At 35.3% G+C, this 72,089-nt stretch overlaps 2 protein-coding genes and 1 non-coding gene across 4 annotated transcripts; all 3 read left to right on the top strand.

The window, feature by feature from the left end:
• Positions 1-26,623: 26,623 nt before the first annotated feature.
• Positions 26,624-40,442, top strand: LOC141723593 (uncharacterized). Of its 2 annotated transcripts, XM_074525434.1 has the most exons (26): positions 26,624-27,142; positions 27,808-28,167; positions 28,357-28,489; positions 29,292-29,467; positions 29,863-29,936; positions 30,077-30,112; positions 30,206-30,296; positions 30,910-30,969; positions 31,156-31,351; positions 31,936-32,034; positions 32,652-32,848; positions 33,279-33,380; positions 34,740-34,850; positions 34,977-35,042; positions 35,123-35,221; positions 35,689-35,907; positions 36,041-36,166; positions 36,303-36,398; positions 37,250-37,561; positions 37,743-37,930; positions 38,047-38,149; positions 38,280-38,425; positions 39,017-39,096; positions 39,326-39,501; positions 39,834-39,989; positions 40,076-40,442. In XM_074525434.1, exons 1-25 carry the CDS (start codon positions 26,792-26,794, stop codon positions 39,942-39,944), a joined length of 3,708 nt encoding a protein of 1,235 aa, XP_074381535.1. In that variant the 5' UTR covers positions 26,624-26,791; the 3' UTR covers positions 39,945-39,989; positions 40,076-40,442. The 2 variants fall into 2 exon arrangements, with proteins under 2 accessions (XP_074381535.1, XP_074381534.1); XM_074525433.1 differs by having other exon boundaries at positions 26,625-27,142; positions 39,834-40,442.
• Positions 40,443-41,270: 828 nt separating this feature from the next.
• On the top strand, positions 41,271-46,736 carry LOC141723592 (heparanase-like protein 1). The gene is made up of 10 exons (XM_074525432.1): positions 41,271-41,420; positions 42,255-42,538; positions 42,677-42,713; positions 42,874-43,054; positions 43,565-43,713; positions 43,833-44,066; positions 44,510-44,699; positions 44,813-44,938; positions 45,065-45,164; positions 46,007-46,736. Exons 2-10 carry the CDS (start codon positions 42,329-42,331, stop codon positions 46,397-46,399), a joined length of 1,620 nt encoding a protein of 539 aa, XP_074381533.1. The 5' UTR covers positions 41,271-41,420; positions 42,255-42,328; the 3' UTR covers positions 46,400-46,736.
• A 155-nt stretch (positions 46,737-46,891) lies between these two features.
• TRNAG-UCC (transfer RNA glycine (anticodon UCC)) lies at positions 46,892-46,963 on the top strand. Its single transcript has one exon. It is a non-coding gene; the product is annotated as a tRNA-Gly (tRNA).
• Positions 46,964-72,089: the final 25,126 nt, after the last annotated feature.

The raw sequence follows: 72,089 nt of genomic DNA, 5'->3' as shown, positions 1-72,089 counted from the left end.
CAAAAGGAGAATGATTGATGAACTCAGATATGCTGAGAAATGTTTGTTGAAGAACTATCTCAGAACAACTCCTGACATCAGAGAGATCAAAAAATGATGAAGCCAAGTCGAAGATCTACAACTGCTTAAATTCTGATATTTATACAGACTGAAGTTGTTATCAGAAGTTGAAATTGGTAAAAGCTTTAAGGACTGTAAGTTGTAGTTATCTAGTCTAATTCTCATGCATTTGTACTTAATGTTTTTGACATCATCAAATATATGTTAAACTTGTATATTATGTTAATTTACAAGTTGGGGGAGATTGTTAGATATATTTGATAATGTCATGGCTAATATGTTTTATGTTTAGTTTTCAGATCTTACTTGAACAGGATAAATCAGTACTTAACTGTTGATCAGTACTTATACTGGAAGTCAGGACTTAAGGATATCAGTACTTATGTTATCAGGAGATAATCATCAGAAGATAGATATCAGAACTTAAGTGCTGAAGGACGATCAGATAAGGACAGTAGCTGATTAAAGGAAAGAAGATCAAGATAAACATAAGAAGAGATATGCATGAAGAAGGAATTATGTAAAGAATGGAATACTTGGAAGAAAAGATATCTGATTGATATATTTTAGGAAGCAGAATTATATTCCATATCAATTAGCGATTATCTTGTAACTGTGTAGTATATAAACACAGACATAGGGTTTACACTATAAGTGTTATCATTATTAGAGAAGATTATTCATTGTAACCCTAGCAGCTCTCGTGATATTTGTTCATCACTGAGAGGTAACAGTTCCATACTGTAACAGAGTTTATTGTTTCAATAAAGTTTGTTTTCTGTTACTTAAGTTCTTAAAGTTCGATTTGAGTGTACTATACATTGTATTCACCCCCTCTACAGTGTGTGTGTGACCTAACATGAATCAAATGAACTACATATCAAAACAAAGCTCGTAACATGAAATATCTAAACATGGGAATGGTCAAAACCTAGCAGGGAGTTCTCGGGTCCTAATGTTATGAACAAAAGCAGTCTAAAGTAAATCGGACATTACGACGACTATGTTTACGCGATTTCCCAATTTTATACCATCCCAATTCAACCACCAATCAATCCAAATCCATTCATACAACCAAAATCCATCTTCACTACATCATAACAGCCCCAATCAACTCAATATTAACAATTTATACTTATTCTTAAACTTTAATTTAAACTATACTTAAGTCCTTTAACCAAACCATAAGATTTCAACCTTCAATTTACTACCATTCCAACCCAAACTCTAAACCAACAAGCATCAAGCTACTCTTTACCATAACTATCAAAATCATCCTAATATACAAAGTAAAGCTAGGGTTTGGAGATGTTATACCTTCCTTGAAGCTTTTAATCAATGAAAGATCCTTGGAATGCCCATGGAAGCCTTGATCTATGCTTAAGCTACCTTGAACTTTCATAAAAAATCAAGAAAACCAAAGTTATTTCTTGAAGGTTACTATTCACCATCTTCTTCCTTGATTTATTGGAAGAGATTGTGAAGGAATTAGAAGCTTAAACTTATAGGATATCCATATCTATGTACAAGGAACCTTAGATAATTACCTTGTGATTTAACAATGCTTGGAACTTGATTTTTGATTTTTCTTCCTTTGAAAAGAAGAAAAAGCCGAAAGCAATGTTGAAGGAATGAAAAAAAAATTGTGTTTGCTTTGATTTGTTTTGGCTAGCTTGGTTGTTTTTGTTTTGTTTTTGGGTAATTACCTTTCTAACCTTGACTTTGTGTGGTTTTAAATCAACCACATCTCATTCCCCTTATGTCATGCTTATGTCATGCTTATGATGTCATCATCCCTTACTTGCCCTCTTCTTATTGGTTGGATGACCTCATCATCCCTAACCTCCTTGATTAACTTCCTAATTGTTTGCCTAATGACCGCTGATCTGTTATACGGTTCGCTTAACTTTCGTTTTCGTTTATCGTTTGAGGGATCATACTCGGGATCTTATTACATGGGTTTCCTTAACCTTTCTCAATATATTATATTCCTTTTATGATCCTCTCTTATAATCCTTTAATTTAAATCTTTTTTATCATGCTACCTTATACTCAATTCTTTCCTTATCTAGTGGATTTCCGGGAAAAATCAAAGTGTTCGGAATTGGATTCTGACGATCTTTACATACACTTATATGTCATATAGAGTGCCAATAAAATCTCAGAATATCCATAAAAGAACCCCTACCTAGTGTGGCATGAAAAGTTTTCTCATTCAGCAAAAACACTATTCATAAGGCTTTCAAAAATTTTCCAAAAATTGGGGTTATTACAGAAAATGTGATAGTAGCAGAATTTGATCCTCCTACTACAAATCAATCAGGAGATGAGTTTTACTCCTTGGAAGAACTGGAGCAATTGGAAGATGAGTCAATGGCACTGATTGTCAAGAGATTCTCCAATGTCAGATTCAAGAGGAATCCCAAGTTCAAGTACAAGTCCAACTACAACAGATTTCAAAAAGGTGGATCTTCATCCTCTAACACTAGCAGTGGTGGATACAAAACAGGGATGGTTGATCGGAGCACTATTCGATGCTTTAACTGCGATGAGTTGGGACACTTTGCCACAGAATGCAGGAAGCCAAAGCAAGTAAGGAAGAACTCTTATGATTCTAATCAGAAGAGTAAATCTGAAAGGGCTTACCTGGCAAAGGGAAGGAGTTGGGATGATACCGACAGTGAAGATGAAGAAGTTGGGAATCTTGCTCTTATGGCTATTGATGGAAACACTTCATCGTCAAGAAAAGAGGTAAAATTTACTGATGCTGAATTAGTTTATCATCTAGGAGGCTCCTTAGATTGTGCTCGTCGTGATAATGAAATGTTAACTCAACAAATTAAAGACCTTGAGAAAGAAGTCAATGAATTAAGACTTGTGCACATTAATCAAGACAAATTAAAAGAACAAGTATCTTTTCTAGAGAATAGAGTTGACTGTTATAGACAACTCGAAACTATTCTCAAAGACAAGATCACCGGTCTTGAGACTAAGGTTAAAGCTTACTTTAATTCTTGCTCTAAGGCTACAGAGTTCTACAATAAGCAAGCTATTAATCAAACATCTGGAGTAGGTTATGATTACAATGTTGTTATTGGAGAATTAGGCATAAACTCCCCTCTTCATGTTTGTGCTAAAGGTAGGGAAGTACCACATGTGCTTAAGGGTGTTGATAAACCCCTCTATAAAGAATCAATTGTTGAACCATTTGATGAGACCTCCTTTATTATTCAAGAAGAAATACGTGTTGAAGATCTTGCTAATGAGAAGGTTGTTTCCAAGTCAAGTGTGTCGAAAGTTCCAGTCAAAGTTGTGAAAGCAACTAAGACTAACTCAGACACACCTGAGTTGGATAACAAAAATGCCATGTCTACCATGCATAATTTGCCTGTTGTTAATTCCTCTCATAAAGTATATGGTGTTCCTAATTGCATGTCTTGTGCTTTTAATTTGATGTTTGCTTATTTTAATGGTAAGCATGTTTCTAGTGATAAGACTACTCCTCGTCAGCATGTGAATAATAGGAAGCATAATAGGTCTAAGACTGCTAGTCCTCCTAAAGCTAGAAAGGAGACATTTGTGGCTAAGCCTAAACAGAAATTTGTCAAGGCTGTTTACAAGGTCAAATGTCCAGTCGTTGAGAAAGTTGAGAACATAAATGTTAAGAATGTTGTTTTGCCTGATAAAGGCCAATTCTACAAGTATGCCGGACCCAACCAAGTTTGGGTTTCGAAGAAGGTCTAATCCATTTGTATTGCAGGGCATTAAACAGGTGGAACCGATAGTGTGGATTTTTGACAGCGGATCGTCAAGACATATGACCGGAGATAGAGCCCTGCTATCAAATATGGTTGAGAAAGCTGGCCCAGTGGTTACCTTTGGAGATAACAGAAAAGGTTTAACTGAGGGATATGGCTGTTTGTAAGCTGGAAATGTTACCATTGAAAATGTGTATAATGTGCAAGGACTTGAACACAATCTGCTTAGTATCAGTCAGTTCTGTGACAAGGGCTACTATATTTTATTCGACAAGAAAAAGTGTCAGATCCTGCACAAGAAAAATGAAAAACCCTCCTTGATGGGAACCCGGAAAGGAAATCTGTTCGTAGCTGACATGAACTCTGGAAGTAGTCCTAAATTCAATTGTTTCTATACAAAGGCATCGTCAAATGAGAGCTGGCTATGGCACAAGAGACTTTCTCATCTCAATTTCAAAGCAATGAATTCTCATGTTAAGAGAGAATTGGTCAGGGGTCTTCCTCAACTGGAATTCTCCCCAGAAGGACTGTGTGAGGCATGCCAGAAAGGAAAGTTAAAGGAAGCAAGTCACAAAGGCACTGACACATCCTCCATAACTGGTATTCTTCAATTATTGCACATGGATTTGTTTGGACTAGTTAATGTTCTTTCGATGTCGAAGAAGTGTTACTGTCTTGTGATAGTTGATGACTATTCCAAGTATACATGGGTTTTATTCCTTCACTCTAAGGATGAAACACCACAAGTTGTGATTGATCATATCAAGTTGATCGAGTTAGATTCTAATGTCCCTGTTAGAGCAATAAGGTCAGATAATGGAACAGAATTCAAGAATTCACTTCTCAATGGATTTTGTACAGATAAAGGGATTACCAGACAATATTCAGCTCCTAGAATCCCTCAGCAGAATGGAGAGGTAGAAAGGAAGAATCGTACATTGATTGAAGCTGCAAGAACTATGTTAAGTGAATCAGGTCTTCCAATGTACTTTTGGGTCGAAGTTGTCAATACTGCATGTTATACTCAGAATCGAACTCTAATCAACAAGGACCTCATGAAGACTCCTTATGAGATTATGAATGAACATAAACTTTCTATCAAATACTTTCATGTATTTGGTGCCAGATGCTTCGTGCTCAAGGATGGAGATGATCGTCGTGGTAAATTCGAGGCAAAGGCATATGAGGGTATTTTTTTTGGTTATGGAAGAAGATCATACATGGTGTATATCATTGATCAACACAAAGTAACTGAAACTGTCAATGTTACATTTGATGACACTAAACTCCCTAGTATCCAAACTGAAGATCCTTTTGAGAAACTGAAGTTTGATGATATGTCAGATTCAGAATCAGAAAATGATCAAGAACCTGAGGTTGTTGCTGGTGAAGAACCTATTAATCATGATGATACTCAAGGTAATGGTGATGGAAACATTGGAAACAATGGAGATACCACTGCTACTGACAAAGAATCATCAAGTCAACCTGGCAATAACTCAGGGGGAGATGCTGAAGGATCAACTAGTAGGACACAACATCCCAATGTATTTCAAGGTGAATCATCAAGATCAAATCTTCCAAGACAGGTTGTCTGGAATAAAGCTCATCCTTTTGAGTTGATTATTGGTGATCCAGATGTTGGAGTCAGAACTAGACGTGCTACTCAAAATGAATGTCTGTTCTCAGGATTTCTTTCTGAGATGGAACCTAAGAAGATTGAAGAAGCACTAACTGATCTAGATTGGGTGATTGCTATGCAAGATGAACTCAATCAGTTTGAACATCAACAAGTCTAGAAACTGGTACCTAGACCTACACACAAGAAAGTTGTTGGTACTCGGTGAGTATTCAGGAATAAACTAGATGAAGATGTTGTGGTTACAAGAAACAAAGCAAGACTGGTAGCTAAAGGGTATTCTCAAGCTGAAGGCATTGATTATGATAAAACCTATGCTCCAGTGGCTAGACTTGAGGCCATCAGGATATTTCTGGCATTCGCAGCATTCTCGAACTTTAAAGTTTATCAAATGGATGTCAAAAGTGCCTTTCTGAATGGAAGGTTGGATGAAGAGGTATATGTAGAGCAACCTCCCGGTTTTGAAGATCCAGATCATTTGGATTTTGTCTACTTTCTTTTCAAGGCTATCTATGGTCTCAAACAGTCTCCGAGAAAATGGTATGACACTCTTTCTGAATTTCTAATTGAAAATGGCTTTACTAGAGGTGTCATAGACAAAACTCTCTTTTCTAAAAAAACATAAGAATGATACTTTATTAGTCCAAGTCTATGTGGATGATATAATATTTGGGTCTACTAATGATAGTCTCTGTAAGAGATTTTCTAAGTTAATGCACAATAAATTTGAAATGAGCATGATGGGAGAGCTAAAGTTCTTTCTTGGATTACAAGTAAATCAAAGGTTAGATGGAATATTTATTTGTCAATCCAAGTATCTCAAGGAACTCCTCAAAAAGTACAATCTAGATGATTCTGCATCAGCAAGGACTCCGTCATCTACAGCTGTCAAGCTTGGACCATGTGAAAACTCCATTAAGGTAGACATCACAAGCTACAGAGGTATAATTGGCTCGTTACTCTATCTTACTACAAGTAGACCAGATATTATGTATGCTACATGCTTATGTGCAAGGTTCCAAGTGGATCCTAGAGATATTCATCTTGTTGTTGTTAAATGAATCTTGAGATATCTTAAGGGAACACCAAATCTAGGTATTTGGTACCCTAAAGAATCTGGTTTAAACCTTGTTGGATATACAGATTCAGATTACGCAGGAAGTGTTGTTGATAGGAAAAGCACCTCAGGGAGTTGTCAATTCCTAGGTAGCAGGCTAGTCTCATGGTACAGCAAGAAATAACAAACAGTTTCCAACTCAACAGCCGAGGCTGAATATATTGCTGCTGGAAGCTGCTGTGCTCAGATCTTGTGGATTAGGAACCAGCTACGGGACTATGGCTCTGTATTGAACAAAATCCCTATTCTATGTGATAATACAAATGCAATAGCCATCACCAACAACCCTGTACAGCACACAAGGACCAAGCACATTGACATCATGTATCATTTTATTAGAGAGCACGTCATGAATGGTACTGTTAAACTATTTTTTGTTCCAACAGAAGAACAAATAGCAGATATTTTCACTAAACCACTTGATGAATCCACATTTACCAGATTAGTTGGTAAATTGGGTATGTTGAATAGCTTTAGTGATTAAACTAGTTAATATCTGAGATCTGTTCTTGAATGAATTTACAAATGAATTTTTCATGAATGAAAAATTCATTTGCAAATTTATTTTATCATATTTACCATATTTCTTGCTTAATTCTATGTAAGTGTTATTATCTTATCTTATTTATTTATTCAACTTGTTAATTTTAATATCTCGGAATATTTTATTTTCTCTAAAAATATTTTTCTATGAATTTTATTTGCTAAAATTCAACATAAATCTATTTTTGGACTAAAATATAATTATTTCTGAATATTTTAACTTTGTAAATATTTTTTGTACTTGTAAATTCTGTTTATATTTTTTTTATAACTGCAATGATAATCGGCAAGACTTTTGCAATTGTCTTGCTGAAAGTCATTTCAGTGTAACTGTGTTTATTTTAATTATTCAGTATAATTTTATACTAGCATGACAAACAGTATGACAATCAATTGTCATGCCAGTTATAAAACTTATATTACATATTTCTATATTTATTTTTTGTACTAGAATGACAATCGGTATGACAATCCGATTGTCTTTCTGGTTTATTTGTTTTATATTCCTAGTTTTGCCCAGTATAACTATCGGTATGACAATCGGTATGACAATCTCGGATTGTCATACCAGTTATACTACTTAATCTTCTTTTTGTTATTTTGTTTAGTAATTTTTTTGTTATCTCTCCTGTTAGTGTTTCTTCCTCCCAAACCGTTGTCTCTCTCTCTGTTCAATCAATCGCCATCTTTTACCTTCCTGCTCGAGTTTTTACTCAGCAAACCTAACTTTACTTCTGATATATATATACATACGTGTGTATACATACAGAAGTGTTGCCCGTTTTATTAAAAAAAAGGAGTTTATCATTTTATTTAATTGAAATTGGGTGTCTTTTTGTTACTTTTTTTTCTCCTAAACCCAATTCAGTTTTTTTTCGGGTATTGTGTTTAGTGTTTGCTTCCTCTGTTATTACAGTGTGTTTGTGGGACTAAAAATCAACAAGACACAATTTTTTAAATTTTTTGGATATAATTGAATTAATTCGAATTATTAATTATTTTTTAATTCAAATTTTCTTAATTTCATTCTTAAAATTCTGAAAGTGCGTGTTTTATTGAACCTTTTTAATGGCTCTCAATTTCCAAATTGTCTCGCATAATCATGTTGGTTATTTTAATCCAGAAAAGTGTGATGTGGAAAAATTTAAGCCGTGGATTAGATTTTTAAATGACCATTCGATTGTTAGCTCTGCTATTAAATCAAATGTGCTATTAAATGTCGATCTGCTTAGACTGATTTGCACAACCTCTACTATGGCCGCTGATTCTAAATCTTTTTCATTCACCGTGGCAAACACACAGTATGTAGTTGATGAAACAGTCATCAATCGAGCGTTAAATTTTCCAATGGACAATTTCTGTAATTTTCCCTCTGACAATGAGATTTCAAATTTTTTCCATGCCATTCACTATCAGGGGGTGATTAATTTAACCAAACTGTCTAAATCCAATTTGGTTTCTGAATGGGATATTTTCTTCGATACACTTTCCAAAGTGTTTGCCAACTGCACTAAATCCAACTTTCACAACATTACTTCCACTCTGCAGTATATTGGTCTTGCGGTTGTTTTCAATCAAAGGATCAATTTTGGCAAACTACTTTTACCCATTCTTCTGAGATGTCTCACTGCAGCTTTGCATGATCATTCTACGAATCGTAGGGTTTTGTGCTACTACGCTCGTTTTCTTATGCTTATAGCAGAACATCTTCTCTCACCTGAGCATAAGGCTCTTTTTGCTAACTCATCAGTAGCTGAACCCCCTCCGGTAAGCAAAAAGATCTACACACGCCAAGACACTACCTTCAAATTCATGCAAGTTCCAGTACTTGTATCTGCTTTCATGGCCACCTTCATTCCTTTACCAATTTTCAATCTTCCCGGTCATGAACAGCAAGCTCAACCTCTAGTGGTTCAAGCCACCCAGGCACAAACATTTGATGCTCTTCCACTGCAGGTAATAATTCCTCACTCTCAAACTATTCCTACTTTTGTTGAAAGACCCCTAGTGGTTGATAAGACTGACCATGAATTTGTAGAACCGCAGCTTCAATCCCAGGACATAGAGCCAAACACAGAGTCACAACCTGTCTCAAACTCTCCCCCACTGTCAAAAATGTTACCGAGAAGGTTAGTAGGAAGTAGTGTGGTTTTGGATGTGAATGAACCCTCAGCTCTGCCTCCTCCCAAGAAAAGAAGAACATTTACTGAGGCATCTGAAAGCCCATCCTTGTCCTCCCAACAGGACATGGACTTTGAAATGGCCAATGAACAGTTACTAGAGACATTCTCTCAACATGATGGATCTATTGAAATTCACCATAGGGCCATGGCATCTTGTACTGAGTCAAGCACACTTCCATTACTCACAATGGAAGCATACATACCAATAGATGATACTCAGGACACAGAGAGAGGAGTGCACATTGAGTCGGTTATAGTGCCTGCCATAGTTACGGCAGAAGAGCAGTCACATGCTTCAGAGGGAAAATCTGACTCTCAGCCACCTCTAATAGAGTCATTTTCTCCCCTCCCAGATCCAACACCTCTGGCTTCCTCACGGGATTCTCCACTCGCAGATTTATCAGGAGAAAGTGGAGGGCAACTCGGTCAATCTATCCCTGAAGTAATTCAAACATCTATTTCACATGAAAAGATAGATTTGACTGAGGATTGGGACTCGCAAATTCCCATTGCACCACCACTGACCTCTCTTGAAGAGGCTAGGGTGATTTCAATTGTAGGTACAGAAGACCAGCAACAGGATGGCTCCTCACGAGCAATTATATTGAGAGAAACACAAGCACGTGAGATGAGTGAACCAAACACGAGAGATATTCAGGTGAGCGCACACACAGACACAAACACTGAAAACCTGTTAGCTCAGATTGCTACTCTGAAAGAACAACTTGCTAAAAGTCAGGCTGAGGCTCAAACATTCAAAGCACAAGTGGTTGAACGGTCTTCTTCTTCCACATCTGTCAACAATCAGCTGGCATTCATCAGGAATGATATCTCCGATTTAAAGACCACTGTGATACCAAAGCTTAATTTCATTCAGGAATCTCCAACTTTATCAGCCAAAGATATTGAAAACTTCTGCTCTCTCCATACTAGAATGAATTCTCTTGAAGACCTGGTTGAAATGAATCATTCACTAGACTCTTCCAGATTCCTGAAGATAGAAAAAGATATGGAACATCTCAATGAAGGGATGAAGCACTTGTGTTTCATGATAAAAAATTCTCACTGCCCTAATGAAGAGCAAAGGACTTTCTTTGAAGGGTCGTCTGGTGGAGGCTCGGGCTCTGGAGGTAATGGAGGTCATGAAGGGTCTAAAGGAAAATCTGTAGAGGATTCCTCAACTAAGGGGGAAAAGCAGGGGAGAAGTGCAAAAAGAAAAGAAAAAGATTCTTCTGCTGGAGAGACAAGGAAGGCTGATGATGTCTACTATAGTGAAGAACAAGATGACTTCGATATTCTTGATGTTCCCACTGAACCAGTCTTGGAAGATAAAGCCGGTATCTTTGAAGCAGAGGAGGAGAGTAATTTTGAAGAATGGGAAGAGGAAGCTCAAGTGGATCCTATTTTTGAGAAAGAGTTCCAGCAGCAGTAGTCAGAGTTGAAGAGAAAAGAAGCTGAAATTAAAAAGATATCTCAGATCATTGACATGAGGAAAAACATCCAAAGAATAGAAACTCTTCAAAAGCTACGTCTTCATGACATTAAAGCTAAAGAAAGGAGAAGAGATGTCATGCTGAAGATTGGTGTTAAATGGGATGAAGCAAGAAGAGTTCTTGATATACCTCAATTGAGTACAAACAATGATAGGAAGTTTCTTCATCTTCTCGACAGGCTGGAAATTTCTAATCCAAACAATGACGTGTACATGAATGCTATCAAGACTGAAATCTCAAGGATCTTAGCTGCTTTTGACAGATCACCAAATGAAATAAGCATATTTGTATATTGTCAGAGTGAAGGATCTTTCAAGGTATCACTTCATCTGTTTGAGAATCGTTCTTTATCAGAGATTTGGGTTCTTCTCAACAAAGTCAAAAGAAGCTCAGAATTGAATGAAGTCCTTCGTGAAAGGCTAACAGAGTTTGCTAATAGGGCTAGTCCTCAAGTGGTCAACTTGCCCTTTCAAGTAAGATTCTTTAAGTCGGATTGTCTTCAAATCTGCCAGCTCGATTCACAATCTCTTAAAGACTACTCTGCTAAGCATCTTATCTGGATGGAACATCACTTAAGAACTGCTGGATACTCATCTGAGTTGAAATCTAAAGCTGCTGATCTGATTCAAGCTTACTGTGAAAAGAACATTAAAAGGTACAATCAGTTGAAGAATAAGCTAAAGTCAGTTGGAGTTCAACCAGTTAGACCAGACAGTTTCACTTCAGAAATGGATCGTGTCTTTGACAAGGAGTTGCTTCAAGATTTGGAAGAAGGTGAATTCGAAAGGGAAGACAAATGAATTCAATTAGCTCAAAACTTAATGTAATATGCTTAGAGATTTATGAATCAAGATAGACAAATGTAGTCATATGTTCAGTCTAGAGGAACATCTATCTTGTATTCACTTGTAAATTTCTTTTGGAGTCTGGAAAGTGTTAAATATAATCCAGAACTTTTCTGCTATTTACTTTGCATTACTGTTTATATATTTTTCTTATTTGTTAGTTGAGTTATCCTCTAGGTATTTGTTATTATTGTCTAACAAACAAATAGGGGGAGATTGAAAGGCATATGTCATAGCCTATTTGTGTATTCGAGGATTTAACTCAACTCAAATAAGAATATAACAAGTAAATAATGGTTCTATCGTCAAAGAGATCTCTCAAAGTAACATATGTCAAAGGATTAAGGAACATTGTTCATCTACAGACTTGAGGACTTAATTCACTGGAAAAAGCTCAAGAAATTGATCAAGCCTCAGTGATATAAATCAAGCTTGTGGATTTAATCACGTGACAAAGATCTTGTCAGGGTATCAATTAATTACAGAGATTTAATCTGAAGAAAATCATGTTATCAAAGTCAAGACATGAAGAAATGTCACGAAAGTTAGTCATTCATGAACCAGACAGTACATCGAATGTCAACATTGAAGTGGCGGAATTGATTCATAATTTTCAGTGATTTTCAGAAGATTGTCAGAAGAGTGGTTGTTGTTCAAGAATAGTATTAATTCTCTATTAATTAATTAAGTCATGTAATTTAATTAAGAAAATAAATTATATCTGCAAAGATTAATTTATTGATTAATTGAATTAATTGATTAATTAATTCTGAATTAATATTATGTATTTTCAGAATTGATTTTGAATTAATATTCAATATTAATTCAGCAAGACAAACATTTGAACTGGTATGACAATTGGATTTGTCATACCGAAAGTCTTTCCAGTTCTTTTAGATTGTCTTGCCGAAAGTCTTTCCAGCTCAAAGGATTGTCTTGCCGAAAGTCTTTCCAGCTCAAAGGATTGTCTTGCCGAAAGTCTTTCCAACTCAAAGGATTGTCTTGCCGATAGTCTTGCCAGTACAATTCAATTGTATTGTTTTGATTACTTAAAAACAGAAGCAGATCATTCAAGACAGAATTGAACATTTCAACCAACTCAAGAACACAGAAATAAAAAGAAAGCAGAGAACTTATTATCTTCAACTGTAATATTACAGGACATTAATTTCTAGTATTTATTGTTAAATTTAAACCACTAGAAATCTTTCTCTTGTTCTTGTGTAACTATCTAGCGGATCAAAATCCCTAGAACTTAATCTCAAATTGCTTTTAGAATTTGATCTTTTATTTCAAAAATAGAAAAAGTTCATGTCGAATTTATTCTAGATTTGGAATAATTTATTTGAGATTAATCCCTTGTAAACGATACTGTTGTTGTAACACCTTTCAAGTTTAATAATAGTTTTATTTAACTTGAATTTTGTTTCACTTTTTTATTCCGCATTATATTCGATTAAACGGTAAAGTTTGTATTCAACCCCCCTTCTACAAAGATATTGGGACCTAACACTATTGTCAGCAAGAAGGAATAGATTTTGATGAAACATTTGCTCCTGTTGCAAGACTTGAAGCCATCAGAATCTTCTTAGCCTATGCAGCCCATGCCAATTTCAAGGTCTATCAAATGGATGTCAAAAGTGCCTTCCTGAATGGAGATTTGGAGGAAGAAGTCTATGTCAGTCAACCTCCTGGCTTTGAAGATCCAAATTTTCCAAAACATGTCTATTATCTTTTGAAAGCACTTTATGGACTGAAGCAAGCACCTAGAGCCTGGTATGACACTTTATCAAAGTTCCTTTTGGAAAATCACTTCACAAGAGGTACTGTAGATAAAACTTTATTTTTCAGAAATGCTAATGGCTCTAGTATACTTGTTCAAATTTAAGTAGATGATATTATCTTTGGCTCTACAGATGAGAAAGTTTGCCAAATTGATGCAAAGTAAGTATGAAATGAGTATGATGGGAGAACTAACTAACTTTCTTGGTTTACAAGTTAAAAAAGTTAGTGATGGAATATTCATTAGTCAAACTAAATATATTTTTGATCTTTTAAAGAAGTTTGATCTAATGGATTGTACATCTGTAAAAACTCCCATGGCCACTGCAACTAAGCTTGAATTAAACACTACTGAAAAGTCTGTGGATATTTCAAGTTATAGAGACATGGTTGGCTCACTTTTGTACTTAACAGCTAGTAGGCCAGATATAATGTTTGCTACATGTTTATGTGCTAGATTTCAGGCTGATCCTAGAGAATCTCACTTAATAGCTATTAAGAGAATTTTCAGATATCTCAAGGGAACACCAAATCTTGGCATTTGGTACCCTAGAGATTCTGGTTTTGATCTAACTGGTTATTCAGATACAGATTATATATGTTGTAGAATTGATAGAAAAAGTACAACAGGAACCTGTCAATTTCTAGGAAACAAGCTTGTGTCCTGGTTCAGTAAAAAGTAAAATTCAGTTTCTACTTCTACAGCTGAAGCTGAATATATTGCTGCTGGTAGTTGCTGTGCACAAATATTATGGATGAAAAATCAATTGCTAGACTATGGTTTGCAAGTTGAAAGGATTCCTATTTTCTGTGATAACACAAGTGCAATTTCCATCACTGAAAATCCAGTACAATATTCAAGGACAAAGCACATAGATATCAATTACCACTTCATAAGGGAACATGTAATGAATGGTACTGTGGAACTACATTTTGTTCCAAGTGAGAAGCAGCTTGCAGATATCTTTACCAAGCCACTGGATGAATCCACCTTTTCAAGGTTGGTAAGTGAGTTAGGTATGCTTAATTACTCTTAAAACCTATCTGAGTTAACTTGCAAGTTGAAATGCAGCCAGAAACTTAATTGATTATTCAGTCTTGGATGAAATTTTGGCTAAGTCAAAATTTACATCTCGACGGATGATCCTTATCCATCGAGTTTGATCATCCGTCGATATATTATTTGCTAACAAAAATCAATTATGTTTCTGGAATATTTTATGTCTCGACGGATAACAGTCTATCCACATCCGTCGAATTCTCTTAATCTCAGCCGTTAATTCCCTGGACATTATCCATCGAGTATACTTATAGTTTGTAAGCATAACACGACGGATAATGGGTGGAATTTTTACAGTTTATTTTTAAACGGCTATTTTAGGCAATTTTTATTGGTTACTTTATTTTACTTTATTAATTTTATCAGTTATTTTTGAGATAGTATAAAAGCTTATTTCATTGCAATTGCTTCTCTTTTATCATTCTCAATTCAACTGCTCTAATTTCATTCTCTCTCAAAGCACTTACTCTCTTTCTCTTCAAGCTTTTATTCTCTAACAATGGCACCTGTTGTAAAGATTATGTCTCAAACTGGGTTCATTTATGAGAAGAATAATTTCACCGCACTAGTGAACTAGGGTATTCATCAATCTGGAGACTATCACAAGATGATGGATTTTGTGAAGAGTTGCAAGCTCAACTATGCCATGCTGGAATCACCCACAATCTTCTGTGAAGTTGTTGAAGAGATGTGGACCACTGCTACCTATAACTCTACAGATAAGACCATCACTCTAACCATTAAAGGTAAAGAATTATGTATCAATAGTGATGTGATAAAAGCATGTTTCAAAATTCCTGATAACAATGTGACTTCACCACACACTGACACTGATATAATCAATATGCTTAATTCCATGCACTATGCACTTCCTACTTCTAAACTGAGTAATATTAGGAGAATGGGTCATAGGAAAGAGTGGAGTTTCTTATGTGATGTAGTTACAAAAGTTTTCACAGGAAAGGTCAGTAATTTTGATTCAGTGAATATTTCCATGTTTAACATGCTTTACATGCTAGTTACAGATAAATTCTACTATTTCAGTGACCTTGTCTTGTTTGAGTTAGGTTTTAAATTAGGAGAATTAAATAAAAGAGGTAAGAATGTGTATTATGCTAGATTTCTTATGTTATTAGCTAACCACCTCTGTGAAGAGATTGTGCTTGAGAATCCTAACAACAAACTAGATTGTTGGCTTCAAGAGAGAAGGCTCATTGCAGATTTGAACAGGGCCAATCATCACAAGGATGTGCCAATGTTCTATTTTCCTGTAATGCAAGCACCTCAGGTAAGTGAGGTAAGTTCATCTATCCCTACAACTATTCTAACCTCCACAATTTCTTTGAGTTGAAGTGGTGAGGGAAGGGGTGAACATAAAAGAAACCCCAAGAATAAGGTTGGAGAGTTGAGTGAATCCCAGCCTAGCCACACTGCAGTTTCCCAACAAACTGAAGTGCTTAAAAAGGTCAAAAGCTCATTTCTAGCTGCATCCTCCCAAAAGGATGTAGCTATTGAACAAAGCTCTCAACCAAGAGCACAGGCCAAGAGGGTTAAGGACACAAGCTCACCCCAAACTTATACCAGAAAGAAGAAATCAAAAACCTTTGGGGATGTACAGGGTACACACACTGTGCAAACTGGTGCTAAAGACACAATCACTGCACCTTTTTGATGTGGCTCCAATAAATGTGGAGTCACAGCCAAAATCTCTAATTATAGAAGCACCTCTAACACCAAACTCACCAACAAATTCTCTGGATGTGGATATGATAAACACATCAATTTCTAATTCCCCTTCTTTAACTCTGTTGGGGAAGCCAAAATCTAGTGCAAGTGAGCATCATCTTTTAGATGATTTGTTGGCTCACTTGCCAATTCTTTCAGGAACTGTTGTGTCATTTGTGCCTAAAATATCTTCAATCAGCACAGAGTCAACAATAGTTTCTATTCCCAGCTCATTCATTTCTACTCTCTCGACGTATATTGCTCATCCGTCAAGTAGTGATTGTATCCCGACGGATAAGCCTAACAGCAGTTATTTGTCGGATAGCGAAACCATTCACTCGATGGATATCACTCAGCCGTCGAGTATCTCTGCACAGCTTCAAACTTCAATTATTTCAAGTGCAGAAGATTTAGTGGTTGTACAGTCACTCTTAGGATTGAGAGAGAAGAGTGTTTTGAGTGAGAGTCTGGGTTGCTCCCAGGAAAAAGGAGAGGAAATGAGTGAAAATCTGCAATCCATTTCTTCAGGATTGGCAAAAGAGAGTGAGAGGAGTCCCACCTTAGTAGGTGAAGGTGAGGGTGTGAGGGTGGGGAGCTAGGGTGAGACCCCTGATGCAACAAAAGAGAGAACATGACAGAAATGCAGGTACTGGAGCAATAAGGATGGATGTCATTGCTAGTGAGTCAATGAATGTCCAGGATGCAGACAGAGAAGGACTATCTCAGCATCCTAAAGCTATTATAGATTCCACTTCCCTTGATGCTGAGGCATTTACTCACCCTGTTCCAGCTTATCAACTTCTAGCTGAACAGGGCAATGACAATGCAGAAATGATGCTGAATTTGGTGCATACCACACAGTCTATAATGAGAGCTAAGGATGCCATCACAGCTTTTCCTTCTACAGCTGGTGATGTGGACTATGAGACTGGTGGTTCAGCTGATTTCTTTGGAGATGGGAGTGGGGATAGTGAAGATGAAGCAATGGATATAAGGGGAGAAGTAGGCTCAAGTTCAAGGTCAGGTATTCCATCATGGGCATTCTCAGAGCACTGTGATGAGCATTACTTCAAGACAACCCTGATCCAGTTAATCAATCAGACAAATACTGCTCTTCAAACCACTACCAATGCCAGCACCAAGAAGCTCCTTCAGGCACATCTAGCCTTCCTGCAACTTCAACAAATCCAGGGCTTCCAGCATGCTAGGGATGTGAACACCATGAAGGGTGATATTGAGGAGATGAAAAAGGCCCTTTCAGACAGGATAGATTCTAAACTTCCAGAAGTTACAATGTTTGACATCAAGAGGCAATTAAGGAAAAATTATAATTTGTCAACCAAGATAGATGCCTTGGACATAAGAATGTCAGCCATGGAAGCATCTTTAACTGCCATTCATCTCCATCAAGCCCAACAGACTGATCTACTTCAAAAACTGGTGGCTGCTCAAACCCCACTCTACTCAACTTGATGATAACAAAAAGGGGGAGAAAGGATCAAGTGAGGGGGAGAGGCTTCAAATTCAAATCAGTAAAGTAATTATGCCTTCAATTACTATCTCAAAGCCATCAGTTACAGATAGTATAGATCTGATCAATGCAGCAGCAGCCAACTTAAGAGCAGCTGATAAGGAGAAGTTGAGTTTAGTCAACTGGGAGAAGATTGATGAGGAAATACAAAAAAAGTTTGAACTTGTCAAGGAGCCAGTTAAGTCAGCCATCCATCACTATCAAGTCAAGTAAATTGGTGTGAGTGAGATGAGCATGAACTATCTGGAAAGAGGATAGCCTTTCTGCATCAAATCTCCAAAGGCTGAAATAATTCTTAAACCAAGGGTAAACTACTCAAAATCATCATTGAAGAACCCTTTGGACACTGTGTATGAGATACCTAAGCCTGATGAGAAGAAACTTCTGTCAAGGTCAATTGTTTTATACAAAGATCCAGCTGATTCAGCTTCCAAAAGAAGAATTGCCAAGATTTTTAAAAATGGGAAAGAAATTTGTGTGGTGGCTGGACATCCTCAATTTGCTCAAGTAAAGAGAGAAGAAAATGCTAGATTGAAGCAGGAAAAGAAGCAAGCTGCTCTAGATGCTAAAAAGACTAAATAAAAGAAAGAGCAATTTGCTATCTTGGCCAAGCTACATGTTGTAAATTCATCACAACAAATTTCTTCTCAACCATCTGAAGCTATTGAATCAAAGAAGCAAGTTGAACAACAGAAGGAATCTCCAAGAAAGAAGGAATTGGCTAAAAGAACTAAAAGGAAACTGGATATTGTTGACAAGGAATTGGAAGATCAATTTCCTAAGGATTCCCCACCATCTACAACTCAAGCATCAAATCCCTCTGTGGTATTTGAAGATATCAGGGTGGTGGATCCCTACAGGAATATTCATGGTGAACCTATTGTGCCCAAGGATGAGCCAATCGAATGGGAGAACATACCAATTCCTGACTTCAATCTACCAATCCTTAGCAAGCCAAAAAGAACAAAGTCAAGAGCAGTCAAGAAAGTGAAGCTGTCACCTCTCAAATCCAAGTCTCAAGTCAAAGCTCAATCTAAAGTCGGTAAGGGAGACTATCTGTACTTGTGTGACATCAAAGAATTTTCTGATCTAAACCTCTATCTGGATGAACTAGATGAAGTGAGAGGAATTGATGCATACAGAAACCTACCTGAAAGGTAAGTGTTCAAGTACAAAGGAGGAAAGGAGATTCAGTGGCCTCTTCACAGGATCCTTCAAGAAAGCCAAGTTGTACTGATTAAAGTTTATTCATCCTTCAAGAAGAACTTTGGGTTCAACATTACTGCAAGAAGATTGGTATTGAAGAAGATTGAAGAACTAAGGAGTGTTAGAGTTAAAGATGCACTGCCAAAGACTCTAATCATCCCATACACAGGGAGAAGAGTGCATCTAAGGCCCTACTGGCTAATAGAGTTCATATATGACAAAGGTGTGAGATGATTCTTCAAATTAGAAGACCAATTGAGCATCTTTAGCAATGAGACTCTTTTGGAAATGCAAGAAAAGCTAAATCTCTCAGAATCTGATGAACTGGAATTCCACAGGCAGCTCCAAAATCAGATTGAGGAAAACAACAGAAAGCTTGGAAAGAGATCCAGACCTTCAAGAAACTAGACAAATCTTCTCAGGCTAGAGGAGCATCTTGAAAAATGATTGTAAGCAAAACTTTGTACATTTCTGTTAATTGAAGCACTTTTCAGTAATATATATTTTCTCTTAAAGTCATATTTTTAGGGTGTTTTGTTATCATCAAGTATCTTTTAATTTATGGCTACAATTCCAGTAGACATAAATTGGGGGAGATTGTTGTGTATATGTTGTGTACTTGATGATTTCATGAACAAAATACCTTAGTAGATTTTACTTAGTGAAATAATGTAGCACTCGACGGATAAGATTTATAGTCCCGACGGATGACTCATTATAGTCCCGAAGGATGATGATTTATTATCCATCGAGTGAGTAGCTTATGTAACAATAAGTCTGTAGCACATTTCTGCATTCACAATTGTATATATTCTGTAAGTAGTATTCAAGTCATGTTGACTTTAACTAGATATGCAGAATAGGTTGATTAATTGTACATAGATGATGTCTTGTAATTCTGCATAAATGAAATAAAGTCAAGTGCCAGTTTGCTACCCGACAGATAACCTACAATGAAATCGAAGGATGATCAAATAGACAACCCGACGGATGATCAATAACTCGACGGATGATCATGAACCCGACGGATAAAGAATTCAAATATCTGTTGACAGTGACAACACAGTCACATGCGTCGAGTGGATGCAAATGGAATGTGGTAGCCTATTCAACTGGATTTTCGAGAACAAAGAAGCATTGCCATTTCCATGCTATTATGAAGATATTCAAAGATGCTGGAATAGAGTAATGAAGTAGCATTGTAATAGACTAGATAGTTTTTGTTTTATTATCTTGTGTTATTACTTTGTAATCTTGGTGATATATAAACCAAGTAGTAGCAACTAAGAAACAAGGAATCTAAGCAAGAAAGCAGAGAAACATTTGTAAGCAGGATTCTTAGCATTTCTCTGTAGTCTTAGAAGTTCAATTGTTGTAAGCAGCTGTGAGCATTTCTGCACACAGGGTTCTCTCGATATATAATATATATCTCTGATGGAATCATTCAAATCCACCAGAAAGTTTTTAAAGACTCTTTTTTTAATTACTTGTGTTTTGATTCACTTAAGTTTTTATTCCGCATTGTGCTAATCAATACACTTATATTTATATTTGAGTTAGAACATTTTATTTCAAGAAAAAAGTTTTAAGAATTTCATTCAACCACCCCTTCTGTAATTCTTGTCATATTGTTAAGGAACTAACAATCTACCAAACATCTTCAAGGTCTACATTCTTCTACTCTTGAGAAGGTTGATACACTAAAGGAACATGCTGATAAGCTAGATCTACAACTTAAACTTGACAAGAACAGATATATCATACCAACTCTTGAGAAAATTGAAGGCATTGAGAAGATTCAAGAGAAGCAACATGCCCAAATTGATGAGGTCCTGCCTAACCAAGTTTCTCAGAAAGCTCAATTGGAAGAAATCCAATCTTCAGTTGAACTTCTTCTTTCTCTCTTACTTCCTGATGATGCCAATAAAGGGGGAGAAGGTAGTTAAGTCCAAATGCTCACCTACTGAAATACTGAAGAAAAAGGATGATAAAAGTGATGACCAGGGAAACTCTGATAAGAGTAGAGGTCAAGAAAAAATTCAAGGAAAATCTTCTACACAGAACAAGTCAAGTTCTGATGCTGTGAATGTTAAAAGACTGAAGTCAAGTTCTGATAAACAAAGTCTGATGTCAAGTTCTGATATTCTGATTTAGTCAGGATCTAAAGACTCTCAGAAGTTTTTACAAACTCTGAAGCTAAAGGGGAAGCAGCCTACTATTTATTACAAAAATCCTAAAATCCAAACACTTGATGAGGAGATAGCTAGAAGATTATTTCTGAAACAAAATCCAGGAATGGATTTGGAAACTCTCAAGGAGTAAGAAGCTAGATTTGCTGCTGAGAAGACAAATCTTAAGTCTAAAGCTTCTGATACAAAGACACCTCCAAGGCCTAAGGAAAAAGGCATTGTGATCAGGAAAAAGTCAAAATATGAGATTTCAAAGTCCAAGAAAAGATCACAAACTGAGATTGATCCTACGTCAAAAGGGAAAGAAAAGGTTGGTGAACCTTTAAAGATTGAGAAAAAGATAAGTTCTTCCATTCCAGTCTATCAAACTACAATGCATGATGATAATTTGATAGAAGATGAAACTGTTCAAATTCTGAAGAGAAGAAAGGTAATTGAAGAATCTAAAACAACCTCTGACACTGCTCAAGTTGTTCAGGATGAAGAACAACAAGCTACAGAAGAAACAACAAATTCTGATCAAGTTAATTTGGAAAATATGACAATTGCTGATAAGAAGAAGCTGTTATGGAAGAAAGCTACTCCAGTTGAACCAAAATCCAATCTCTTGATGAATCAACTTGCAACATTTGGATTGAGATCCAAACAACCTAGAGATAAAGCTAGATTAGGTTCCGATGAAGAGAAAATACAAACAAGAGTAGAAGTTACTCTAAGAGATTCTTTCATGTTGACAGACAAACCATATGAACAAATCAAATAAAAGTACCTTGACAAGGTGTTGTCTGCTCAAATCGTGATAGATGCTCATGATAAGGAAAATCTAAAGGAGAAATTGATTTTATTTCTCTATGATGGATTAACTTACAGACTAGATGATACTGATGTGCTAAAGAAGTCTGTCAGAGAACTTCAACATATTCACTATCTTCTGGAAGTAAAATATGATGTTACAAGAAGATGGTCGGAATACATTTTGAAGGCTATAAGAGATCATCTGTTCAGAATCTCTGGTACAAAGACTTCTCAGTATATACCAATGATTACTGAAGATGATGGAAGAGAAATTTCTATGCTGAAGAATTCTGCTAAAGTGGAACTTATTCTGAAAGGAAAATGCTTATGTTATAATGAACACTCTTCACATCCTAGAGTTATCAGACTTGGTAATGGACTTGAAAGAACATCAATTCAAGCTCTCAAAATTGCCATTTATCAGATTGCTAATAGTAAAGATGAAGAACTGATGCAGGTCAAAGCACAGTTAGTTGAAATTCTGAGGAAAGCTGAAGACAAGCTGGTAAGAGATTTTGTTAAGAATCATTATGGATTCAGATTGATCCAGTGAAGTTGGTAAAGCTAAAAGGACTGTAAGTTGTAGTTAATAGTCTTATTAAACTCTTATTGTATTTGAACTTAAATGCTTTTGACATCATCAAATCTATTAACTTGTATATTTTGCACAATTTACAAGTTGGGGGAGATTGTTAGATATATTTGAGATGTCATGTCTAATATGTTTCATGTTTAGTTTTCAGATCTTAACAAACAGGAAATATCAGTACTTACTGGAATCAGTACTTACTGGAAGTCAGAACTTAAGGATATCAGGATTTAGATTATCAGAAGATAATATCAGAAGATGGATATCCGAACTTAAGTACTGGAGGACTAACAGTTAAGGAAGGAAGCTGATTTACAGGAAAAAAGATCGAGACTAATACAAAAAAAAGATATGAATGGAAAGAGTTAGAGGACTTAAAGAATTGTATAAGATATCTGATTGATATATTTTAGGAGACTGAATTATATTCCATATAAATTAGAAGTTATCTTGTAACTGTGTACTATATAAACACAGACATAGGTTTACACTATATGTGTTATCATTATCGAGAAGATCATACATTGTAACCTAGCAGCTCTCGTGATATTTGTTCATCACTGAGAGAGAACAGTTCCATTGTAAAATATTTTATTATATCGAATATATCTGTTTACTGTTACTTGTGTTCGAAATCGATTTGATTATATACTACACTGTATTCAACCCCCTTCTACAATGTTGTGTGACCTAACAGGGTCTTACTCCATTGAGAACCCTTTTATGGTGAGATATGAGATCTAATCTCCACCACATAAATTTAAATCTACTTTTAATCTGAACCACTCATTTTAAATCTCATCATCATCATCTCTAATCATCACCTCCCCCATCATCTTCTTTCTACCTACAACCAGCCACTACCTCCAACCACCAGCAACCACCATTTCCGGCCACCACTACTGACCACCAGAAAATCACCATCGACCACAGAAAATCACCACCGTCAAATCAAAAATCACCACCGGAAAACCAAAACTCACCACCGAAAATGAATAATCACCACCAGAATACAAAAAATCACCGGTGATAACCAAAGATTACCACATCCAGCCACCAATATTGCCCACTAGATCCTACCACTAGGTAACACCTACGTAATCACCATGATATCATCATTAAACACCCCCTAACTACACAACCTCGTATTATCACCACCTTACCACAACCACCACAAACAAAATCACTCTAGAAATAACATAAATCATCAAAATTCGAACTTCAATCAATTAAATTTATTAACAAATCACTAAATTTTGAACCTAGAATTATAAATTAAGATCTATAAAGCTTGTCCAACATATCAAACATATTGATCTTGAATTTTTATGCGATTTGAAGGACATGAAATTGTCCCACAACAGTTTGGTAATACGTTGATGGTGGCGGCTAGAAGACCAATGAAAAGGACATCATCAGATAGAAAAACGGGATTTATTTGTCACGAAGAAAATGGAGAAATGAAGAATAAGATGAATATTAATGGCGAGTGCGTAAAAACATAAATCTGCAAAAGAAAAGATGTGGAAAATCTGAATGATAACTCACCCGAAAATTTGATTTCGTTGGAGAAGATGAACTTGAATATGTATGTTTTATGTATATGTATGAACAGTCGGGGAAGAAATTAAAAAGGATGGGAGGAATTAATAAAAAATTAATATATTAAAGTGTGTGGTCCAGATCGTAAGTAGTTAATAAAAAGGTGTGGCTGAGATTGGTTCTCAGTTCTCACTTTAATTTGGGTTCTCATTTGAGCAATTGCCTATATACATATATATATATATATATATATATATATATATACATCCACGAAATCTTTTCGAATTCCAACAGATTCCTGACAACCCGGGTTAGACGGCAACAAATAAAAAAAAAACCCAATTTTTTTCTTCTAAGTAGTTCAAGGAACCCCATATTGGACACAAGTCAAAGACTATCCAAGTCAACTCCGACATCCCATATTCATAAGACCCCGAAGTTAAGGGCAACAAATCAAAGAAAAAACCAAAGTTTTTCTTCTAAGTAGTTCAAGGAACCCCACCTTGAACACAAATCAAAGACTATCCAAGTCAACCCCGACATCTCATATTTAGGGATGTCAAACGGATAATTCGGATGCAGATCTGCCTATATCCGTATCCGAATCCGAAAATTCGTATCTGTATCTGTATCCGAAAATATTTAAAGAATAATATCTGAATCAGGATCCGACGGATACTATCCGGATACGGATAATATCCGAATCTGAATCCGATTTTCAATCAGATTTTTTATTTTTATATTAAAAAATTTTAAAAATTGAAAAAAATACAATAAAAAATAAAATTTGATTTTTAAAAACTAAAATAAGAGTTATAGTGATTTAATCATATTATAATTTATTCAAAAATTAATTTTAATTTATATTTTCAATATATTTGTTATCTTGAAATTGTTGAACTCAAATGTTTTTTTATATATGTCAATACTGTTTTTACAATTATATAAAATTTGTATAAACATATTATATAATATATATATATATGTGTGTGTATATGTATATTTATATACAATACACTATAAATTTAACATAATAAATTTTAAATTATATAAATATTTAAATATAATATATTTATTCGGATTCGGATATTATCGGATACGAATATGCCTATATCCGTATCCGCAATTATCGAATTCGAGTACAGATAATATCCGCTTTGTTTCGGATACGGATAATATCCGCTTTTTTCGGATACGAATGCAGATTTTACGGACGGATATCAGATTTTTCGAATTTTTTTGACAGCCCTACTCATATTCATTAGACCCCGAAATTAGGGGCAACGAATAAAAAAACCCCAAAGTTTTTCTTCTAAGCAGTTCAAAGAACCCCACCTTGGACACAAATCAAAAACTATCAAAGCCAACCCCGACATCTCATATTCATAAGACCCCGGAGTTAAGGGCAATAATTCAAAGAAAAACCCAAAGTTTTTCTTCTAAGTAGTTCAAGAAACCGTGCCTTAGACACAAATCAAAGACTGTCCAAGCCAACCCCGACATCTCATATTCATAAGACCCTAGAGTTAAGGGCAAAAAATCAAAGAAAAACCAAAAGTTTTTCTTCTAAGTAGTTCAAGGAACCCCACCTCGGACACAAATCAAAGACCATCCAAATCAACCCCGGCATCTCATATTCATAAGATCCTGGACTTAGGGGCAACAAATCAAAGAAAAACACAAGAAACATAAATCTACTCCCTTATCCGGAAAATCCGCATAAGGGAGTAGAAGGCAAATGATAGTCCATATTAGTTTTGGCCCATGAAAAAGTCCATTAAGAAGAGGCCAGGGCCATCATGTAATAAGAGAGAACACCCAGACACGTGGCGTTATCTTTGCCATCTAGGTGTCTGGGATCTGGAACCTTTCAACGGTCCAGATCCAGAGACACGTTGGCCCATCACAAACGTCCACGCGTTCCCCTATCCAGCACACGTCGACGGTCCAGATTTAAAGGTACCAACCCCCAAACCCTAATGGGAAGCCTATAAAAGGCTGACCAAAAGGTATTTTGGGGGTTACTTAAATTTTTCTATTCTTCTACACACCTGTACACACACCACATATCTGCATAATTCATATTCCACCCATCTTCTCCAAAATCTTATCTTATTCTCACGTCGGAGGTGTCGCATGTACACCACCCCCTCCGGTTTCGTTTTGCAGATACTCAACCCGCAACCAAACCTCAAAAACCATCATTTCTGCATATATGGAGGTTGAGTCCAGATAGAGAAGGAGACGAGCCCGGGAAGGATTGGAGTTACCTGATAGGAACTTTTTTTTTTCTTCGCGAAAGAGAGAACTTCCGATTTGTGATAAATTTATAATAGATCGGTAAAAAAGGGTTTCAAACTGGGTCCTTAAAATATAAATTCGATACCTCTAAAGCAGTGTATTATTCTGTTAGATCGGATTTAGCGATAACCACGTGTAAGGGAACATAACCCCAAAAAAGCTCACAACTCATACAATTTCAATTCTAATTTTATCTAGAATTCGCAGTCATTTGCAATTTGAAACAAAATCGGTTGTAAAACATTGACAGGAAAACCAGTTATTTTTCAAAAAATAGCGGGGTTGTGATTTTGTTTTGAAAATTACAACTTTCCTTAAAAACAATGATATAGCCGTTGGCAGGGCTTTAGAAAAACACCACCACATCCACACATCAATTCACATCCTCACCTTTTTCACCTTTTTTCTCATCTCCAAACCCTAGAAATCGAAAATGCAACAAATCACCGAAGAACAACGCAAGCGATCCGAATTAAACCGGTTAGCAGCGCTCGCAAAGCGCCGAGACCGCGGCGTCTCCGATCACGACCCCTGGAGACTCTTTAAGTGCCGTAAAGTATCGCCTGAACCCAATTCTACTTTTACTGAACCGTTTAAATGTCCACCTCGCCCTGATTGTTCTGGTCAAATTACGAAAGTGCCCGCTCAATTGAATGATAGGTTTCGTGTTAGGCTTGAGATTTGTTCGCCTGATTCGTTTTCGGTTACCCCGGTTCCGCTTGATGATTTTCCCTTTCCTGGCGAAGCTGCTTGTCTCGAGATTATCGATGATTGTCTTTCCGCTGTAATTGCTCCCCTCCTTTGCTCTTACTATGTTTGTGTATGTTAATGTTCACTATTGTATAGTACTGATAGTGTATTATTAACTGTTGTATTTTATATTTTTTGTTTTGTTATTTAATTGTGCACACGACACTATGAACACACACAGGGGGAGAGAGAGAGGGAGAGGGAGAGTGAGAGAGGGAGAGATCTAGTTTGAATTACTATAGTTATTGCAGAAACATGTTAACAGAGTGAGTGAGTGAGAGAGAGAGGAGGGAGGGAGGGAGAGATCTAGTTTGAATTACTAAAGTTATTGCAGAAACATATGAACAGAGAGTGTGTGTGTGTGAGAGAGAGAGAGAGAGAGAGAGGGAGGGAGGGAGGGAGGGGGGATATTATATCAGAAGAGCAATACTAAAATTTTGAAAGAGAGAATATTATATCACTAGAATTTCGAATATGATATCTAAGTGGATAAAAAATGCTTGCACTGTGAATTTTAATTAGTTATTACCTATATGATTTTTTTGTTATGTTTTGGGGAGGGGGTATATGTTGAATAGAGGTAGAGCCAATTTAAAATTTGCCACTCAAGCTTTAGTATCTCCTTTGGGATTCAATTTGGGAACCCTAGCAATATTCAAAATTTTAAGCTGTTTTTGATTTATTTGGTTATGTTATTAGATTATGCAATCACACTACACTCAAAACACTGGTGGCGGGAAAGCAAGTGTTTACAAACTGAGAGAATATGATGCGGTGTTGAGGTGTTTTAAGATGTCTAAGTGTATTCAATGTGAAGAGGTGCCTTGGTCAACTCTCAATGTTTTGGTGAAATTATCGGATTCTTTCACTTCTGGGCGTTGGGTACCATGTAGACCTGAACATTTGTCTGATGAGACGGTTGATGAGTTGTTAGGGAGGCTTCCGAAATCTTTGGTTGATACTTTACTGCCTTTTCAACATGAAGGCGTGAGGTTTGGATTACGAAGGGGTGGGAGGTGTCTTATTGCAGATGAAATGGGGCTAGGTAAAACACTCCAGGTAATAATAATGATGTTACAAAATCATTTTTTCATGGTTTATAAATTATATTTTGTTATGCGGAAGGGGTTGTGAACTTTAATACTTCTATATATAACAAAGTTGAAGTCCCGGTTCTTGCTTTGTACATATTAATATAATCTAAACTGCAGGCAGGGTTTCTGATTTGGCCACTGACTTTATTTTCAGGCGATTGCAATTGCAGGCTGTTTCTTGAATGAAGGCTCTGTTCTTGTAGTTTGTCCAGCTATCTTGAGATATGCCTGGGCAGAAGAGTTTGAGCACTGGCTTCCTAGTTGTTTGCCTTGTGATATCCATCTTGGTATACTCCTAGATAATTGTGCATAAATTTATTATTAATTACCATCATCCTTATCGTCATATACCAGGAAAGACGGATCCACTTGGTGACATTTTAAAGCACACCAGTGCAAATTCTCTTGATAAACTTTTGGCTTTTGTGACATCATATATAACTTTTCTGGATTCTTATTGGAATGATGCACCGATGAGATTTGATTTTGTTTAAAATGTTGATAGTGTTTCCTTGCAGTTTTCTTTTGGTATATATCCTATTCATATTTTGCTCTACACATGATTTCCATACAGTATTCCTTTGTAATCTGCATAGTCAATTAGTTCTGTTGGCTTCATCTTGAAGGAAGTTGTATCAAACTAATGATTCCTCACAAGGAACAAGAAGAGATTTTGCCTGTTAGGGTGTTAACATTGTTACAGAATGAAACGGTTTATACTCTAGCTCTCATTTGCTTATGGAAATGTGGTTATAAATTTTAAATTTGAAGTACAACTTAAGGTAAATTTGCTAAGAATGAACGAACTATGACGTGATTTATTTTTACCTCCCTAGGGATAAAAAGAAGTATTATTTTAATATCCAAATTGAAATTCTCTTTTTGCAAGGGCCATGGAAGATGTAACCATGACATATTAATATATTTTTGTGTAAAGTTTTCCGCATACATAGAGATTGCTTGGAAACAAAGGATGCTAACTTCTTGATTACCGAGATTTGTACATTTTGTGCAGCTGCATTAAGAAATTTATGGTATAATTTGCATCTTAATACACAATATTTCTCTAATATACAATTTTTTTTTTAGTTTTTGGCCATCAAAACAATCCTGCGCGCCTCGTAAAATGTCCAAAAGTTGTCATTACTTCATATACGATGCTCAACCGCTTGCGAAAGAGCATGTCACAACAAGATTGGGCTGTTCTTATCGTTGATGAATCACATCACGTGCGGTGCTCAAAGCAAATATCAGAATCAGATGAGGTAATGAAATCTGTTGGGGTTTTCTATGAAGTCGAAGTTATGTTGGTATATTTATCTGTAAGCTGCATGACAATTAATAATCTACCAAAGTATTTGGAGTATCAAGCATGATATATTGTTCACTCCTTTTCTTTTAATTCAACAAGAATAAGAAGAGACGTAGAAGGAAAGTACTCTAAAAAGGTTATTTTTTAGCCATTCTTTTTGTTTCTGAGATATTTGTACTTGATAAACTGACCTCAGACAGTTGTTATATACCAACAATATCATTATTGTCTGAGATGTCTATTCTATTGTTTGTACGTCATTATACTGAGATTATTATGTTTTTTCCAGTACCCCCCCCAAAAAAATATTTAATATGAAATTTGATTGTTATATTGCTATCCAAACAGATAAAAGCTGTTCTTGATGTGGCAAGAGCAGCCAAGCATACAGTTCTACTTTCGGGGACGCCTTCCTTATCCAGGTTGTAGCAAAGGCATGATGTTGTCACATTTCTCAGCAATCCAACACTGATATAGTTATTTGTCAATAATTTTACTTTATTATTTCAAATATTTTTTTTGTCTGATCACTTATGAGGCATATTTTCCTAGGTGATCATAGGCCTTATGACATATTTCATCAGATAAATATGTTATGGTAATATTCCTTCTATTTTCAATTCCTTCCTAATTACATTTGTTTCTATTTTGGGTGTTAATACTGCAATGTTCTTGTGCTACTTCAAATTAGGCCTGGTTTACTTGGAAAGGACAAGTACGAATTTGCCAAAAATTACTGCTCAGTTAAATCTGTTCATGGTTTTCAAGGAAAGGTCTACAAGGTAATGTATAGTCTGTTTCGAAGAAGCTAGCTTTAGGATAGTGGTATGACCCACTTATATATTATATATGCATTTAATATATTTATTTTTAAGTTACGTGAGGTTGTTACTATCCAATGCATATATGTGCATTTGATATTATAATTTGTAACTTGTGTGAGGTGTGGTTAATTTTGTATTAGAAAATAGAAACCTCTTTCTATGTTAACTTAAACGTGGAAATATTTTTATTCAAGAAGTAAATTATTTAGGAAACTTTTAACACAGAATCCCCAAACAGTTCGATAAGTTTAACAAAGAAACCCTTAATATTAAGGGGCACATTATTAAGTGATAATTATTTGTTACATGGATATAAATAAGCGGCGAAACTACTCTGTCATCAAATTATATAATTATTCACGATTAACTTTATTTTGTGCTTATGGTAAATTCCTTTCCACCCTTTATAATGAAATGTGTAACCAATGTTTTTTTTTTCCTGTTGTATTTTGCATCATAAGTTGTGATTTTGACTATGCCATATACTTGATATATATTTACAGTTTATGCTGCCCTTGTTAAATTTTTGAAGTAAATACATTATTGCACATCTTGGTTTTCCTCTTGACAGGATTACTCGAGGGGAGTTCGCTTGGAAGAACTGAATGTATTACTAAAGCAAAGTGTTATGGTATAGACTTATTAATTTTCTAGTTCTTTTCAGTGTGATTATTTTTATTAATATTTGCTCTTGGATTATTTTCATCAAGATATGTTCCGCTTGGCTCTGGATCCTGGTTCATTAATCATTTTCTTGTTTGCTATAATATTTAAGAATCTCGTGACTAAATTTTTATTACTCTGTCATGTACTATAGATAAGACGTTTGAAGGAAGATGTGCTGATGCAGTTGCCACCTAAGCGTAGACAAATTATAAGTTTGGTGTTGAAGAGATCTGATTTCAACTTTGCAGGGTGTGTTGCCGAAGTTGTGGAAGACACTTCTACAAATAAGAACACCGAAGATGAGTCACTTGATATTGCTGACAAACCTAATAATGTTGAATCTGCAGGTATAGAGTGTCTCATTTCATTTATTCAAGTACTCTTTGTAATTGGAACATGTGGACATCGTTATTGTTTTTTTTCCATTGTGCTCATGGTAGCTAATCCTTGAGAACGTATGTCATGAACATCTTACTTATGAAATTCTGCAGCTAGGACGTTAACAGCCTTTCAAATTACACAAAAGCCCCTGTTAGATCCTTTGAATAATATGTAGCATGGTACCTGTAATTATCTTTTTCTCTCTGAAAACTTATAAATTAGAATTAGTTCCGGATAATAACAATAATAAGCGATCTCTTTCCTTCTCTACAATGGTCGGAACCTTCTCATTATTCACAAGAGTTTTAGGCATGACACCCCCCCTCCCACTCTCTCTCCTGGCAAAACCTTAAAATGTATCAGTCTGTTCTCTATTGCCAGGACCACACTTATGCACTACCACTGGTTCAAATTTTGTGCTTCTCAGATAGGTAGGCAATATCCTGCAGAAGCCCATTTGTGCCTGTTCCAGCATGAATTGCATGTCAATTTGGATAAAAGAAATAAATTACAGGTTTAGTGTTGAAGAGATCTGTTTTCAACTTTGCAGGGAGTGTTGCCGAAGTTGTGGAAGACACTTCTACAAATAAGAATACCGAAGATGAGTCGCTTGATATTGCTGACAAACCTAATAATGTTGAATCTGCAGGTATAGAGTATCTCATTTCATCTATTCAATTACTCTTTGTAACTGGAGCATGTTGACATCGTTATTGTTTTTTTTCCATTGTGCTCATGGATTTTGTTTTGTAGCTAATCCTTAATAATGTGTGTCGCAAACATCATACTTCTGAAATTCTGCAGCTACGTTAGCAGCCTTTCGAATTACACAAAAGCCCCTGTTAGTTCCTTTGAACAATATGTAGCAGGCTACCTGTAATTATCTTTTTCTCTCTGCAAATTTATAAATTAGAATCAGTTCTGGATAATAATAATATGTGATCTCTTTCCTTATCTAGAATGGTAAGAATTTCTCGTTATTCACAAGAGTTTGAGGCATGATAATTCACCCCCCCTCTCTCCTGCCAAAATCTTTAAATATGTATCAGTATGTTCTCTATTGCCAAGACCACAATTTTGTTTCCAGCACCACTGGCTCAAATTTTATTTTTCTGAGATAGGTGGGAATTATCCTGCAGAAGCCCAGCCGTGCCTGTTTCCAGCATGAATTGTGTGTCGAGTAAATTGATACACCTGTTGCCGATTGAGCTCATAACTTTCCTTTCTCATTTTTATTAATCAAGTTACTAATATTTTTGCTTTCAGGTGATGCTTGTTGCAAGTTTTCAATAAAAATTACAGACCAAGAACTTGCTATGGCAAAGCTTTCAGGGTTTCGTGAGTGGCTTTCTATTCATCCAGTCATTGCAGAGCTAAATGCAGACGAGTATACTGAAAGTAACAGCAGTTCTCATAAAATGATAATTTTTGCCCATCACCACAAAGTTCTTGATGCAGTACAGGTAAGAGATATCTGGTTTGCCAAAACTGATACCTGCAGTTGATAGATTTATGCCAATCAATCTGCCTCACATAGTAAAGTCTATGATGTCAAGACATGTAATTTTCCTGACGGAAACTTTGTGGATCATGGGTTAATTAGTATAAAATATGTTATACATTTCTCAGATTTGACATGTAATTGTCCAGGCGCCATTTTTCTAGATTTTTTTTTATGCAGAAAGTTTTGTACGACCATCAGATCCTTTAATGTAAGCTGTATAATTGTGAATTGGTTGTTCCATACACTTTTTGTATTTGTGTATGTTTTTGTATTAGGAACAACCAGGATCTACTATTCTTCTACAACTTCAGTTTCCTATGGAGGAGTTTCTCCTGTAAGTAAGCTATAGAATTTTATCTAATCTTTATTTGCCTTTTTTTTCTATGAAGGAGTTTATCTGTGAGAAAGGAATTGAATTTGTTCGTATTGATGGGAATACACATGAGAGAGATAGGCAGTTATATGTTCAATCTTTCCAATCATCAAAACAGGTCTGTAAATTCTCGCTTTTTGACATATTTTTAAGATTTTCTTTTTAAATTTCTGTTGTATTTACATGATGTCCATCTTATGTGATTTCCTTTTCTTTTTCCTAGATTCTCCCCTAAGGTCTGCTATCTTAATGTGGAGGTTATAAATTTTTTAGGTTCATTAAGGATGTATATTATTCATGTGTGTATACTACTAGAATTCTTAAAACTGTTGTAGTAATCTGTTACATTTTATATGTCTAGGTTTTTATTCTTAAGCTTATGACTTATATAGTTATATTGGAATACTGATTTGAATTGAGCTTCATCTGAAGTTGTCAGTCTTAATTACTACATAATGTTGTTGTATTTAGATTATGTTGGACAAGGCAATTTGACTTTTGTAATTGTACAATGGCTTACTATTACCATGTTTCTTTACCTGAACCTTATTTTGCCTCGAGTGTCCCTGGGCCCATGGAACACACTCAATACTCAGATGTATGGACAATCAAACACTTATTTTAGGCTAAAAAACATGTTATATTTTAAAAAATAGCTGAGTCCAAAACTTCTACATTTATCCATGTTGATTGTTGGACACTTCCAGCCAAGTCCGGGTAACAAAGTTTCAGGCCCTATTTATTATTGTAAAAATTTTCTGCCTGAGAACAATGAACATGCAGACCCTTAACAAAGACTTTGCGAGTTTAGTAGGCTGTTCATTAAATATATATCGAGAAATGCTGCAACTCTGAAGTTGTCAGTCTTAATTACTACATAATGTTGTTGTATTTAGATTATGTTGGACAAGGCAACAGACTGTGAAAACAATTTGACTTTTGTAATTGTACAATGGCTTACTATTACCATGTTTCTTTACCTGAACCTTATTTTGCCTCGAGTGTCCCTGGGCCCATGGAACACACTCAATACTCAGATGTATGGACAATCAAACACTTATTTTAGGCTAAAAAACATGTTATATTTTAAAAAATAGCTGAGTCCAAAACTTCTACATTTATCCATGTTGATTGTTGGACACTTCCAGCCAAGTCCGGGTAACAAAGTTTCAGGCCCTATTTATTATTGTAAAAATTTTCTGCCTGAGAACAATGAACATGCAGACCCTTAACAAAGACTTTGCGAGTTTAGTAGGCTGTTCATTAAATATATATCGAGAAATGCTGCAACTCTGCAATGATCTATAATTAAATGCCTCTGAAATTTGCTTTGCTGGTTTTTTAGAGGCATACTACTAGGCTGGTGTTAGCAAACATATATTGTTTTTTTATTGAATTAAGGGGATAATTAAACCAGTTTTTCTGTTGTTTTATTTACTTCTGTTGGTATAATAACAAATAATGCACATAACTTCAGATTAAGATAGCACTAGTTGGAATACTTGCTGGGGGCACTGGACTTAATCTATCAGCAGCACATAACGTTGTGTTCTTAGAGTTGCCAAAAGAACCTGCTCATTTGTTACAGGTAAAATCCATTACAAATATACATTTATACTTGAGTTCGTAAAAGGATTAGTATAAAATTTTCTTTAATGTATTACTACTGTGATTTGTTTAAAAATCTTCTTATATACCTTGTCTACTTTTGAAGGCCGAAGATAGAGCCCATAGACGGGGTCAAACAAAAGCAGTCAACATATATATCTTCTGTGCAAAGGTGATTACCCTTACGCTATATACCCTTATTAACTATTACCACAAAACCTTCCAGGAATTAAATTGTTATCTTTCTTTTAGGATACTTCGGACGAGTCTAGATGGCAGAAACTAAATAAGAGTTTGCATCGTGTTTCATCAACTGTGAATGGGAAGTACGATGCTATACAAGAGATTGAGGTTCCTATCTTTTTATTATAATTTTTAAAACATGTTTGGAAGTTTCTCTAGTTATTTTTGATTTAGCATTATTTAAAAACTCTAATGTCATATTTTCGACACATCTAAAACTTATATATATTGGAGTTTGGCCCAACATTATACATCATGCTATAGCACAACTTATTTGACTTTAAGGATTTTTTCGTGAGTGTATAGGTTCCATTTTTTCCTTGGTTCTTATAATCTCAGTCTCAGCACAGTTTTTCACTGGTACCCATTTAACGTGCAAGCAATAAGTTATTACTCTATTCTTGCTTTCGTTATTCCCAAAATTTCTGTCACAGCTTGAAGCTGAACCACTTGTCTTGGTGTATTTAGGATATTATTGTGAATTATAAAACATAAATATTTTAGAGGTGAAAGATAGTGAGTGTTTGAGAATTCCATTAATAACTATTTCTTTTCATTATATTATGGCTTGACAGATAGATAGTGTTGCTCATCTCAGAGGAACTGGCATAACATACATAAGAGAAAATGAGCTTCCACCTATGGTATCAACTATTGAGCACTCTCCGGTTCATCTTATGGAGTTTCCTACTAGCATTAATCAGAATTTGCATTGTGATCAAGCGTGTGGCCTAGTAGATGAAAACACGAGATATGATGAAGAAAACTATAATGGTAGAATTTCACCTCAGAAGGTAATTGAAAGTTCGGTGGTATTTATATGTCAAAAGTTAGTGCTTATTTCTTTTGTTCTGTCTCTACTGCATTGCAGTTTTCTCCCCATTTATTAATTTTATAATGTGGAAGCGAAACTTGGTTCTGTTACAGGCTGCCAATTTTCATCGAAATGAAGGATCGAAAGGAATTGTTCCTAAAACTGAAAAAGATATATGCACAAGACTGTCTATGCATTCTGAAATTGATTTAAAAGAAAACAACAATATCAAAGATAGGGTACTATTTCAGTCATTGCTGATAAGTACCTAATAATATTGTCCTTTCTTTCTTTCTTTCTTTCTAAAAACACAACTACTACTTTTACTTACTATATTTTCATTTTGCTGGGGTGGATCCCAAATTTTGACCATAGGCAAATAATCAATTTCATGAAATAGCAATGCAAGATAATGGGGAACCTGCTGAGATTGTTGCAGCAGCTTCTGTAATTGATTCTCTCCGCTTTGAGGTAAAGTTGGACCATTAGCTTTTTTCTTGGCTGCTTGTTTAAGCTATATAATGCAAGAAGATAATGACTTGAAATCCATTCGTCCACAAGTCATAAAGCTATATTTGGCAGCCAGATGATTGAATACATTATCATGTTATTTTGATGCTTTCTTTCGACTTGTTTGAAGATATTCAATTCATAATATATTAACTTTAAACACTCTCGAGCTTCCTGTGGTCATCTCATCAGTTTCTTAGAAGACATATTTTTAAGCATTGATCTATGGTGGCATTACATGTGTTCATCCAAAATGTGCTTTTTTCTTCATTGTGCAAAGGAAATGACAATCAAACAATTAAAAATACAAGTACTTTACCAGATTTTGAGAAGATAGTGGGATCAAATGAAGATGTTTCAATTTTGAATACCAAACAAGTCAAAGTGACTTTTAAACCGAAGTATTTGGAATTATAGCTACTCAAATTTTTTTAATGTGTTAGATAGACCTCATAAAATTACATACTTCCTTGAAATAAATTGAGTTTCCAAGTTATTTCAGCTATGCGTGGCCATGAGTTGTTAAATGTACCTAAAATGCGTTTAAGGCATCATAAATAATTATCATAGGGAAAACATGAGTTCTGTATCAATATCAGTAATCCTTACACTTGTGTACTACCATTCGTAGTGTAACATACAGTAGAACCTTGATAAATTAATGACCTCAATGACTATGACTATGAGTTAATATTTTTTCTCAATCCCAACATAATAAGAACATCAGCACTTTTAACCTCGCTAAATTGGTAGAATTCTCTGGTCCCGAGCTTATTAAGTTGTAGTGGTTTAATTGTATCTACCTTTTCCAGGTTAGCCAGTACAGTGGAAGGATTCACCTCTATACATGCAGTCCAGGGGTGGATTCAAGACCAAGGCCACTATTTGAGAACTTTCGACCAGAGGAACTTGTGTTACAGCATCCTTCTGCTACTTGTAGTCAGAGAATGACTTACAGTTGCATTAAAGACGATCCGAACTATAGGCATATTCTTCTAGAATTTATTGAAGAATGGAAAAAATTGAGACCTATTGAACAGAAGAAACTGCTTGCCAAGCCTTTACAGCTTCCTCTATCAGTTGAGCTGTGCTGTTTGAATAATAGCATTAATCATGATTTTGGGGTACCAATCACATCTCTTCCTCTTGTGTTTTGCAGATTCCTCTTGTGTTTTGCAGATTCTATCATCTATCATCTTGTTGTTTTATGAATTTATTGGGGAATGGGGAGTTTGTGTGTGTACTCTATGTACTCATATCTGCTAACAATATAGTTGAAGTTACAATATTTATGAAACATGGCAGGGATTGCTGAAGGGTAAAAGCAAGAAGCGAACCACGTCACTCCATGAGATTAGCTATCCGTTACCAACAGATTCCGTCTGGCGTAAGATCAGCCTCTGTAGTGGTCGCGGAAAAAAGGAAAAGGTATACGAGCAAGGCTGGACTTTGTCAGATGAACCTCTTTGCAAGCTGTGTCAAATTCCTTGCAAGTATGTATCCCTAACTTGTCTTTCGTTCGAGAGTTGTGTCAAATTCCTTGCAAGTATATATCCCGAACTTGTCTTTCCTTTGAGAGTATATGGTATATTAAATCCAAACCTTTCAGGGGAAGGAATGCTAAAGTTCCTGAATATTTCGAGGATCTTTTCTGTAATTTGAGCTGCTATGAAGAATTTCGATTACGAACTAGTAACAGATCCCTTCGCGAGGTTAGATCTCGATAACATGGGAACTTTACACCTTCATTGTTCTTTTAAGTGTTAATCATAGAATTCGATACTGATAAATTAGTTGAGGCATCGGAATTCATTTGTTGCAAAAAAATAATGTTGTCTCCAGGGGCTATTTCAAATGGAACATGGCGTTTGCACAAGTTGTCACCTAGATTGCCATAAACTCGTGGAACACACCAAACGCTTGCCATTAGAGAAGCGAGAATCGTACATCAAGAAAGTAGCTCCAGACCTGGCAAATCGACCAAAATTGTAAGTTTGTGCTAGCAGTGTAATGATCTATATATTTTTTACTTTCAGTATAGACAAAGATAGTGCCTAAGTATGTGTTGACCTTAACTTCTTTGATTTAATTGAGAAGTGGTACGCAAGATCAGACTAGTCATGAAGATAAGTTTAATTTGGGTATATTGTAATCTATTTAAAGTATACTGTACTGTGTATTGTAATGTCAAAATTATGTGTATGCTTGTTGATACCATCTGTGTGCCTTGTTTTATTTGCTCGAATTTATATTCCCTTTATGATTATTGCGCACATGTGTATATCAGTATATCTGTGCATAGCATTTTTTGTGTGTATTTATATGTGTGTAGGGGTCTTCATGGAAACAGCTTCCCTCTTTCATAGTAGGGGCAGGGTCTGCGTACATCTTACTCTCCCCAGACCCTGCTCTAAGCGGGATATACCGAGTATGACCTATTAATGGTTCAAAAGTATTATTCAAAGATATAATAACTCACTTATGATCTGGATCGTTCATTTTGCTAAAATATAAAGTTGGCGTTTAAATTGAGTTCTTCTGCCCAGTAAGGGGTTGAAATACTTTTGATTTATTTGCAGACTTGAGAAGCTTGTCCGTGAACCAAGTGAGGGAAATGCATGGCACGCAGACCACATTGTACCTGTTTATTTAGGTGGAGGTGTGTACCTCAACGGACTAAAAACCATTCATTTATTGTTTTTAACTTTTTGTTCTCGCAATTTACATTTCCCAGTGCATCTCAAGTCTTTTCTGTTCATTTCTATAAAACTAGCTGTTATCAGTTATCTTACTGTCTAGAACTATTTTGTTACTCGTCTTAAAGGTTAACAGAATGAAAGCAATTTGGTACATTTGAATTTTAGTGCAAGTTTTGTTTTATTTTACAGGTGAATGCAAATTAGAGAACATGAGGACCTTATGTGTTGTTTGTCATGCCCGTGTTACAAAAGAACAATGTGCCGAACGGCGTTCTACAAGGTTAAAGGCTAAGAAACAACTTAAAGAATTAATGATTGACCTGAGGAATGCTCAGAACTTGAAACAGAACTATTCTGAAGAAAAGGTTTGTGTAATCTTCTTTTTTTATCCTGTCATGTTCAAGTGGTCAGGACTTATGCTCAAGTGAGCAGGTGTATCTCGAACTTTTGTTATTTTTGCAAATCCATACATACAGCAGTAAGATCCCTTTCAAATTGCTCTTGAGTTATATTTCCATTAAAATACCCCAAATTTACCAACAGCCTAAGATAATTTCTTCAGTTTAGTTCTATTGTTATCATGGGGTTTGCATATGCAGAAAGTCAATTTCTTTTAGTTACATTATGCAATGTTAATCTGATCTCTGGCATAGTTTACCCTTCTACATGTACATTGTGTAATATTTCATAATTATAGGAGTCAAGACAGAAGATGATTGAAGATGATGCAGTTGATGATGACCTTCTGATTGAGGTTCCTGGCAGTGCCTACTGTAATGCGAGAAATATTAGCACCGGAAGTGAATAACATGAAAAAAATTCCAACGTCACAGAATTTCGAAACGGTGATAGTACATTTTCAGTAGCCAAAAGTAGTAGCACAGGAAGCCAAGATCATGAAGGAAATCCACTCTTGAGATTCTAGCAACCTTGATGGTTCATTTAAACTAATTATCATATTGGCGAAGCAATTTAGTTCATATGCATTATGCATCCGACCTTAAAGCCAAAAATTTAGAAGTTGAAGAAGCCCAAGAACATGAAAGAAATAAATTTTATAGAATCTGGAAACTTTGATAGGCAGACCAATCCAGTTCCGATGCTCCCTATTTCTATAGGCGTTAGATTCTTTTTTTTGTAGCTAAATTGGTGGATGCAATCTTTGATTGCAATACCATATGTTTTGTAACCTTTGGTAGGCATCGGTAGTGTTTGTTGTGAGATGTAACATTGTAAATCTATCCAGGTTCATTGATGCCTAAACATTTCTTCACATTGTTATTCAATACAAGTGATTCTTATTGTTTCTTCTAGAACAACTAAATTGCTAGAGATCTAAGTAGTATTAAACTAAAACAATAACGTCATGTACATAATGTTACCTTAAAAATAGCTCGAAGTTGAATGAACAACTTTCATAGAATCAGAAACCCAAGTGCATGAAGTTTAGGTCAATCATACAAAAGTGTACCCCACGATGAATTGGTCCCGACCAGTATTTTACGCACTACAGTCGAGCGGCGAGCCTGTATAAATTTAACTATCTATGTTAAATTAATTTTTATAAATATTTCATTTGCAATATATATTAATGATGAAGCCTGTATGAATTATTAATTCAATAAAATTTTATCTTAAAGTCAAACAGTAAAAGAAAATTCAATAAAATTTTTATAGATCACAAATTTACCTATTTGTAAATTTGTTAACTACATTTAAGAAAACATGATAGAAATATTAAACCAAAAGAAAAATTACGTAATTCAAAATTTTATTACTCAGCCTTGACTAAAAATACTAATAATAGCCGTGTTTTAGAATTCTCAAATAACACCGTAAAACTATATATTAAAAATAAAAAAAATCTCTTGTTGATTACTCTTCTGTCCCTGATTGGCCGTCAGAATTTTGTCAAGCTAAATTGATCAAAATTTGACCGATATTAATATGATTATATTATCAAAAAAATACATTTAATCTATTTTAATATATGATTTTCAGTTTTTTAAATAATTTAAAATTAATATCTAGTTTTTTATGAAAAAATGATAAATTTAAGCAATAAAAAAATATAAAAACTAAAAAAAGGACTACTTGACTTTTAAACTTTTGCTATTTAAAGCTACGTTCACTTGACCATAACCAAACTGTCGTCCACCGAACCCAACCCCTCATTTACAAAATCATGATCGCCACTCACTCCAGCAGCTTATAACATTATCGTACTTTCAACTTTTTGTATAAATTTCCAGCTTCATCATTATCAACTTGGTTCTTCATCTTGGTTAGTCCATTTTAAACTTACTGTCAGGCATCTTTAGTATTGGTGTACTTGAATTTGATCAAATCATGCTCAAAGTATTTTTTTTGTGTGTATGTTATCTACAAAGACTTGTATAATTTATGTCTCTGATCTTTATGACATGGGTTCATGCAATTTTCTTGAAGTATGTTTGTTATAAGTAAAAAATGTTGTGACTTTGTTTTTTTGCTTTTGTTTGTTCTTGGTTGGTGGAGAATTCTATATTTTTAGTTCAAGTGTTGTCTGATTTATATTATATTATATTTTATATTGTTTCCATCTTGATGCAAGCGTGCATGACCGTTGCTTTTTTTTTGGGAATCTGGTCCTAAACAAGCGATTGTTGCTCACCATTAATCCTGCTAAAATTTTCCCTGATAGGCAAAAACCCTAGAAGTGGTATATTAAGCGCAAAAACCCTGGCCCCAAAATTTTTCAACTTTATAATTATACCTATCTGCGGGAAATTAGAGCTACTAGATAATTACAACAATCGCATGCCTGGATCCATACTCCTTTTGTTTTTTACATGTCTTATGTTAAAACTTGTTTTTTGTCCAAATTTAGCTGTTCCCAGCTCTTTGTTCTTCTCTTTGACAATATTTGATTTTTTAGCACTTTTTGGTCGATTGGATTCTGCTATTATGGTAACTAGATTACTATAATCGTCCAGCGGTTACGTAGCTTATTATTTAATAAGCACTTTATGTTTGATTTTGATTTGTTTGAAACGAGATGAGGACCCAAGAGTGAATTTTATAAAATATTTCAGCAAGGATTAGATTGTCACTTTTATTTTGTAATATATTCTGGCAGTCTTGTTTCTGGAGTTGCAGTAAGTTGATCGGCCTAGAGGAGAACTGGAGAAGAGATGCTTAACTGAATCATCCATGGGTGGCTTAACACTTTTCTGTATCTTTGTGGCATCTCTTTCTACCATTCTGGCTAAAAATGTTGAACACGTGGAACTTGTAGTTGATTCAACTGCAGTACTTGCTGAAACAGATGAAAATTATATATGTGCCACAATCGATTGGTGGCCTCATGATAAGTGTAATTACAACAATTGCCCATGGGGGTATTCATCAGCGTTAAATTTGGTAAGACTTTATGAATCAGTTTGTTTCTTGTGTGTTATTTATATTTGTTTGTATTTGACGATTGCTTTATGTACATTCTGTTTCTTAAAATAGTGAAACAGTGATAAGATGCACATATATTTTTATAAATCTTTTCAGGACTTGGATCATCCTTTGCTTTCGAAAGCTATTCAAGGTTCATATCTAATCAATTGTATTGATTGCTTCTTGATGCTCCTAATAATTTAGTCGACTAAATCAGGCCAAATGTTTGCTTCTTCTAATTTAGAGTAACTTTTTAGCTATAAACTGTTCATTTCTTGCCATCAGACCAATTTTTGTTGGTGGTGAAACAGCGTTTAAGAGATTACGAATAAGAGTAGGGGGTTCCCTGCAAGACCAAGTAAGGTACAATGTGGGAAATCTGGACTCCACTTGTCATCCATTTGCGAAAGTGGACAGGTTGTTTGGATTTTCCGATGGATGTTTAAACATGAATAGGTGGGATGACCTAAACAACTTTTTTATCAAAACGGGGTAAGTTATCGCTGATAAATGTATGATTTCCTTATATTTTACTGATTGGTCGACGTGAATAGGTCATATTTGTGATAATTATATTTAATCATATTTTAAAGGGGTAAGTTATCACTTATAATTATTCAGCTCCCTTGTTTACCTATATATTGGTGATTTTCATATTTACACGTATTAAACAAGAACTTTGAAAACTTAGTAAAAATATTGCAAAACTCTCATGTTCTTCGTGAACAGAATCACTAGAGGATCTATGTTAGGCAATTATTTCTTCGCCTGCCACCGGTGCATGCTTTCTGTACTTCATATTCCCCTCACAGTCAGTGTAATATATCTACCTACATTGTCCAGGTCATATTACATGTTTTATAACTTCGGGAAATGCAAAGTATCTTGAAATTTATTACTTCTGCATGCTCTAGACAATAGGAATTTGTCTCTGATCCCATATCACATAAAGGACCAAATTGCAATGAGTCACGAAATGCCTATCACATGACTTTGTTGCAGCGCAATAATGACATTTGGCTTGAATGCACTATACGGTAGACACAAGATTAGCCACAGAGAGTGGGAAGGAGACTGGAATTCTAGCAATGCTCATGCTTTTATGAACTTTACCATTTCCAAAGGATACCAGATAGATTCTTGGGAATTTGGTATTCTATGATAAGCTCTCTTTTTGACGCTCATTATGAACTTTCTGCAGTCATTTATTTTAAATTTTTAACCCTGCCCTTGGACCTGTTCTCTGTTGGCTGTTGCTGCTCTTCCTCAGGTAATGAATTAAGTGGCAAGGGAATAGGTGCACGTGTTGGTGCTGAACAGTACAGCAAAGATATAGTCAAGCTAAAAGCTATACTAGACAAGTTGTACAAGAATTTTCACCCAAAACCTTTACTTGTTGCACCAAGTGGATTTTATGAAAAGGATTGGTATGATAAGCTCCTTCAGGCTTCAGGTTCAAACGTTGTCAATGTTGTTACACATCATATATACAATTTAGGACCAGGTATGTATGACTGGTCATATGATACACCTTATGAGTTGACATCAGCACAAACATTCCGAGTGCTTTTGAAATTAAATATGCATGCTTGAATCATAAATATTGTAATTATAGCATGGATTGTCAGGATTGGTAATCCAACATATATCATGGGTTGACATCAGTGTGGAAACCCCAAATTCTTTGATAATAAAATGTGTTCAACTCAAATTGAAGCAAAATGGGATATTGAAGTGTGCAACTCTGCTCTATCAGTTACCAGCTTACCATTTGAAATGGCTGACATTTGTTTGTAATTTTGTTGAAAATAAAGTGTATTAAACCGTAGACATGGTTTTAGTCCCTATCAGCTAAATATTAAAGTTTGTTGAAATGAAATTGATGAGAAGATGTTTAAGTCTTCGTGGACTTTTATGAACTCTCAGTCAAAACATTCGGTGTTTCAGGTGTTGACCCTAATATTGTGGATAAAATTTTGAACCCTCTTCACCTGAGCGGAGTATCGAAGACTTTTAGCAGTCTTAAACAGACATTACAGACATATGGGCCCTGGGCTTCTGCTTGGGTTGGAGAATCTGGAGGAGCCTATAACAGTGGTGGCCGTCATGTGTCCGACACCTTTGTAAACAGCTTTTGGTAATCTTTTTGCCTCATTGTTATCATGGTATTGTCTTAATTGATAATCATATTCCTCTGTGAAACCCGCCTGACAAAATCAGCTGCTACTTATTAATGCACGAATTATGCAGGTATCTAGATCAGCTTGGAATTGCAGCAAAATACAATACTAAGGTGTATTGCAGGCAGACTTTGATTGGTGGAAACTATGGACTTCTAAATACAACAACATTTGTACCCAACCCTGATTATTTTAGGCAAGTCTTTTGGTTACAAAAGTTCCAATCAATTATTTATTAGTCCATCAGACTAAATTGTTAATTAGAATTCTTTTTTAAGAATGTGCTATGCTTAGTATGATCTTATTTTTCGTATCTTCACAGTGCACTGTTATGGCATCAGCTTATGGGAAAAGGGGTTCTTTCCGTTTACAGCAATGCTTCACCACATCTGCGGTCTTACGCACATTGTTCAAAAGGAAGAGTAAGCGTTTTTCTGTACTTCATGACTTTAGGGATTAAGCAGTCCACTTTTGAGGAAATCTAGACCTACCATGTTACAGAAAAATGTAGCACTGCAGATGTATCTGAGTAAGTCCAATGCAAGATGCAAAATAGCTATAGCTATTGCTATAATTTGGCACCAAAAAGTGTTTTTTGTTGCTAAAATAGAACTTCAACTCCAATGCTAGTTGCATTTTGCATTCAAATAATTTCTAAATTAACTAATTTTTGTCTCTCTGTAATAGATTTTATATAAAGTTCACCACTATGCATGCCATTTATGGTTACTTGATGATGTGGCACAGATGCATAAATGCATCCTTGGTTTCCAATTTAGAACCAAGGATGCATTTATGCATATTTGCATCCAAGGATAGAATCTCTTCCGAGTTGAAGTTTTAGCATTTGGTTTCAAATTATAGAAATGACACCACTTAAAAGCATTGCATTGGACTTGCTTGATGGGCTTTTGGGTAGAGAAATTATGTCAGGCGTTTCAGTCTTTATTCCCTATTAGTCCAGCTCAATAAACATGCAGCCAATTAAGCCAAGTGGACCCTAATTATTTGTACAGTAAAATTTTGTGACTGGGACAAAATAATTCTATTATTTAGTGTGATGTATGCAAATCAGTATCATCTTTCAGGATCGGTAAAATCCTGAAATACAATTTTGATCCATATGTATGTTAAGTTGTTTTGTTAACTCTGTTCGCCAAAAATCAGATAATTTATATTGCGAGGTCAGGTAGTTTGTTGTAATAGTTCTCTCATATACCAGTTCACCTTTATCCCTCGTTAACCGCCATTTCTATGGTCACAGGCAGGTGTTACGTTACTTCTGATCAACTTGAGCAACCAAACCTATTATAAAACAAGTGTTGAAAGCACAGCGAGCGGGATGTTGATTACTACAAAGGAAAACGATAAAAGGAAAAAGACTTTAATGCATCATCTCAAGAAAGCCGTTTCATGGATTGGAAGCAAAGCATCAGATGAAGAAATATACAGAGAAGAATACCACTTAACTCCCAAAGATGGTAATATTAAAAGCAAAATTATGCTTCTTAATGGAACTCCATTAGTCCTTACGAGTAATGGGGATATTCCAAGGTTGGCAGCAGTTCATGTAAACTCAAGTTCTCCGCTATTAGTTGATCCTCTGTCCATTAAGTTCATAGTACTTCCCAACTTCATTGCTCCGGGCTGCAAATGATGTCACTGCTCTTTATCTCCGGTACTTACCAAAGCTAAAGACGGTGTCATATCTCTCGTGGCTATAGAAAGTTTTTATTTGCATGATCAAAAGTACAGAATAATTAATTAATCAAGGAAAATGTATGCCTTCGCCATTTGCGAGCTCCTAAGGAATCCATTATTATACCTGTGTAAATTTCTAGGTTGGAAATTCATCAACTTGCGGTTGAAAATCTTATACAATTTGCTTTTGGTTCTGCAAGTTCTTGACTGAACATGTAAAGACACTATTACTTGTGATGATAGTTTACAAAACTTATGATCATCTACAATTTAATAAATCAAGAATCCATGGAGACTAGAGTGAAGATACGTTAACAAAGCTTCTGTACAAGTGTTTTTTTCTTTTTGTTTTTTGACATATTAAGCTTCTGCACAAGTTCACATATTATAATTGAGCAATGAAATGTAGATTAAAGTTATCAATCCAAATTTGGAAATCACCTCATATGCGTTTGTAGTCCAACGGTTAGGATAATTGCCTTCCAAGCAATAGACCCGGGTTCGACTCCCGGCAAACGCATTATATTTTATTTTATGTATTTTTGGGAAATTATTCAGTCTTTTTGCTTAGACATCTGATTATAAGGCTTAAACCTTTCTAGTTTCTACCAACACTGATATAAGCCTATAACTACCGTGTGCTTAGTATAATTTGGTAGATAATGCCAGCACTTAACTACTATAATCATTCTTTGAATCTTCAATGATTCTGGATGCAAGTTTACAGAAAGGTAGCTTATACTGTAACTGTGAGTATTCAAAATTATGGCATGCAAAATTATTGTAAGGCTTATATTTTTGCAGTATATAGTATAATGTCAGATATCCATAAATTTCTGAGTTGACAGGTCTAACAGATTTAAAGCACATGAAATAATGACACAAAGTGGTCCAATTTTACCTGTACTATTTCTCAGACTACATATAGAGAGTATTTGATACACAAGTACCACTCCATATTATTACTCTACACAAATTAATCATCTTTCCTGTCTTGCACATCATCACAACAATAATGTGGTTTCTTTTAGTAGTAATTGCATGGCAATTGAGACTTTTGCAGGATCACAAGAAAATTTCATTAGCAGAAAAGGCAACTGCATTGCATCACTATACATTTCTTTTATTGGCTATTTGTTACCAAAATACCAGAAAGCCACACGAGGAAGCTAACTGGATCACCTAGTTGAATTCTCCGCTTACCAGAAAGCCACACGAAGAAACTAACTGGATCAGCTAAGTGGATTCTCCGCAATGCTGCAGACCATCTCGCGAACACCCTATTCCCTAACTAATTTCTGGAAACTGATACAAACTACTAGGATCAAAGACCTTTATGTTTCTGGATTCAGGTTTTTCTGGACTGGCCTGTAGGATTTCTGAAATGTTCAGTTATGCAGAGGGTTCGGACCGCCAGGAACGAGTCTCTCGTCAGTTTCGTATCTTGGATCAATCTCACCAGGCTGCAAAGGTGATGGCAGAACACTTCTTTGATAACCTGGTGGTTGTACCTTTCTAAAATTGGTGAAATGACGAAAAAGGCTGTTATGGTGGTACTGATCAGCACGGTGGAATGCAGAAGAGGATCCAATCGATGGATTTGCGATAAGCAAGATGAATATAGCTGCCACTGGAACCCAACACCCTGAGGATCTCTGCATGATGTTCTGAAGCAAATAAGGAACTGAGAAGAGTGATGCAAATTTATGGGAGATTTGAAAACACAAGGCAATAAGGCATATATCATAACAAAGAAACAAAAGTATAAGTTATATGAGTAGAAAGGAGACTAGAGAGAACATAAATGCATAAAATTAATGGATGAAGCCTTTTTGGCCCTGTTATCAGAAGCAGCAAAAGATGGTCTTTTCAGGTGTTAAAAGTGACATTTCTTGGACCATTGGTATTTGGTATTAGGGGAAGCAGAGGTGTTAATATCAGAAACTAGAGAGGTCAGGACAGTACAGCTTTGATGATACATTTAATTCTCCTCATTGAATGAATCTGGGGATTGGAGAATTCCCTCTTCTCACCTCTGAATTATGATCTTGCCATCCAACTGGCTCATCAGGACTTGCCCATACATGATTAAACTATCCCTTTTAAGATACAAACCAAGTGAGACTTTAGCATATTACTTTTAGAAATGTGGAAACCTAAGAAGCATACCAGTTTCTTCCTTTTGTCCACCAGGCACTAACAAATCCCTCTCAAGACTGGAGGTATTAAAGGGTCAGGTTATATGGTAGCTCAACTCGTAAAATACTTGAATTTAACTCTGCTAAAATTAAGTCCAGATTGAATAATTGATAGAATTGAACTCAGGTACTAAACTGTTTGAGCCTAAAAATTTAGGGTTAAACTGTTTGACACCCTTGTATAGATTTTATATATACTTAAGTCAAGCGTATCTGCTTTGAGATGGAGTAAGATCAAAGCTTAACATTTTGTAAGTTAATACGGTCTTTCAAACCAAACTCGAGTTTATCAGAGTTTAAATGAGTTTCTAATGTAAAATTTATCGGCTATTGATTGAGCTCCAGCCTCAATTTATTCGGCTTGATTACAGCCACAGGCAAGATTTCAGCTTCAAAGTGCTGAAATCTACCTTATACATAATCCATCTTTTCAAGAGGCCAGAGACTCAATTTTATTAGTCCAATCAACTAAAACAATTCGTTAGTTGGTTGCACCTTTCACTCGGAAGTTCCATTCTTCCACATCATCCTCTATAGGCTTCAGAAGCTTATCGTGCCTGTAAGAATCACAGAAGTTATTTTGTTACAACAATAAGAAATATACGGTAACGTGCCATAGAAGAGGAATTATCACTGGTGATCCAACAAGAGAGGCTCAAAGCTTGTACAGCATTTATAATAAGCAAATAACAAACGTTTCAATTTCTGACCCCATGTCAACAGCCATATGTTGGTTTAAAATCAAGTACAGACAAGCAAAGCTTTGTAGGAGAAGATTTTCATTGTACAGAAATCTGAGAACTTCACATAAAACCAGATGCTATCAATATATAATAGCGTAGACATAAACTCCTAATAAAATGTAACAGCTACCTCTAATAAACAGCTAGTAACTTAACTGATACTACCAATCAACTGCTACTATTAAATAGGAAACAAACAGAACTACAACTTCTCCTGTTAACTAACAAACTTGTGTAACTCAGATTTTGCATCAATCTTTAACATCCTCCCTTGATGCAAAAGTTCCCATATTCAGACTTTTCAAGGACTTCACAAATTTTAGATAAGAAAGGGCCTTTGTAAATCCATCTGCTACTTGATTTTCTGAAGAACAAAACTTCAAGTCGATAATTCCTTGAGCTACCAAATCTCCGATAAAATGATGACGAATCTCGATGTGCTTTGTTCTTCCATGAAATACTGGATTTCTACTCATTGAAATAGTAGAAATATTGTCGCAGTAAACTTCAGTTGCTACATCTTAAGCATGCTGCAAATCTTCCAGGATCCTCCGCATCCAAACAGCTTGACAAGTTGCTGCAGAAGCTGCAATGTACTCGGCTTCTGACGTGGATCAACTTATCATCTGTATTCATTGGAGTCGTTGAGATCTTGCACTTCAGCATACCAAATTTTTTTAGTAGATCAACAGCATACTTTTCCTGATCAATGAAGATTTCTTCCTCCGTTTGTTGAACTTGTAGGCCAAGAAAATAATGGAGCAAACCGAGATCTGACATCTCACACATCATACTGTTCTTAAACTCTTGAATAAGTTCACTAGAAGATCCTGTATATTCAGTATATATAATATCATCAACGTAGACAGATACAACCAGAATGTTATTGTCCTTTACCTTCACATACAATGTTGGTTCACTGTTGCTTCATTGAAACCCATTTTTCTGAAGAAATGAATCAAGACGACTATACCAGGCTCGTGGAGCTCAAGGATGGAAACGGGTCGGGTATCGTTAAATCTAAATCCAAATATTCTCGGGTTATCCAAAACCAAATCCGTCGGATTTTGGATCGGATCGGTTATTTTTCGGATATCCAAAATTACGAATAATGCATTCAAATTTAATATCATTTATGCATGGAAACACCATTATCTATATTTATATAATAACTAATATTAAAATAAATACATTATTAACTAGTCAAAAGCATTATACGGCACAAGTTGACATGTTGAGTAAATTTTAAAATAAGTTGATAGCATAATATTTAGTATTAATCACAAATGAATAAAAGTTGAGATTGAAAAAAGAGTTATAATTCAGTAAATAAGTCTTAACAATCTTGATATTAATCAATTACTACTAATATAATAAAATAAAAATATGTAATTTATATGTCTTAGATCTAAAATATTGTAAATAATACATTATGAAAACATTGTATACTGTATCGGACTTTTATCGGGTTTTGAGTTTGGATCGGGTTTGGATTGAGTTTCGGATTTGAGATCGGTATCGGTTCGGTATCGTTGAAATCCAAATCCAAATCCAAAATTTCGGTTTCAGTATATCCAAAATCTCGGGCTTAGGATCGGGTATCCGTCGGATCGGATTAAATTGTCATATCTAGCGCTTGCTTAAGGCCATAAAGTGCCTTCTTCAGCTTGTACACCTTTTCTTCCACCCCTTTGACAACAAAACCTTGCGGTTGTTTTACGCAGACTTCTTCTTCCAAATAACCGTTAAGAAATGCAGACTTAACATCAAACTGGAAAACATACCACCCATTTTGAGCTGCCAATCCGAAGATGAATCAAATGGTTTCAAATCTGGCTACTGGTGAAAAAGTATCATCGAAGTCAATACCTTGTTTCTGAACATATCCTTTAGCAACGAGTCTGGATTTGAATTTCTCAACAGTACCATCCGCATTGTACTTAACTTTATACACCAATAACATTCTTCCCTGTTGGAAGGTCAACTAGTTGCCATGTGTTATTTCTTTCAATTACACTGATTTCTTCCTCCATTAAATGCTTCCACTTCTAATGTATTATTGCATCTTCATACCTTTGTGGTTCGGAAACCATAAGAGCGAAGCAACTTGTTTCATAGATATCTTGCAAAGACAGAGTTTTACGTTGAGGTGTGTCACTATCTGAATCAGACTCAATGTTCCTGGTTCCCTCAGAACTTGAAAATTCCCTTGAAGAGTTTGGCAATGGAGGTGGTGGAGGCAACTCATTTGTTCTCACTTCTTCACTATCTTTAATTTCAACAAAAGAAGCTATTTTCATCAACTACCACATCTCAACGAATGATTAGCTTTTTAGATAAAGGATTATATAAACGATAACCCTTCGTTTCATCACAATACCCAACAAATATGCATTTTTCACTTTTCTCAGCAAGTTTTGATCTAGCATTAACATCCAATAAAGAATAAGCCACACTACCAAAAACTTTTAAGCCACTTACATCAGGTTTTTGTTTCCACCAGGCTTCGAATGGAGTCCTATTATGAACAGCCATGGTTGGGGATCTATTTAGTGCCACTGCTTCAGCCCAAAAATCATAAGGAAGGTGCTTTTTGTTCATCATACATCTTGCCATCTCCACTACGGTTCCGTTCTTCCTCTCAGCAACGCCGTTCTGCTCTGGAGTTTGTCTTACAGTCAACTGCCTCTGAATACCATTTTTCTTGCAGAATTCAACAAAATCATCTGATAAAAACTCCCCTCCTCTATCCGTACGAAGAACTTTTAGAGCATTTCCATTCTCTTTTTCTGCAAAAGCTTTAAACTCCTGAAATTTCTCAAATGCTTCAGATTTGTAGGCCAGAAAGTACACCCAACTCATACAGGTATGATCATCAGTGAAGAATAAAAAATATAGACTCTTATTAAATGATAAAGTTCTCATTGGACCACAAATATCTGCATGAACAAGTTCAAGAGGCAACTTTGCTCTCCAGGCCTTTCCTACCGGGAAAGATAAACGGTGTTGTTTACCATATACACACCCTTGACATACTTCATTAAGACAAACAATTGAAGGCAAACCACTGACCATATGCTTCTGATTTAAAAGTTGTAACCCATTAAAATGTAAATGAGCATAACGTAAATGCCAGAGTTTAGATTCATCTTTTGACTGCACTGTTAAAGCAATCTGGTCATCCAAATGGGAAAAACTTAAAGGGAACATCCTCTTTCTTATCATAGACACGGTTATAACTTATAAGAGGTATTTCAGATTTTTTTTCTCTTAATTTCACACACACCATCCTCATATAAAACTGAAAACCCCGATCAGCTAATTGTCCGACACTTAACAAATTGTGACCCAAACCAGGAATATAATAAACATCATCAATACGCCTTTCAATACCTCATTTTGTTTTCACAATGATTGTCCCTTTTCCCTCAATTTTAACATTCTTATCATCCCCCAGCCGACCCTCCAACTTCACATTTTCATCAATATTGCGAAAACACTTCTTTTTCCGGTCATAAGATTACTACATCCACTGTCCAAAAGCCAAATATCACCCATGTTTCCATCATTAAAATAAGTGACAAAAATATTACCTCCATCTTGATATTCTCTGGCTCCATCTTCAATTTCTTTTAAAAGATTACGTTTGTCGTCCTACTCTTCTACAAAATAAACTTGTTGCTTGTTTGGACAATATGCTTCAATATGCCCATATTGTCTGCACGAATAACACTGCACTCCCTTGTACCTCTCGTCAGTTTCTTTGACTTCCTCTTCCAACACTAAATCTGCCATATGCTCTACCGCGACCCCGAAAATCAACTCTGCCTCTTCCTCGATTTACAAATCCTCGACCTCGGTACACATCTCCTTGTCTTCCTCCTCCATTTTTGCTTGAGTACTCCACTCTGGACTGAAATGCATTTTTCAATGCACTTTTCTTTCGATCTATTCATCCTTTCTTCATGGGCAGAGAGAGAACCCATTAATTCATTCAATGAATATTTTGTCAAGTCCTTTGATTCCTCAATGGCTGTGACTACATGATCAAACTTTGAAGGAAGACTCCTCAAAAAAATTTCCACAACCTTCTGATCAGTTACACTTTCACCAAATGTTTTCATATGATTTGCAATAATCATAGTTCGAGTTATATAATCCTCACAACTTCGTTGCCTTTCATTTGTAAAGTTTCAAATTCTCTTCTCAAAGTTGAAGCTTTACCATTGTTACCTTACTATCACCATGAAATTCTTGCTTCAAAATATTCCAAGCCTCCTTTGATTTTACAGCATTTGCAATACGAGCAAAGATTTCATCCGTAACACCTTGCTGCAGAACTATTAGAGCCTGTGTATCCTTCTTCCGAAGTTCTCTTGCATCACTTGTATTCTCTGCATAATCATTCTCAACGTGATCCCAAAGATCTTGAGAAATAAAAAACGTCTTCATTTTTATGCCCCAAAACTCATAATTCTCTCCATTAAAGATAGGAATCACGGAATGAGAACTAGAAACATTAAGAGTATTCACGTTCGCCATCTTCTTTAGATATCTAACCCGCCCCACTTATCGGACAAACTGGCTCTCATACCATAAACTGTTGGTTTAAACAGGATAAAATCAAGTACAGACAAGCAAAGCTTTGCAGGAGAAGACTTTCATTGTACAGAAATCTGAGAACTTTACATAAAACCAGATGCTATCAATATATAAGAGCATCTCCAAGCCTAATATCTAAAATGGTTAGCTAAATGATCATTATCTAAAAATTTGAGTAGTATATGATTAATTCGGGCGGGAAATCATAATTGCATTGATTCATGCTAGTGGGGATATTTAACTCTGGATGTTTTTAGTTATTTGATTAATACAACGTATTTGCTTTAATATAATACTAGTTAATCAATCTCTCAATTTTTATTGTGTTACTTGATTAGTTAAATCGAGTCAAGCATTACTAGTGATTGGTACATTTGTCTCTGTGGGATCGACTCTGACTTACCCTACTACATAGTTAGAAGAATTTTTTAGGAATTATTATTTGATAGGCACGCGACAGCCTTGTCACTGATCAACTGCTACTATTAAATAGGAAACAAACAGAACTACAACTTCTCCTGTTAACTAACAAACTTGTGTAACTCAGATTTTGCATCAATCTTTAACACCATATTCTTCAGCTTCCCTAGCAGGTTACTTAGGTCTGAAAGTGTGTAATCTTACTTCAACTTCCCTAACTGTTAAAATAACAAATGAATGGGGCACTGAAATATTATTTTAATAAGAAAGGGAAATATTAAGAACTATTGATTCCATTTAATAAGAAAGGGAAATATTAAGAATGGGGCACTGAAATAGCAGAACGGTAAATTTTAGAATAATGCACAAGTAGCAAGTACAAAGCCGTCATCAGGTGAAACGAAAATCTTTAAAAAGATTAACTTGCATAACATAACAATTTCCGTGGAAATGAAACAGATGCAGTTTCATAAAATCTTTAAAAAGATTAACATGCAGAACCTAAATTATGATATCTTCCTTAAAACTAGTGTCATAGTATCTACTCTTAAAACTATCATCCTTTAAAATGTACTAGCATATGATTTCGCGTATTCAACAACACAATTAAATATTGACACCTTATCAGAAAGTACAAGCAGAACAAGTATCTATATATAGGTCCATGCGAGCGAAAATTGCATCAACCAACCTTTTTGAGTGTAGCACTTTTCTGCTCATCATGGTCTATGTTAAAAGCTACGTGAATATTGTTGGGAAAAATCCGAAACTAACAAAAATCACAAGTACATGGGCGTCTCGTATACGGGTCAAATATTAGAGAACGCGAATCAAGTTTTTAATTTATAAAATTAACAAAACAATTATACTGACACTTAAGATATCACTTTTAATAGCAAATGTGATACATACATCATGACGTGGACATGTATTTTTAATAGCTAATAAACTCACAATTATTCATAGTAAAGATATCCAATGACTACAAATCAAGTTACATTCACAAGTATAAAAATATTTCTTACATATCTCACTAATTAAATCAACTCTCAAAATTATATTTATCCTAACTATACGAACTCACAACTTTACTTTGTGAAACATATGAAATTACTCACTTAGATATGATATTGAAGATAATCAATAAAATATCATGATATAAGAAAAATAAGAACTCATACCAAGAATCGATCAAGTTTTCATTAATAAAATCGTGTTTACAAGAGGAACAAAAAATCCTAAAATGAAAGAGATACAAGAGAGATATATGTGTGATAGGAAATAAGAAGTAAGAGATGGTTCAAGGGCTGTATTTATACTAAAACGTTACGTATTAACATTAATTGTAAAGATCTCCTAATTGATTTGCACATTTTCAGTGATCACGTGTTTGCTCAAAGTTTCCTCTTTAAAAGATTTCTCGCTTGCTTCACCACATCCTGACTCGTGATGACATATCACAATATTCTGCCTTGTGGTCAATTTTCTTAAAAACTTGCACAATTAGAAAAATCACAAAATTAAACGTAAAAAGGGAAAATAATGTACTAACTAAATAGATATTACAATAATAATATACAATAAATATATGGAGAGAATTGCATTTTGCATCCCTTAGCTTTGACCTTAATTCAATATTGTATACATATGTTTACTATCCTTAACTTTCAATTCTTATACAACATGCACCCTTGACAGTTACAACAAAAATAATGAGGGGTAAAACAAAAATTTTAATATAAAATATAATTAAATTTATAGTTATAATTATAATTCAATAAAAATGCTAAAAATATTTTTTTAAAGAATTCCCTCCTTAAATGCACATTAAAATGATAATAATGTCAAATAATTTAAAAAGTGATTCAAAAAATTTAATACTAAAATTTATTATATGATTAAAATTAATGTTTAAATATATATATTTTAAATAATAATTATAGGGGAATTATAAACTTTTGAAATTAACACCATATAATAAAAAATGAAACTGAAATTACTAGTATAACTCGAAAATTAAAAAAAATATGAAATATTTCTATAATTAAATTTTTAATACAATTGGGAATATATAAAATATATGTTAATTAATTATTAAGCTGAAATTCCTATTTTGTCCCTGCCTTATAAACGCAATTAGGCAAAAAAGGTGTTATTTATATCGGGTATCATTGAAGATGGATGCAAACTGTAATTTATGAAAATATGTATACAAAGTTGATTTTAGACCAAAATTAAAGAATGCAAAATATAATTCTCTCTAAATATATGTTATTAAATTCCCCCTTATCAAAACCAAGCTTATCCTAGAGATCAAAGAAACCTAAATCACTGTAATATGAATTATGGGTACTTTAAGGTATACTAAGGGTTTACATAATATATACTCATATAATCATTACTACACTAATATAATCATTACTACACTAACTGGACTGCAACTCCATCTCTTAGCATTCATTGGTGTTAACTCAACTTTTTTTAGAAAAAATTATGTGCCAAATACTTTTATCAAAATACAAGTAACGCCGGTATTGAGATAGTTGAAGTCCAATGCAAGAAAAAAAATTGGCCCTTTATATTTTTTAATATTCAGGTATTTTATTTTTCATTATATATTAAATAATGAATATAGTATTAATGGTATTTGATATTAATATTTTTTTGTTAGCCATAAACAAAATTTAATAGTATGAGAAAAGCAGCAATTACAATAAAATTGTAATAACCTGAAAAATAAGAAAACACATTGTTTTATAAACTATATTAATTAAAAATAATGATAGAGAAGTCTATCTGAATTTGAGCAAAAAATGAAAATTATGCATAATATTTACCATACAATGTGAAATATTATTTAAATATTGATAAATTAAATAATTTAAGTTTTTCAATTTTTGGGACAAATCTAAATTTTTATGAAAAAATGGGATATAATATCAAATCAGTATATATATACATATCATATATAACTAATTAAAAAATTGTGATAAACATCAAGAACTTAATATTATATTCATACGTATTTTTTCATTTTTTGTAATACAAAGTACTTTAGATTAATATAATTCAATCTTTAAAAGTTAGTGGTATCTTTACTTTTAGTAGCTTTGTAGCCCACTTCAATACTGGCTTAAATAGAATTATGGAACACATAATCCTCACCACTGTAATTTTGCAACACAGGTTACCTCACATTTCAAGAACTTTAGCACATATTAAACACTGGTAAGCAAAATTTAGGGTCCGTGATCCCAATGGGCCCAATGCGAGTGCCAAGACTTTCAAGGTGTGTTTATAATTGGTCTATGCTTTTTGAGAAAGGGATAAATCATTTTCTATTTTTCAACCAGTATTAGACTAACTCAATATCTATCAAAACAAACATCTAGCCAAATTTACCTTTTGCTATTTTTTCTTCTTTTTTAATTGTATGTGCAAAATCTGTTTTCTTGGGCTTTGTATGTTACCCATATAACGAGTTTTGGGTCAATGACTCCCAAACCAAATGGTCATAGGACATTAGGTGTTGAGACACCCCTAAGGACTTAATTACTCAAGTAACAAAGTCCACAAAACAAGACTAGGCATTTACTACTTACAACCATTTTTTTTCTTTTTTTTAGCGAAGGCATAATTCGACATTGTTCTAACGTGTGCGTTCTCTCTCGGGTATCGAAAACTAACTCACCCATCTTCCTAACAAAGACATTGTGAATAGTGTGTAGCGTCTTGAAATTCAAGGCAAATCTAAGTGTGACGCAAGTTTACGAAGATCACTATACTTAAAAAAATTCAAATCGTCTATATGCACTATTCATATAAAGCTTTTAAAAAACAGTTGACACCAACTACTCCCTCTGTCCCACTGAATTCTTTACATACTTTTTCCTTATATTTGGCACGCATTTTAAGGCTACTATAAAATATTAGAATTTTCTTTTTCTGTATAAAAATTTAAATATTATATTTTTATTTAAAAGAAAAAAATATTTAAAATTATTTAGGAAACCATATTTTAAGGGAGCCTTAAAATGCGTGTCGATTCCCCGTCCCCCAATGTAAACATCCCAGTGGGACTGAGGGAGTAGTAACTAAGGTTAAGAGTAGATAACCTAGCTAACTTTCTAATTTTTTTTTATTTTTTTTATTTCTTTTTATTTTTTTAATGAACAAAATAACAGGACTAAACTTATTCACAAGTAAATCCCCCCATATCAAAAATCTACATTATCCTCAATGTAAAACAAAATGATACACAAAAGAGATAGAGGTGCATTTTTCTATCATGGTGAAGAAGGAGAAATTTGAAGGTCATGAACAATCATGTTAACAAAAAGGTGAATATACAAGGCAAACCATACATAATATACACGTCTCCCCCGAATTAGGACTTAGCACATCACTAAGTCGGGAAGACTCATTACCAAATCAATCATACTTATAATTGGATGGATCAACAAGATCCACCCACTCCACATCCTCTAATGATGGATACTTAAGAAAGGTTTTGAACCTATGACCATTGACTTTAAACACACAGTCATCTTTGTGATCTTGAATATCCACGGCTTCATGGGGATATGTTTTCCAGGAAAAAGGTGTATACGAGAGTTATAGAGGATGGAATTTTCACCTATGATGAAAGTTTTGGGTCTTAATTTCTTGTCATGAAACTTTTTGCTACGATCTTTAAAAATACGCGAACTTTTGTAAGTATCATTTTTAAGTTCCTTTAACTCACTCAAATAGGGCATCCTTTAGGCCTTGACTTTGTCTAAATGAAAATTTAGTTCTTTAATGACACGAAGTACATTATGGTCTAATTCAAATAAAAAATGACATCCCTTCCAATATACCATGCGATAAGGTGACACACCTAAATTATTCTTAAAGGCAGTTCGATATTTCCACAAGGTGCCAGGTAACTGCTTGGACTAATCCTTCCTATCAGGACTAACAGTTTTATCAAGAATAAGCTTAATTTGACAATTAGACACTTTGACTTAGCCACTAGTTTAAGGATGATATGCGGTGGCCAAACGATGTTTTACTCCGTATTTGACAAGGAGAAAAGTAAAATGTCTATTATCAAAGTGAGTACCCCTATCACTAATGATTGCACGAGGGGTCCCAAAGCGACTAAAGATGTTATCTTTGAGAAAATTGACCACGGCTTTGTGGTCATTAGTGCGCGAAGGGATTGCCTCAATCCACTTCGAAACATAGTCGACTGCTAGGAGGATATACATGTTACCAAATGACAAAGAAAAGGGGTTCATAAAATCTATACCACAAATGTCAAATATGTCCACTACAAGAATGCTATTGAGTGGCATCTCATCTCTCTTAGAAATCTTACAAACGTGTTGGAAACTCACACAACTCTTACAAAAGATGTTGGCATCTTTATGAAGGATTGGCCAATAAAAACTGCTTTCGAGATGCGATCTTTTGAGAACAAAAATGACCACCACAAGTCATATCATGACAAAAAAAGAGAACACTCCTATGTTCATGTTCGGGGACACAACAACAAATGATTTGGTCTGGACAAAACTTAAAGAGGTAAGGATTATTCCAAAAGTAATGATGGACACGGGAAAAGAACACGTCTTTCTTGACCTTGGTCCAATGATTAGAGATCTTTTTTATGAAAAGGTAGTTTACTATGTCGGTTTACCAAGGTTCGTGGGACGAAATGGCTATGAGCTGTTCATCAGAAAATGACTCATTTATAGGGTTGTCATCAAATGGAACATTAGATAATCATGATAGATGATCAACTACAACATTCTCAGACCCCTTTTTGTCCTTAATCTCTACATCAAATTCTTGAAGTAAGAGAATCCAACGAATAAGATGCGCTTTAGTGTCCCTCTTGGACATCAAATAGTGTAAGGAAGCATGGTCGGTATAAACAGTCACATGGTATCAACCAAATTTGAGCGAAACTTTTCTAGTGCATAGACCACAACTAAAAAACTTTTTTCAGTGATAGTATAGTTTTTCTGGGCATCAATAAGGGTGCGACTAATATAGTAAATCCCTATTGGAAACTTATCTATTCATTGTCATAAAATAACTCTTAAAGATGTATCAGAAGCGTCACACGTGAGTTTGAATGGGAGTGACCAATCAGGTGGGTTCATAATAGGGGCAGAAGTGAGCAGATTCTTAAGCTTTTCAAAATCAAGGATGCAATGTGAGTCAAAATCAAATGAGGCATCCTTTTCAATGAGTTTTGTGAGAGGGCTAGAGATAGCACTAAAGTTTTGGATGAATCACCGGTAAAAACCAGTGTGTCCTAAGAAGGAGCACACCTCTTTCACGGATTTAGGGATGGGAAGATTGGAAATGATATCAATATTCACTCTATCAATTTGAATGCCATTTTTGGAAAATACATGCCCTAAAATAATCCCTTGTTTTACCATAAAATAGAATTTCTACCAATTAAGGACAAGACACTTTTCCTCACATCTCACAAGAACTTTTTTTAGGTTTCTAAGAGAATGCTCAAAGGAGGACCCATGGATGGAGAAATCATCCATAAATACTTCAAGGAAGTCTTCGACCATGTCAGAGATTATACTCAACATACACCTTTGAAAATAACTAGGTGCATTATACAACATAAAAGACAACCGATGAAAGGCAAAGGTTCCAAAAGGACATGTGAATGTGGTTTTCTCCTAATCCTCAGGGGCAATATAGATTTGATTATACCATGTGTACCCATCTTGTAAATTATAATACATGTGCCCAACCAATCATTCGGGCATTTGATCAATGAGAGGTAGTGGAAATGATTTCTTAGTGACCTCATTGAGTTTATGGTAGTCAATATAAACACGTCATCCCGTTCGGATACACAAAGATGTCAACTCATTGCTCTTATTTTTCACTACATTAATGTCATATTTCTTAGGAACCACATGGATGGGACTAACCCAAGGACTAGCAGAAAAGTAGTTTATAATGCCATGATCTAATAACTTAATAATTTCTTTTCAGACAACCTCTTTTGTTATAGGATTGAGGCGTCACTGAAAATCTCTCTTAGGTGTAGCATTTCCTTAAGGTGAATATGGTGTTGGACTACAGTAGGACTTATACCCTTAATATCAGTCATATACCAACCAATATCTTCTTTATGTTGATTAAGAAGATTGACTAATTAAGATTCTTGGTCAAGGGTTAAGTCGCTAGCAACAATGACAGGTAGAGTGTCATTTTTACCTAAGAAAATATACTTATGAGTGGATGGAAGTGGTTTCGAATCAAGTTATGAGCTTCAATAATGGACGGTTTTACAACAATCCCAGGTTCAAGATAGATTTCCTCAGGTTTTGTTTCTCATTTTGCAGTAATTTTATTGAGTTTTTCAAGCATGTCTCCACAAGACATGTCTTTAAACAACTCTTTAAGTTTCTCATCAGTCTCATATTCCTCTAAAATCTCTTCTACGAGAGACCCAATCACACACTCCTTACGAGTATCTTCCTTCAATGACTCTAGATGTTGATTGGTGAAATTAGAGATGTTTAAATCAGTAGTCATATTCCCAAAAGATATTTTCATGGACCCATTGTGACAATTAATGTAACACCCCCAAATCCGGGGTCGGGGATCCGGGTTGTCACGAGTTCCATTTCCCTTAATAACACCCAATCTTAATAAATAATCAACTACTCTGTACTGTGACCCCACAATAAACACACACACCACAAGTTATAGTCTCAGAGATGAATATCCAAAAATAATCACAAGTCATTTTATTCCACAATTATCTGCCAATACACCTTAAAAGGTTTTCTGAATAAATTTACATTTTCTTTGCCATTATTACAATTCATAAATATACATAAATCTGGTACATCAAAAGTTGAAGCCTAGCCTATTGGTAGCTCCTACCTCAGCTACAGCGACATCAACGCCTATAGGAAACTGCGGAACGTTTCCTATCCGCTCGTGAATTGGGAGCTTGGTCCTGTTCATCTTGTCTATCTGATGTTGTGTGATGAAAGAAGAAAGTAAGGGTGAGCAGCAAGCCCACCAAAATAATATGTATAATGATTAATAATATATGAGCCTTCTCATAGTACTCATGAAAGTCTTGGTCAAAAGAAATGAACCAAGTTGATATCTTAATGCGATGAAGTCGCAAAATATTCATTATATATATATACATATATACTTTTCAAAATATTGGAAGTCCTCTTCCATGTATAATACACGCAGAGTTCCAGTGTATAACTGTATAAAAATATCGTTGCAAGGTGATCTCATATATCTAACCTTGTCTCAACGTTTTTCTGAAAATCTTTGTCATGCATAATATAATCATTTACTAGATATAAGTTTAAAAGATGAAGTTACAAGATACTCCAATATACTTATATCTTTTCCAAATACTACTTGAACTACCACCGTTCAAGTTATAATTAGTTCAACAGTTCATCACATAGATGAGACTACAAGATAATACTTGAATAGATTCAATCTTTAAAATATTATCAAAATAAAATGAAGTTCTGAGATACTTCATTTGATGCAAACATCATTTTGAAAACTTGACCCTGCCAACACTCAACAATCGCCCAACCGTAGCCTTTCTATCGAAGTGCTCTGGGTAGTGTTGCAGAAATATCCAATTGGATGATGAACTCATTACGGGAGTTTGCCGCGCCAGGAAGACCACTTACGATGATCAGTCGTAGTAGTGCAACCCCACCATTTTCTACATGTAGAGGAGAACCTGTCGGATTTACTGTCGGATTTACTTGTCAACCGAACACTGAACTCCTAAGGAATGGACCGCCTTAGCGGAACTTCCAGGCCATTTGGGCCAATATAATAAGGCTGGGCCGGCGCCACTCGACCACTTATGCCACTCCTAGTTCAGATGAAATCCATGACTCTGAAACGTAAAGCTCGTTCCCCCTTTTCCCAAGTAGAAACTTGTTGATACGGCTCCACCAAGAAGTCGTATCTAGTTGGAAAAGAGAACTCACCGATATTTTCTAGGCGATGCCTGTTAATGGATTAACTTGTTCCAAGAATTTTACTTCCCGAGTGTTGGGTAAGTAATCAATTCATTTATCAAAACAGCAACCTTGTTGCGAATATAAAACACACCACAGAGCCGGATCCCTCAGGTTTTGAGCGAGTATTTAAATCCCCTTCGAAAGGAGGATCTTAAATATAAAAATGAGTTTTGGGATCCGCTCTAACTTTTAAAAATCATTTTGAAGACTCGCAAAACATTTTTAAGAATATTTGGAGTGATGCTGATTTAACAAAATAAATCAGTCCCAATATATTAGAAAATATCTGAATATTATTATTTGAATAATATTCCCATAAAGAATAATCTTTATAAAAATAATTGAAGTAGAAGTTTTAAAACTTATACTTGAAATGAATAGTAAATAATCAAGATATACTTATACGAAAGTAATATCTTTATTTGAATATCAAAAGTAAGTTTGATTATCGAACATTATTCTTTAATAAGGTAAAGAATATTAATAAATAATAAGCGGAGTCATAATACCTCGAATAAATATTATAAATAATATTCATTAAATAAAATAAAGGAGTCATACATCCTCAAATGAATATCCAAGTAATATTCAATAAATAATATAAAGGAGTCATAAGTCCTCGAATGAATATTCAAGATAATATTCATTAATAAAATAAAGTTATCGAATAAACCTTATTCGATTAATAGCTTTGAAAACTATAACCATATATATATAAAATATATATATATATAAAATCTACTCGGGATCCTCGACTCCCGGTTTTAGAAAATGTTTTCACCTTTGGGTCCCTATACTAAGGGTATATGCAAATTACCGCTATTCTCTAGCATAGGTATTATCAACTGAACCAACAGATATATATGGCAAGAATACGAAACAAGCATGCATATGTACCATATCACATGCTACAATATATCGCAAGAATTTGCTAATATAACCATCATGCATCTATTACAAGATAATGCATATACAAGTGTATACATCACAACAACAGTATAACGGGTAGAAAACTTGCCTGAGCGACTGGGGGTTACGAATGGCTCGGGACGAGTCTGGTAACCTATAAGCAACAAGTAAGTTGGAATTAAACCAAAGTCACTTGTAAATCTATACTCTAACCAACTCAGACTCTAACGCTCGTTTTGCGCTTACTGATTCTCTTAAGTCACTCGAGTACCCTCGGCTCCACCATTTTTAATAATTTAACCATTACGAGTTTTAGGGCGATTCCTTCGCGAGTGTCTTACCAACTGCCTATTACACCTTACATAATTGTTTCATACCCCAATTAGTCCTTTAAAGTCCTTAACCAAGGTTTCAAAGTAAGGCGAGGGGTAAGGGTTCGTTCGCGAAACGTCGTTACTTAAAACGGCCGTTTCTCCTAAACCGTACATCGAAATCAATAACAAAGCTTGGTTAAGAGATTATACCTTCCTTGAAGCTTTTTAACACAACACAAGAGCTTTGAATGCCTAAAGAACCTTGATCCTTGCTTGTATAACCTTAATCTTTCATAAAAATTCAAGAAAACTAAAGTTATTTCTTGAAGGTTACTATTCACCATCTTCTTCCTTGATTTATTGGAAGAGATTGTGAAGGAATTAGGAGCTTAAACTTATAGCATATCCATATCTATGTACAAGGAACTTTAGATAATTACCTTGTGATTTAACAATGCTTGGAACTTGATTTTTGGAAATTTCTTCTTTGAAAAAGAAGAAAAGCCGAGAGCAAGCTTGGAGAAAGAGAGATTTTTTGTGTTTTTGCTTTGATTTGATTCTTTGGTTGGTTGTTTTTTGTTTTGTTTTTGGGTAATTACCTTTCTAACCTTGACTTTGTGTGGTTATAAACCAACCACATCTCCTTTATCCCTATGTCATGCTTATGTCATCATGTGATGTCATCCTCCCCTCTTTGTCCTCTTCTCATTGGTTGGATGCCATCATCCCCTCTAATCTCTTTGATTAGCTTCTAATTGTTTGCCTAATGACCGCTGATCTGTTATACGGTTCGCTTAACTTTCGTTTTCGTTTATCGTTTGAGGGATCATACCCGGGATCTTATTACTTAGGTTCCCTTAACCTTTCTCAATATATTGTATTCCTTTTATGATCCTCTCTTATAATCCTTTAATTTAAATCCTTTTTATCCTGTTACCTTATACTCAATTCTTTCCGTATCTAGTGGATTTCCGGGAAAAATCAAAGTGTTCGGAATTTGGATTCTGACGATCTTTACATACACTTATATCCCATATAAAGTACTAATAAAATCTCAGAATATCCATACCAGAACCCCTACATAGTGTGGCATGAAAAGTTTTCTCATTCAGCATAATCTGCAAAATCACTATTCATAAGGGTTTCAAAATTTCCAAAAATTGGGGTTATTACAGTCTCCCCTCCTTAAAAGGATTCCGTCCCGGAATCAGATAGAAAATGAATAGGGATACTCTCTTAGCATTGCACTTTCTAACTCTCGAGTAAATTTTCCCACATTGTGGTCCTACCACCACACTCTGCCTAGTTTGATAATCCTTCTCCTAAGCACTTGTTCATTTTCACTCTATAACCCTTCCTGGTTGCTCCATATAGGTTACGTCGGGTTGCATGTCTATGCGCTCATATGCCCCTATTTATCTGGCATCCGAATTACACTTCCTTAATATTGATACGTGGAACACGTTATGAACTTGCTACAAGTTCGGGGGTAAGGCTAGCTCGTATGCTAGCTTCCCAATACGTCTTACTATATCCAAGGGTCCAACAATTCGTGGGCCTAGCTTTCCTTTCTTTCCGAACCTCATCCATCTTTTCCAAGGGATACCTATAACATTACTAGGTCCCCTATTTCATACTCTTTGTCCTTTTGAGTCAAATCAGCATACCTCTTATATCCATCTTGGGTTACTACCAGCCGTCCTCTGATTAGATCTATTATATCCCTGGTCCTTTGGACTACTGCGGGTCCGAGCATCTTGCGCTCTACAACTTCATCCTAACATAAGGGAGATCGACATTGTCTTCCCTCAAGGATCTCATAAGGCGATACCTCAATACTGACATATGATCTATTGTCGTAAGAAAACTCAATCCGTGTTAAGTGATCATTCCAATTTCTCTCAAGTCTATTGCACCGGCTCTCATCATAGTTTCTAGCATTATAGCTTTTGCTTCTCACTACCCATTCTTTTCCAGTTCGTAATCGCTACTACCTTCCGTTCCTAATATTATACTGGTTATACTTCTGCTCGTTAGCGTTCTATAACCTTTTAATAACCACGTCAACCTTAGTATCACGAATGTGTTTCCATTCCGAATACTACCACAACTTTATTACTCCTTTTTCAGCTGTTTCCATTTTCCAAGGTTTGATTAATCATATAGAAGTAAAAGAACTTATTGAGAGATCACTATGATCATGAACACTTGTTATATCGCATAGTTAGTACAGAAGGTGGCCAACCTTTAGTACTTGACAAGCAATTTAACAATAGCTGGTATCCTACTCGGCTTCTATCACACAGATAGATAGTCATTCGGCAATACCTCCCCTTCTGGAAGGGTTGTTCTTCTCAGTTTATATGAAATGAAAAGAAGAGAAAAGAACGAATTGAAGAGAATTGTAAATATATATAAAAATATACTGCCACAAAATATCTGACTTGGAATATACCTCTGAACTATAGAGGTTTGTCATAGGAGAACAAAACATATATGTATTTATTTCAACATCAAGTATTATAGCATCGTATTTCACATGCCTAAATATTTTCGCTATCCCGTCCATCATTCTACGGACCCATGCTCTTCCTCGAGCTTATACTCAATCACCTTTGAAACTCCCTCGACATCGAAAATCGAATCTGGAATCTCATTCTAGACATCATCGTTACTAGAATCCTATGCTTGCACCGCAACCTTCCTCATATAGTAATACGACTCTCTTTTCATAAGAGGGAATAAATATTCAATAGGTAGATACTCTACTTAATTAGTCTATCAATGATAACATATACACTACCACGACCCGATTAGTGGTACTCAATCTCAACACCCATTCCAATACAACTCTCGCGGTTGTAATCAGCTCATTACTCGCAGAATCATTGCTGCATTACTATGGTCCACCACTGACCTACTGTCGTCATTCACTTTCCGTGAAATCTTAATATCTAACCATACGGAGTCCATATATGTCGTATAAAATTCTTCTAAGGAGGTAACCTAATCACCATTCATGATTCATGAAGAACACTCCTGATCCTGACATACATACATGACATGAAGCAGATAAAATTGCAGAAGAGTTTCAATCAAAGCAACGATAGAAGGTTAATACCATTCTTACTCGTATGCCTTAAATAGAAGACTTAACTCAAGGGTTCGTCTAGTCCTTTTTGAAACATGGTCCTGGCTTATCTCAAGATAGTATCTTCTGAGATAGATAGCCCGCTCATGGCGATTACACGAATTAAACCTTTACCAACTACTATTACGGTTGGGTATTGCACAGTCATCAGAAGGAATGTCAATCTTCCAAACCATAATACAACCTTCATAGCTTTAACCATCATCACTGTATTCCTTTGGCACAAGCGCCTATAATTATCCTCTTACCTTTAAAGTGTCGGCCACCTCTTTGGCCTTTCCTGATAGTAAAATTTCCTTACAGTCAATGTCATTTTAACCACCTCCAAATAATTTTTCTAATTCATTTCAATCACTGCTTATGTGAAGATGTTTTCCTTAAAATCTGGTGAGTAAAAAAAATATCACCATTTTTCTATAAGTTATTACCTCAGTCTTTAGAGGTTAATCACTGTCATGACTGACTCTCAATCATACTTAGAACATCTTTTATCTTAAGTCCTAATTGCCCTGAACAATTTCGACCATTACTGGTTCGATCCATACTTTCTCGTGGTTTAACACGTGCCCACCTGGCATTATTATAATTACGCCATATTTCCTTTATCCACATTTCTATTCTTGAGAATTTTGAATATTACCTTTCTCCTTGTAAAACCTCTAAGGTTATCCTTCAATCGTTCCTCCTGTATTCCCTAGATACAGGGCATATCAAGATACCATTTATTAATACTAGAATCATTGTCTATATACTTCTGAAAAATTTCTCCACTGATTCTTACTGGTTGTTATTACCTTAATCCTTTCCAATTCATACTGTCAAAACTCATACTATCCCTATTAAGGGTGAAATGCCAACCTTTATGCATTCCCCTAGGATTCATTTTAAGTTACCGATGTTCTATCCTTAATTCCACCTTTAAAAGGTACCTGCATCCTTCCATGGATAAATCAAGTCATATATCCCTGATAAGGGTGTCTTATTCATTCATTCCCACCTCGATAGTACATGTCTAATTTCACAATAACATCTGTATTCAAAATGGGGTCAATCAATATGGCCTCCAAAAGATAACAACGGTTATCCGCTTGTCTTGCCTAATTTGGTAACGATAACAAGGATGTTCTGGAAGATATTGGTCGTGTTCAACGTGAACTTCTTCTTAATAATTCCTTATTTACTTTTGTTGTTTATCTCAACAGTCATCTCAATGTTGGGATATCTCTCATACCTGGCGTCTCCCTTTCTGGGTATCATGCCACCGGTCTTACACTTCACATTCTTGAAGGTCACTTCCTTCATCCAATTTTTCCTAATTTCTTATTTTCTTGTCTCCTTAGTCTATCCGCGTCTCAATATTTATCCTTCGAACTATCTCAAGGTTTCCTCGAATCCTCCCAACTTACAGGGGATAAAATACATGTATCTCTTATGCCTTCAACCATCAATTTTAACTCATGGTGAATCACCCTCATCCTGACGATTACATACTTTTCTATTTCTATTGCTACGAGTCTTTAGGGTTTCCTCATACCCAATTCCTTTATCATTCCTCAAACTCTATTGCCTTTATATTCCTTTCCACTTCAGTTTCTTTTTTTTTTCTTTCTCTTATCATTATTTCATGAACCAACACAACATAAGCATTGATTTCAAACATCCCGTCATTCTGGATTCGTGTCCTTAGAACGAATCTTGACAACTTTTACCACTTAGCTTCATATTTCATCATACTCGGCCGCCTTTGTTCTGGCTCTAAAGCTTTTACACTCTCTCCATAACCTTGGGAATTACTTTCCCGAAAACAATTGACTGAACTTTAATCAGTTTATTATAATCTCTTGCTCCGTGCCTTCCTTGGCCTTTCACCAGCGGGTGGTCTCTCTCTTAGGAGGGTAAGTGACAAAAATAGTCTTTTGTGGTTCGTCAATCATTTAGAATCTCAAATGATTCCTCTATTTCCTTTAGCCAGGCTCTTGCCTCGACTGGGTCAACCTGTTCCTTGGAACTCTGAGAGCTTAGCGACTTAAAGGTCATGAAAGAATTTCCTACCGCATTGTTTCCTCAAGGTGGTGGTTGGGGATAATAGTCTAAGTTCTTTTTAGACAGGTCCATGAATTGCCGTATAGGAGTACCGTCTCGGGTCTCCTTTCCTTACTCGACTTTCTGTTTCCTTAGTATGAAATGTTTCATCCTTCTCCCACAATCAGGGTTATCCTACATGTTTTTAATCCTCATTTTCCACTTCATTATGTTATGGGTTCCTTCTATCTTGATGGCGACCTCCTTGACTATCACGTTCAGGGTTTTTCTCTAAATCTTATTCCTCAAACTAGCTTTCATCTAAGATCTCATCTTTAAGCTCTTGAACATTTGGAACCCAAATTCTGAAGGAATACCTCATTATTCCTTTCTCATCTTTCTCAGCATTAATCTTTTATCTAATTGTTGGCTTTTTGCCTTCCTTCATCATTTTTTCTGGCACAATATGTTATTTTCTGATAATTCGGACTGTGTTGCAATCTCAAACAGCTTTTCGGTATCGGCTCCGGTTACCTTCATATCTATTTCCATTTTCTCAAAATCTCTTATCAACTCTCCCAAAGATATTATCATCTTGAGTCTCTCCTTTACACTAAGGGCATTAGCCACCATTTTGGCTTTCCCTGGATGATACAGAATCTCCCAATCATAATTCTTGATTAGCTCTAACCGCCTCCTCTGGCGTATGTTGAGCTCTTTCTACGTAAAAATGTACTAGAGCTCCTATGGTTTGTGAATCTCGCACTTCTCTCCATACAGGTAGTGCCTCCAATATTTAGGGCAAAACTATTGCCACGAGCCCAAGCTCATGGGTGGGGATATCGAATTTTATATTCCTTAATTGTCTTGACGCGTACGTTATTACCATGTTGTGCTGTATAAGAAGCACCCTAATTCCTTATGCGAAGCGTCACTACACTTCACAAAATCTCTTTTTCCATCCGGCAACGCCAACATAGGGAACGTCACCAACCTTTGCTTCGGTTCTTAAAAGTTGTTCTCGCATTTCTCTGTCCATTCGAACTTCTCAGTCTTACGAGTAAGCCGCGTTAAAGGGGCTACTATCTTTACAAACTTGAACGAACCTCCGGTAGTGACCGGCCAATCCTACCTCTGGGAGTTGCCCTAACCATGGTCATCAATTCCTCAGTGGTCCTTTATTCATTCTTGTCAGGATCCTTCACGGGATCCTCCTCAGCAACAATCCCTTCTAGGACAACATCCTCAACCGCTACATCCTCAATATCAACATCATCCGGTCCTGCGTTAGGACGCTCTATCGGATCCACAATCCGATCTCCAATTAGTAATAAAACATCATCGCGCTGTTGCTCCTCAACCTCAGGGTTCGGAGTCCCGCTACCATATACGATAACGAACTACGCTTCTATCACGATATTTATAAGGGTTCCCATAAGGGTTTTAACTGTCAGTACTACGTTAGGTAGCCCGACTATGAACTTGGCAAGAGTTCTTATTATCTTAGTTATTATCTTAACGTCACATCATCTCTGAGGTTTATAACGCTTAGCTCTGATACCACTTCTGTAACACCCCCAAATCCGGGGTCGGGGATCCGGGTTGTCACGAGTTCCATTTCCCTTAATAACACCCAATCTTAATAAATAATCAACTACTCTGTACTGTGACCCCACAATAAACACACACACCACAAGTTATAGTCTCAGAGATGAATATCCAAAAATAATCACAAGTCATTTTATTCCACAATTATCTGCCAATACACCTTAAAAGGTTTTCTAAATAAATTTACATTTTCTTTGCCATTATTACAATTCATAAATATACATAAATCTGGTACATCAAAAGTTGAAGCCTAGCCTATTGGTAGCTCCTACCTCAGCTACAGCGACATCAACGCCTATAGGAAACTGCGGAACGTTTCCTATCCGCTCGCGAATTGGGAGCTTGGTCCTGTTCATCTTGTCTATCTGATGTTGTGTGATGAAAGAAGAAAGTAAGGGTGAGCAGCAAGCCCACCAAAATAATATGTATAATGATTAACAATATATGAGCCTTCTCATAGTACTCATGAAAGTCTTGGTCAAAAGAAATGAACCAAGTTGATATCTTAATGCGATGAAGTCGCAAAATATTCATTATATATATATACATATTTACTTTTCAAAATATTGGAAGTCCTCTTCCATGTATAATACACGCAGAGTTCCAGTGTATAACTGTATAAAAATATC

The sequence above is a fragment of the Apium graveolens genome, chromosome 5 (genome assembly GCF_009905375.1).
Source record: "Apium graveolens cultivar Ventura chromosome 5, ASM990537v1, whole genome shotgun sequence".
Lineage (NCBI taxonomy): Eukaryota > Viridiplantae > Streptophyta > Magnoliopsida > Apiales > Apiaceae > Apium > Apium graveolens.
The sequence above is the reverse complement of the archived record's forward strand: the minus strand, read 5'-3'. Positions and strand labels throughout refer to the sequence as shown.

Excerpts from the sequence above, each read along its gene's own strand:
- LOC141723593 (XM_074525434.1), top strand. The coding sequence starts at position 26,792 with ATGCAACAAATCACCGAAGAACAACGCAAGCGATCCGAATTAAACCGG. Across the intron at positions 35,908-36,040 it reads GTAGAATTTCACCTCAGAAG|GCTGCCAATTTTCATCGAAA; the intron begins GTAATTGAAAGT and ends GTTCTGTTACAG. Across the intron at positions 37,931-38,046 it reads CTGTGTCAAATTCCTTGCAA|GGGAAGGAATGCTAAAGTTC; the intron begins GTATGTATCCCT and ends CAAACCTTTCAG.
- LOC141723592 (XM_074525432.1), top strand. The coding sequence starts at position 42,329 with ATGGGTGGCTTAACACTTTTCTGTATCTTTGTGGCATCTCTTTCTACC. Across the intron at positions 42,539-42,676 it reads ATTCATCAGCGTTAAATTTG|GACTTGGATCATCCTTTGCT; the intron begins GTAAGACTTTAT and ends AAATCTTTTCAG. Across the intron at positions 44,939-45,064 it reads CCCAACCCTGATTATTTTAG|TGCACTGTTATGGCATCAGC; the intron begins GCAAGTCTTTTG and ends GTATCTTCACAG.